This window comes from Xenopus laevis, chromosome 6S (genome assembly GCF_017654675.1).
Source record: "Xenopus laevis strain J_2021 chromosome 6S, Xenopus_laevis_v10.1, whole genome shotgun sequence".
In the NCBI taxonomy this organism is placed as follows: domain Eukaryota; kingdom Metazoa; phylum Chordata; class Amphibia; order Anura; family Pipidae; genus Xenopus; species Xenopus laevis.
Window position 1 is genome coordinate 36,588,619 of NC_054382.1, and position 56,383 is coordinate 36,645,001.

General features: G+C 39.2%; 1 protein-coding gene across 1 annotated transcript; it reads left to right on the forward strand.

Moving 5' to 3' along the window:
• The first annotated feature begins 4,146 nt into the window (after nt 1–4,146).
• oxnad1.S (oxidoreductase NAD-binding domain containing 1 S homeolog) lies at nt 4,147–34,950 on the forward strand. The gene is made up of 8 exons (XM_018269259.2): nt 4,147–4,300; nt 10,779–10,931; nt 11,280–11,346; nt 13,202–13,308; nt 19,968–20,109; nt 24,116–24,358; nt 29,014–29,122; nt 34,020–34,950. The coding sequence occupies exons 2-8, from the start codon at nt 10,810–10,812 to the stop codon at nt 34,172–34,174; spliced, it is 945 nt and encodes a 314-aa protein (XP_018124748.1). The 5' UTR covers nt 4,147–4,300; nt 10,779–10,809; the 3' UTR covers nt 34,175–34,950.
• The last annotated feature ends 21,433 nt before the right edge of the window (nt 34,951–56,383 follow it).

Genomic DNA, 56,383 nt, shown 5'->3' on the forward strand with positions numbered 1-56,383 from the left:
TATATATAAGTGTTGAATTAAATGAAAGTTGTGTGAGATGTTTTTCATAATGAGATGTATGTATTTGTGTGCACTGAATGCAGGGTGGGTATGTGCTCTGCCTTTCAGTTAATATATTATCCACAGTCCTATGGCACCATGGATGGTACCCACCATGGGCACCCAAAGGTGCAGGTTTGTGGAAGGATCTGTATTTTCCTAAAGAATATAGCTTTGTCTGCATTCTGCAGTACTGTATTCATTAGGGGAAGGATAAGAGAAGGCCTTGGATGCAAATGATCATTGAATGAGCACTAAGAGGAGCTCTTTTTTTTTTTACCCCAGAGTCCTTCTGCACTGTTCAGCCCATTGGTAAATGCTACCTAACTGTTCACTGGACTACACAGATTAACAAAAGCCAACTACAGTTATAGGATCAGTTATTTGGAAATCTGTTATCAAGAAAGCTCAGAATTAATGGAAAGTCGTCTATCGGACACTCCATTTTAATCAGATAATTAAAACCATTTCCCTTTTCTCTGTAATACTAAAACAGTACATTGTACTTGATGGTAACTAAGCTATAATTCATTCTTATTTGAGGCAATCCTATTATGTTTATTTAATATTTCAATTATTTTTTAGTAGACTTATGGTATGGCATGGAAATTACAGAAAAGACCCTTATCCAGAAAAACCCTAGGTCCCAAGCATTTTGTATAACAGGTCCCATACTTTTTTAAAAGGGTTTTATGTCACATTTTAATTAAGTATTCAATGTAACCAATAACATAAGGTAAAACAATGAACAGATGTTCTATATTTCTTGCTCACATTAGCTCTTTATTTTTAAAATAAAGTGTGGTATTTAACTATGCCAGGCTGTTTGGGAACAGGGACATTTGTAGGTCAGGCCAGGTCAAGAATTTAATGGCTCTTGATTAATCACCCCATTTCTGCAGGATCCATGCACGCTGATGTCAGTGCTGGAACTAATGCTACTTAATTGTACTGTATTCTTGCGTAAGCATTAAAACAAAAAAATAAGGTGCCAAAGGCAAAGTCAGTACAAATCTATTGAAAGGTGAACTAAAAATAACAGATATAAATATACTATAAAAGGAAGAAGCTTATTCAGAGGAAATCCTTTTAATGCTGCCAAAGTTTGACAGAGACACAAATGACTCTAAGAGATCACTGTGTTTGCAAATTATGGCCTTATCATTAAAGGAAGAAGTAATGTCATTTTGGCTGACTTTTCTGCTTTTAATAACATTATATTTGTTGGTTTAGGACAGAAGCCTAGAATATTATTTTTAAACATATAACAATGTGAGTCAAATGAATAGCCATCTGACAAACGGTAATGTGAAAGCACATTTTTAGAAATGCAAAAATACAGTGGGCTCATTTAATAAAGGTAGTAGAAACTATATAGCAGATATTCGGAGATCACTCCTATAACAGGTCATGGCATTAAATGTGGCCAGTGTTGGATTAGGGAACCTGGGGCCCCAGAAACGGAACTAGAGGGGGGCGGGCCCTGGCGCAGGAGGCGCAGCCGGGCCCCCCCTCCGTAAACCCGGAACTGCCGGCGCGCGCGGACTGCCGGGGGGCCCTGAGGGGGTGCGGGCCCTGGCCCGCTCGCACCCCCTGCTTCCCCGGTAGTTCCGCCCCTGTGGGGCCCAGCAGATAACCTGACCTTATGGGTCCACCTCCCCAGGCGCTGTGATGCTTACAATCTAAAGTTCATATTCATTTTCTATTAGAATGTTCCTAAGAGTTCTTTTTAATAAATATTTTAGAGTTGTGATTATGGCACCATTCAATGCATTTTTGCTAATTGGAATATTAAGAGATGAATAATAATGTATAACTATTTTCCCTTTTCCAAAAGGGAATGTGGGCAGTGGCATAACTTGAAGCTAAAATAAATTAAACCCCTTCCCTCTATAAACTCTGTGAATAAGGCTTTTTCATGCAGATAAATTCACTGGGCACCCCATACTTCCTGGGCCCCAAACCAGTCACAGGATCTATAGTCCTGCTAGTGATCATATCTGTAAGATAAGGGGAATGAGCTCAAAGTCCTTGTAAAGTCCTTGTGTGTTCCGCCTGGCAACTAGGGGAATAGCACTAGGGTAAAACCCTCTGGGTCTCTACAGAGGGGTTGAAGATGATAAGGGGGATATGACCACTGTTATATGGGTGTCATGTTTCCACCAGTATAAAAAGAACGCCAGTTGGTGTTAAGTGCCTCCAAAATGTAGTACTCCAAATTGCCTAAGGACAAAAAATCAGTAACTTTAAAGACAAACAAAACCGATGGCACTTCTGATGCTGATACAGGGATCAGTTATAACAAGTACTTAGCAGTTTTTTGGTCGAATAGAAATCCTGCGATCGATCGATAAAAATCGTTCGATCAAACGATTTTTATTCGACCGCAGGATTGTCAAATTTGTTGAAAAAAAAGTTTTTTAATTTGATGGTCGAATTTCAAAGTTTTTCGTACTTCGAAATTCGACCCTTAGTAAATCTGCCCCTTTATGTGTGATACTGCCTGCCATTTCCTTCTAAGTTCCAGTATTCCAATACCACAAGATGAGTATCCCTGAATATATTCTGTTTCTGTGGCATCCTATCAGACCTTAACGAAACCCAAAAAATGTTGACTGGTCTCCTTTAATAAAAAGCCTACTTTATATCAAATACTTGTATGCACTTCTGCCATAGGTGCATAAAGACACGAAAAGAGAAGTATTACAAGAATAATGCTATACAGTTTTATTCTTTCAACACTTCACTTTTTCATTACAATAGCAAAAATAGAGCATGTCCTGGCTGGTACAGGGTATTGCTCTTCTTAACTCCCTTCTGCCAACAGATGCACAAGCACAGTTAGGATTATAGTCATCAACTTGGTCAGGGGATACACAATGACCCCACCACTACCACCATCAATAATGGCAAATCACACATTTTACACTTCTTTACTCCACAGGATGAGCCCATGTATGACTTTCTTTAGGTCATTAAAGTTTGTACGTGATTTCTACTACCACCTTTATTCCCATTTATAGCATATTGATTTGTTTAGCAAACACATTTTTCAACTTGACAATACAAGCTAATGATTAAACATGCATAGGAGAAGAGCTCAACCCTCACCCGAGGAAGAGTGCGAGGTTGGCCCGAACCAGCCCGACCTGCGGGTCCCGGGTAGTGTTGCCACCTTTTAAAAAAAATAATTTAACGGCACGTGGAGGGGGCGGGGTTAAAAGGGGGGGTTGTGGCGCTAAAGGGTGCGGGTTGTGACGCTAAAGGGGGCAGGCCCATGATGCACTATTGGCTGGGTGGGTTGTGACATCAAAGGGGGTGGCAAGAAGCCCAGGAAAAAAGGTTACTTTTGAGTAGGCCACGGGCTTTTTTTTTAGGTGTATTACAAATTTGTAATACCGGCCCTGGCCTTGGCTGGTGTTTTACTGGCTAGGCCCGTAAAATACCGGCCGGGTGGCAACACTAGTCCAGGGTTCAGTTACCCCCATCTGAAAGCTGTAGAAGGCAATTAATTCAAAAACTATAGAAAAAAAATGAAGACATTAAAGCGTTGCTTAAAATTAGCCATTCTATAACAAGTGAACTGCCCCTTTAATAATACAAAGAAGGGGGGGTTGTGGGAACAATCCAAGGTTAAGTTAAAATATATGTTTAAGTACAATGGAAGTGCTACTGATTTGGCCAATTAGTCAATGCACATTCCCGGTCTCATATGTAATTCAGTATATATACAAGTGCATGTACTTACAAAAATAGGGGTATTTTGGTTCCAAAGTTATGATCATTAGTTAAAACCCCATAAAAACGCAGCAGATACTTTGTGTTTCTGTGGACCTAAAACTCATCTTACAAGTAAATCGGTTAGAGTAAGAATGTGCTTTGGAAAAGAAAATTGAGACATTGGTTTAGTGAGAGCCACTGTGGCGCCTTGTTTTTGTGTTTGTAAACACCGTTATTCAATACTGTTATAAGCACGGCCCTGATACACACAGGCTTTTTGAGTAAGCACACCTAGAGTAAAGGTTTTATAGCGCAATATTTGTATTATCATAGTCTCTTGTGTCTCACACGCCCCATTCAGTATTCCAATTACACCGCCGGCTTCAGCTGCGCAGCGCCGCCTTATGACGTCTCACTAACCAATGAGGTTGTGCGTATGCGACTACTACGTCAGCTACCCGGAAGTTCCCAATGTCATCTGGTGTGAGTAGGCACCGGCTTTAAAGAAGCCCATTTCTATTGCAGCTCACTTGGCTGCCCGGTGAGTGATTGACTCTAAATGCACTTGGCGCTGTGTGATTGTGATTTACCACTTAATAGCACATGCCAGGGACTGTAAGACGCAATGTTATTCCTCTTCGTTGTGCTGTATAGAGTCCTATATCACAAGACAATGTGACCGGGTTCTGAGGACTAAACTTTCTAGTTATAAAGCTGGTCAGCCTGGCAAGCAGAGACAATTGACTTCATGTTTGTATTATGGATAAAAATGTTTGTTTGCTGTCTTTCAAAAACTGGTTTCCTAAAGGGGTGCTTCACCCTTAGGTAGTATGTTATAGAATGGCTAGTTCTAAGCAACTTTTCAATTGGTCATCATTTTTTATTGTTTTTAATTATTTGCCTTATTTCTTTTGACTCTTTCCAGCTTTCAAATTGGGGGGCACTGAACCCCATATGAAAACAAATGCTCTGTAAGGCTACAAATGTATTGTTATATTAATAATCTCTTTATTCAGTCTTATTCATATTCCAGTCTCTTATTAGTGTAACTAGGGTAATTTAGACCCTAGCAACCAGATGGAGACTGGAGAGCTGCTGAATAAAAGGCTAAATAACTCAAGATCACAAATAGTAAAATATTTAAATCATTTGCAAATTGTTTTTTACAATACGACCATCTACATCATGCTAAAAGTAAATTTGTATTGTTATTGCTAAATTATATTAATTATCTCTTTATTCAGGGCCTCTCCTATTCATATTCCAGTCTCTTATTAGCGTAACTAGGGTAATTTGGACCCTAGCAACCAGATGGAGACTGGAGAGCTATTCAGGCACAAGAAGCATTATTCTGCTTGATTAGTGAAGATTTTAGTAGAAGTGATAGAGTGTTGGACAGATCACCTCAAGCTGCCTTTGTTCCGAAGTACCGCAGGATACGTCTGTTAGAGCTACTGTGTGTGAAATGTTAAATATTCCTGCAGTCTTGGATTTTCATTTTAAATGTGAATAACTGCAGATTGTGTATTCTGTAAAAGTAGTATTGGTATTGCTGTGTTTAATTCTTCTTGCTGTCTTAGCAAAGAGCTAATTATCCTAGGTGTATTTTAACTTTGACACCTGCACCCAACCGTATGGGAGAAGAGAGTTTTGACATAGGGTTCCGCCTTGGACACAGTTTACCTTACATGAGCTACTGAATAAAAGTCTAAATAACTCAATATCACAAATGGTAAAAAATTAAAATCATTTGCAAATTGTTTTTTACAATATGACCATCTACATCATACTCAAAGTAAATTTGTATTGTTATTGCTTTTTATTCAGGCCCTCTCCAATTCATATTCCAGTCTCTTATTAGCATAACTATGGTAGTTTGGACCCTAGCAACCAGATCGAGACTGGTGAGCTGCTGAATAAAAGGCTAAATAACTCAAGATCACAAATATTAAAAAATTCAAATCATTTGCAAATTGTTTTACAATATGTTCATCTACATCATACTAAAAGTTAATTTTAGGTGAAAACTCCCCTTTAAGCTAAGGCCCCACAAGTTGTTGGGCTACATCTGACAGCATGTTTTAACCCTTTATTATGTATTGAAGAATGCTGGGAGTTGTAGTATAACAACATTTGGCCATCCTAGGATAAGAAACATTGTGATGCTGCTGGTAGAGTTGAATGAGATGCAACCGTCCCTTAGTTTCTTCATAATCATCATTCATTTATGTATAAAGCTCCAGCAAGTTATGCAACACTTCACAAAGCTATTACCCAAATATCATTATATTTGGGTAATCTCCTTTAGGCAACTCTGTGGAAAACAAGCCTCAAGAATGTTTTTGAGTCTCCAGCCTTGATTTTAGACTGAAATAATCATCTATCATGATCCTAGTTAAAGCCTTGTTTTCCTATAACTACCCCTTTTGGTGTGTGAAGATGGCAACACCTTCATTGTGACTACTACTAGAGGCAACTGTCATGAGTCTTTATACATCCTTACAGATCAGAAAGAAAAGCCCTTCTTCAGCCACAGGCGTAGCTGCTCACCCTTGCACCCTACTATTTTCAAAGCTTGACTTTTATCTTGTACAATCTTAACTTTTTTTAAATTACCTTTTTTGGTTACTTTTTATTTAATTATAGCATTAACCCTGTAGAGTTTTTGGTGTGTGCTTTGTGTGGTTGTTTTCCTTGCTCCTGTGTGGTTGTTCTCCTCTTCTCCTTTTTAATTTACCTCCCCTCTGGTTTGAGGAATACTAAAAATTGTGGCTGATGAAAGCATTAATTTGGAAGCTGGTTTATAAACTGCTGCTGACTGAATGTCTTTTCTTGTGAAACTCATATGTTTTTTGTCTGTCAAGGAAGAACTGGTGGAGAATTGCTAATCCAGTATACAATCATAGTAAACTGGAATCTGGTAGTAAAAAACAAAAACAACTGCAATGTTGTGCAATTAAAAACTACACTCTGGGGCTCATTTATCAACACTGGGCAAATTTGCCCATGGGCAGTAACCCATGGCAACCGACAGCACTCCGGTAAAAGAAAGGCAGATTTATTGCAGTGACCTGCAACGTTCGTACATTTAACGTGTTTCAGGAATAAATCCCTTTGAATTTTGAAATTGCAAATCTAATATCTATCTATCTATATATATATATATATATATATATATATATATATATATATATATATATATATATATATATATATATATATATATATATATATATATATATATATATATATATATATATATATATATATATATATAAATTAAGGCTTAAAATATAAGAAATATTGACTGCAAACATTTTTTATCCCCATATGGGAGTCACACGATCCTTCCTTATAGGATAAGTTTAGTTAACAACATCAAATAGAACACTAAGACACAGATTTCTTTTTGTATAAAAAAATGTTTTTATTAAATGTTCAGACTCTTGATTTCCACATATTGTTTTTACTGGAATAAATAAATTGTGATTTTAACTGTGATGCCTTGGTGAGCCCAACAGGGGTCGCTACACACCTTTTGTATATAATATGGCTGTCTGGCCATTATGGTATGCTTATGATAAAGGCATTTATTCTGGAAACGCATTAAGTGTACGAACTTTGCAGGTCACTGCAATAAATCTGCCTTCCTTTTACCTGAGTGCCGTCTGAATTCTTGGTACCATATACAGAGAAATAACATTAATTACATACATATAACATACAGATTTACAGTGCTAATAACAAATGTGCATAACAATGCTTTTATCAACCTTACACCTCTTTGCCCACTTCTTATGTTAGTTGTGTCTCCTATTGTATATAAAATATATATTATATTCTTTACTGATGTTGTTTAGTGACCTCTGTAGTGGTCGTAGTGGTTTGCTCTACTGATGTCGTTTCACACTGCTTCTGCTCTATAGACTCATGATGGTCACCTACCAGTTCAACTCAATAAATGCACAAAAATGACCTGTGGCCATTTTGGTATAAAAACTTGCCAAATGACAGCAAATTACCTTGTAGTCTATATATACATTGGTGGTCGATGTGTTCCTAGCAGGTTCTGATTTTAAAGGGGAATTATCAGAGAAATGAAAATTTAATATAAGCTTCAGCATACTGAAATAAGAAACTTTGTAAATACAATCAATTAAATATGCTGCATTGTTTCTGAAATAATCAAGTTTATGTTCACTATTCCTCTCTCAGCATCTGTTTCTCTTTATTTTCTCTTCATGCAGCAGTTGGGTGTCAGATATTCATTGACAGCTCTAATATATCTTATAGGGGGGCTTCCTTTCCTAGCAGATGAATTTGTGCTTACACAAATAACTGATTCCAGTACAAACAAAAGCTAACCTAGATGCACAAATCCTGCATGTAGAGACATGATATCTGTTGATTTTAATAGAGTGAGTTCTAATACATCTTCTAGCCAAAACGAGCCCCGCAATAAGATATAAGGGATCTAACGGTCAATGATTATCTGACGCCCAACTTCTGCAAGAAGACCGAATGAAAAGAAACAGATGCTGAGAGAGGAATAGTGAAGTTGGAAGAGAGGAACTTGGTTATTTTATAAACGCTACAGAATTTTTAATTGATTGTAGAAAGTTTCGTATTTCAGTATGCTGATATATATTACATTTTCATTTTCACCATAGTTCCCCTTTAAATTTGGTGAAGCAATGTGACTTAACAGTGGCAGATGAAAGTGATGTCTGTGGTTTTTTTTTTTTTTTAAATGGACAGATACTGTGAAATTCTGTTGCAATATCTGATTATTCAGAATACGAAATGAAAATGAAAGCACCTGCAGTCCCATATACATGTCCACCTTTTTCAGAGTCCTTAAAAGATTTCCTTGATTGAAGAGAGGTCTGCTTCTTGAGTGCTAATCTAACCATTTCCTGTAATCATATCCTTAATGACACTACTGATTTTTCAGGCACAAGAAGCATTATTCTGCTTGATTAGTGAAGATTTTAGTAGAAGTGATAGAGTGTTGGACAGATCACCTCAAGCTGCCTTTGTTCCGAAGTACCGCAGGATACGTCTGTTAGAGCTACTGTGTGTGAAATGTTAAATATTCCTGCAGTCTTGGATTTTCATTTTAATTGTGAATAACTGCAGATTGTGTATTCTGTAAAAGTAGTATTGGTATTGTGGTGTTTAATTCTTCTTGCTGTCTTAGCAAAGAGCTAATTATCCTAGGTGTATTTTAACTTTGACACCTGCACCCAACCGTATGGGAGAAGAGAGTTTTGACATAGGGTTCCGCCTTGGACACAGTTTACCTTACATGTTATTCTGGTTCAAAAGGCGCTCACAGTGATCCACATAAACACATGGAAGCTGACATCCCACCACTGAATATTTATTATTTATTCTCCATGAGGACATTAAAAGCAGTATGTGACTTTTGCTTAGTTCCTGTGGCAACATACCTGTATAACCATCAGTGTCGGACTGGCCCACCTGGATACCAGGAAAACTCCCGGTGGGCCCAGGGGTCAGTGGGCCTCTTGCTTCTAATCATTTGGCCTATTTCATGGTTATTCATTATTTCTTTATGAGAATAATAGTGTAAGAATAGAGTATAGTATGTAGAGAAAAGAGACTATGAGAATAAAGAGGTTGAGTGAGGAGAGGAGATATAGAATAGTTTGGAAAGTGGGCCCTCAGCCCAAGGTTTTCTGGTGGGCCCCTGGCATCCCAGTCCGACACTGATAACCATCACCCCCAGCCACTGTTCAATCCATAAATTCTTCATTATTCTCAGTCCAAATTTCCTGTTATATGTGATTTAAGATTTCATTCAGCCAGGGCAGGCTGTACAGTATCTAATAGTGGTAAATATTAGTCAATTGGACTTAAGTAATCTTAGAAACATTAAACTTTAAATCCATGTAATACTTTCCTAAGATAGAAGCCTAGATCATATACTCAAACTGGACTCAACTCATGACCAGCTGTAACTCCAATAGGACCCATAGGCTTACTCCTAGCAGCTTCCAGCCTGAGGGACTCGGACCCAGATACAGGAGTAAGGGGAAATACAGCTTGTCTTCCTTCCAGCAGCAATCAGTCCCTCATAAGGAGAGCTCTTCTCAGAACAGGGGGCTGACAGTGCACTTGTTTACTTGCGATCCAGTCCAGTCCTCCCTTTTAGCAAAACTACTGCTGCAACATTTGACGGCACTGATGTGAGGTTCCATTACCTGGAAGAGATGTCAAAAGCAGTATTTCTCCATTGCATTAGTAACATCTGGAGCCCTAAACAAATCAGTCTGGACAGGTGTTATGCACAGGAATCCCTTGTGTTCTCAGAGTGCTATGCCTTTCACCAGATACAAGCACTCAAACCCAGAGTACAGAAGGACTGCCAAATACAGGCAACTGCCATTAGTGCCTGGTGATAATTGATGTGTCCTTATTTTTGCATTATATCTGCTGAGGGCTGTCTAGCGAGAGGCCATTCCTTCTGTGCATTTTTATGGACCACAATTTGCTTATGAGTTACATAGATTTCCCTTAATACATTCTGGATACAAAACATTTTTTGGTACAGAAGCATAACTAGCAACCCCTCCCCCAGCTCCCTAAACTTCTTGGCACCCCTGCTGCCATCATCATTGACTAGCATACTAGTGATGATAGCGGTAGGAGTACGTACCCCTAAGTAGTAATACCAGTGTTTGTATCTAATAATCTCAAGATTTCATGTACAACTTTGGATTGCACTGATTTAGCCTGTACTACTTTCATCCATAAAAACAAAAAATAAGGAGAAGAGAAACAACTGTGAATGTTGATGTTGGCTTTGGGAAGTGATCTGTAGTTCAGCTACAGCTAATTTGCCACAAGTCAGAGATTCCTGATTTCCATGATTTGCCTACATGAATTTTGACATTTTGCATATTTCACTTGTGACTTCTGACAATACAGAAAATACATATGCCTCTGCTGACACTTTTTTTTGAGATACTTGATGATTTGCTTCTTCTTTGCAGCCTTGGAAGCCCTATTGTTTCTTCCTCAGCAATGGCGTTGGTGGCTGGTTCTGCGGCTTATCAGGTGCTCAGAGGTGTTACTGGAACGTTCCCTACTCAGTCGGCAACATTACTGGCGAGGGCCCCTGCTTTGTGCACTGGTACTCTGAATAGGTGGGTGCTCTCTAGAGGCATTAGTAAATATTGTTTGTAAAGTGATGTGGTGGCAGATCTGTTGCAGGAGACAGAGGCCCATTAAACTCTCAAACAGGAGGCCTTTGTTGCAGCCATTCGAGGACAGAGCCCTTTCATAAGTAACCCTTTCTCCAGTGATCATACAGATAGTGATTGTTACACATTCAGCAATAATAACTGGATGAACCTGGTATCTTGCACTGAACTATGCCTAGTTATATAACTGTACAGTTTATTGGTATCACATAAAATGAAAGTATTATCTGTATGCCCACTGAAGAGAAAATATTTTCTTATAACACTCACATGTGGATTTATTTGACATAGACGGAGAATGTCTTCAAGGCGACAGACCGACCACTTGGAGAGGACTGCAAATACGTTTAGACAAGAGGTAACTGGCCTTTATTTCTATTCCACTGCTTTGAGATCTTAATATTGATTATTCAGTCAAACATGCTGTGCTGTATTTCTGCCTTTAGATTTATCTCAGTACACCTTCTATTTCATTTGCACGTGGTTGGTAGGAAAGTGTTAGTTTCAGTAGATAAATAGAATTATTTTGGAGAGAGAAATGACTCTTAGTCTTATGATCAAGACATTTCTCTAAATGCCCCACAAAGTTAATGTACAATTGCTCTTTTATTTAGATTGCTGCTATGCCAATGTCATGCTTTTCCATAGCTGCTTTGAGCTGCTTTGCTGTGGGGGTGGGATTATTTAAAAAAAAAAATCAAGTGGTCCTCCTTTTTCATGTAATAGTGATGTCACACATTTAGTTCCTAAATACTAAAGGATCTGTATCTCTAACCTAGAGATAATGTCACAGATGAACATAATTTGGTAATTTTCTGAGTTTGGGAGAGGAGGGAGAATTACTAAAAAAAAACTTACTCAAATAGATGTGAAAAATAAAAAAATTTCTAATATAGTTAGCCAAAAATCTAATCTATAAAGGCTGGAGTGACTGGAACAGAACTTCCTGCTTTTCAGCTCTCTAACTCTGAGTTAGTCAGCCACTTGAAGGGGGGCCACATGGGACATAACTGTTTAATGAGTTTGCAATTGATCCTTAGCATGCAGCTCAGATTCAAAAGCAACAGTTATATCCCATTTGGCCCCCCTCAAGTCTCTGATTGGTTACTGCCTGGTAACCAAACAGGGGAAACCAAGAGAGCTGCAAAGCAGGAAGTAGTGTTCTAGCTATTATGTTAGACATCCAGTCACTCCAACCTTTATAGATTCGATTTTTGGCTGACTAACTACAGTATATTAGAAACATTTTTTATTTTGCACAGCCTATTTACCTAGTTTTTATTTTTACACTGAACTATTCCTTTAAGCTTTCCCCAGCATACCATTTACAGAGCTCTGTTTGCAGTACTCAGTAATTTGCACATTATACTATTGTTTTTTTTTTACTTATATTTTACACAGTCCCAACTTTTTGAAAAATGATGTTGTATTAGCAATTTATGTACTATGAAATATACATGGCCAATTATTTAATTTATGTTCTTTTTATTTTAGATTTTTTAATTATCAATTAACTTGAAAAAAGTATCTTTTTGTGATTATTATGTGATGCATAGGAGGTTATTTATTAAAGTTGAATTTTTTTATTATACCCCGATGTTACTCTCCTGCAATAGGTATTGACATGAGTTTTGCGGAGGCTTTGAGAGTGTTTAAAGGAACTTTTAATATGAAGCAGACAGGGATTTGCAGGCAGTAAATTTGCAATTGGTCAGAATTTTTTATTTATTGTGAGCTTCTAATAGTTTAACTTTTCATGCAGCAGTTTTCTTTCCAGGTATCAAAGATGTACTGTAAATCCTAATAGCTTCTCTGTGACAAATAAATTCCATTACTCCTTCTGATATCCACTTGAAACTATTTCTTATTTTTATATAAATGTATTTTATTTTGTTGCTGTCTCTGTAGAATTTGTGTGAGAAGAGAATTGCACCTATAAGAGATGTGATATTTCTGCCAACACAGAAGAGAAAATGCATTCAGTACAGATATGTAACAGCTGTAATAACACAATCTAAAGATTTTTATTATAGTTTATTTTTGTCCACTCATAACACCTCTTAGGCCACTCTCTTCACCCCTCTTATGTTCCTGTCACATGTTTTGGAACCCTACCAGCAATGCAATACAGTTTCTAATTAGTAATAACACCCTTTGGGGTTTCATGCTGATCACTGCCTCACTACATTATTACATTTTCTTCTTTTTTGCAGATAATCTCACCAGCCAAAGTCTGTGGGATCACCAATGAATCTGCAACTGTGAAAAGAGTGCGCCTTGCTGTTGCCAATAAGGAATTTACTTTTAAAGCAGGGCAATGGTAAGTTATATATAGATATATTTCTCAGCAGCAATTCTTGCAGTCATTCACTTCCTGTGAAAAAGCCATTACAGTGTTAGGTCAGTAATCAGTGCAGTAATGGACTAATGTTCCTTATTTCTTACTTCTGTGCTTGATAATATTTCTTCTTTTCACATTATTTTGGCACATATTTCAAATGGTGCTTATCCTGCCATGTTCTAGGCACTGGTCTATAATAATAATAATAATGGTGTCTGAAAAATGTTACAGGTACTGTGTATAATTATGCAACTGTAAGCTGGGGAAATTGTGACATTTTTTATGACATCCCTGTATTTAAGGGCTACCGTTTAAGAGATGTTTGATTGCATTTGAAGTTTTGATATTTTTTTCAGTTTCACCCAGTTATTGGCGAGAGAGTTAAAATATTATTTACTTATATGGTAGCTATGCCAGGTTCCTTCTTTTGGCTCATCTTATTCCCTGTTTGTGCTTTCTTTTGCTACCATTTATAATAGTGGTTATGACAGATACTGTTCCTTGTTCTCCAGGAAAATCATGGTAACAGCCATTGAGTTTTACAGTCTACTAAGTGTTATGTAGGGACCCTATGGCTTTAATTCCCTACCCTTCCTCATTTCCCCTATTTGCTGGGCAAAAGCCCATGTATCTAGTTTGCTTTCACCTATCCCAGTTATTGGCCAAGAGGTGTAATGACCACTTCCTACCAAACTAATATAGTGTATGGAAAAGGGTGGATGTTCCTCTTTGGCTTCTGATGTCCTTTCCAGCTGGATGTTCCCATTGAGTCTGGTTACACAAGGCCCAGTAAAGCAATTGCCCTAAAGGGACAGCACCTTTAATGTTTGAGTCGGGGAGCAGGGACCCCGTGAACGAGGTTAGCTAAAGACAGGGTTATATTTGTTATAGACTCTCTAAGAGAGCGAGATAGAGAGTGCAGATAGTAAGAACAGCTTTGTGCTCCATCAAGGATCTGTAGCAGGGAGTAGCTTTCCAAGGCTCCTAGATTGCCTTCAGTGAAGGGACCACAGTGGATAGGGTGTCAGGCTTAGACTCCTTCTCCCCGACCACTCCACTGGGTGGGATCTGGACCACTTCAAGGTACATCTGCCTGGAGGTCTGCCTTACTACTTGACTACAAGGCACATTCCTAGCTGTCTCATTATCTGCCTGTCTCAGCCTGCTAATATACTTGCATAAACCCTTATCTTTTGTAAGTAACCCTGTGATACATTTGTCTTGTGCAAATAAACTGTTTCATCTGTTTTCACTGCAAGAACCTCCTGGTTGGATCTTCCACTTAGCGAAGACCTTAGCCTGAAGTGTAAGAGTCACATGTAACCCATGCTCTAAGCACTAGCTGGACATTAACCCTGTTTGGCCTGTATAGCCCAGGTTAAAGTTAGCATTACAGTTACTTTTGCATATATAACATGGAAATCGGAAATTAACCTACCTATGGAACTGTCACAGAAATATCACATTTGGTTTAAACAACCTTGGACTAATACATTTTTAATGCAAAGCAGTAATTTCTGTATGCAGACTATTTACAGCATGTTGCTCACAATCCCCTTTGTTGCTGCTCCTAGTCTGTAGTCTTTGAATTAGTTTAAAATCTTGGAGGCCCATTGACATAAACATACTGCCAAATAGAGGATGTGGGGATTCAGTCTAAATGAGAGAGCCAATGATAGCCTGTATCTGGCAACCTCTAGGGACCTTTTTAATCCTTTTATGACTCCCCAAAACATTGTATGAGGCTCACAGTTAAAAAAAAAAGTCGGAATTTCTGCTCCACACAGTATTTTTCCCATGTATTATAAGCTTTTTTGGTTTGATATTGCATCTAGCCAACGAGATATTCACTGGCTACATTGAGATTTTAAATCTCAAATCCTTTTTAATAGGATATAAAGTGTTTGATGGTATTTCATAGAAGGCTCTGAGATTCTGCTGCTGCTGCAAGAAATTCTAAGAAGATATTATATCACTATTATGACTATATAAATTTACTGGGAAGTGCACCTTGCTTTGTGAGACTGCAGTGAATATATAGGACTTTCTTCATGATTTAGTCCGGTCTTACAAGCATTGTAAAACTGAAATACTATTTAATTCTGAGGAATATTTTACGCAGGTTAAACTACTCTATGATGTAGGTCTGTTATTTTGATTTTAAACTTTGTTATATGAGGTTTAAACTTTAAAACGAGCTGCAAGCTATTTATTTTCCTGGTAAAGCTTATGCACCATTGCCATTTATCTGCATGTTTTATGACCGTTCACATATCTGCCATATTTTATTATCCATCTTTTCAGCCATTTAACTATATTTAAATATTAAAATATTCTACTCATGTATCCTTCCCCTGCAGTCTCGTTCAATCTAGTATGTGATTGCTGAGGACAATTGTACGGGTCAAGTCCTTTCACTGACAAGCACATGTGATGCTTGCAGGAACGAGCATGGGTTTATCAAATCATTGTATGAAACCCGGCTCTTACTTGAATATACCAGAGAATTCACCAGTGGGCACAGTTACTTGCAGGCTCCCTCTAAGGATCTACAATGATATCATTCCATATCTATTTTAGCACTTTGTATAACAATAATTCCCTAGTTTTGCCTAGGGGCCCCAATCCTGACACAGTATGCTTCGTGATCTTTGCAACCTCTGTGATCTCTATTTCTGTCTCTGGAGGAATGAGGGAAATCATTAGATATGAATAGAGAATTATACAATAGCATATCTCCCAATTCAACTCAGTTGATAGTTAGTTGACAGTGGTGAAACTGCCATGGAAAACGGTATTCATTGCAATTATACTCTCCAAGGGAAGCTTTATATTATATACTTAGAATCTATAACTGAACAGTATAAAGATTTAATATTATACAGTGTGTATATGTGTGTGTGTATATACAGTCATATGAAAAAGTTTGGGAACCCCTCTTTGGAGTTTTGTTTATCATTGGCTGAGCTTTCAAAGTAGCAAATTCCTTTTAATATATAACATGCTTTATGGAACCCATGAAGTTCAAGGCTTAATGAGCTAATCCAACCAATTTAGTGTTGCTAGTTATCAGTATTGAGCAGTTACATGCATTTAAATTAGCAAAATTACAAGGGCACGGCCAGTTTTTCACATTTGATTTAATGTCATACAACTGAATACTGCTTCACTAAAAATCTTTGTTCAGAAAACACCCCAGTACTCCGATGTTCATGGGAAATGAAACACATACCGCTGCCATCTTTTTTGTTGAAAGTTGAGTCAATTATTATGTATGTGTATATATATATATATATATATATATATATATATATATATATATATATACAGTTCGTTAGGACGCACAGCATCAGCCAAAAACTTAACCTGGGTGCTGGTTGAAAAAATCAATTAATAGTCATGCAGTGTGACAGCACTCCAAGGAATTTCAAACAAAAAGAAGTTGATGCAAAGGAGGTTTTATTAAATCCGACGTTTCAGCTCCATCTTGGAGCTTTCATCAGGGAAACTGAGCTGAAACGTCGGATTTAATAAAACCTCCTTCTAGTATCAGAGCCGAAACGTCGTAATAAACTTTTCTTTTTTTCATCTATACAAGTCCTGTGTGTGCGGTTTTTCTAACACTCTTTTGTACACATTATTCTTAACCTGCACCCAGGCAGTCGGCCTTTATTGAATGAGTGCTCCAGTCTGAGGAGGAATATCTCTCTTCATGTCTAACAGAGTGGCATCTCCCAGTGAATATGATTTGGCCGTTAACATCCCATGCGTTGAATGAACTTAAGCTATATCACATTGTTCTGTTCAACAGCCAGCGAAAGCTGCCTCTTTCAAGGTCCACATAAAAAAAAAATACAGTATATGTCATATAATATGCCTGCAGTACCCTTGGGCAGGTTGGGGCTATAAAATTCTCCTGGAGGGAAGCATGCAGCTATCCAGTTTGACAGTCTAATAAGTGCTGATCATAGTGATGCTCAAACGCACAACTTGTGGCACTAGAGGGAGCTGTGGCCAAACACTAAGCAACTGGGGTGAAAATAACAGAATTATAAATAAGATACAATAGCTGACTCTCTTTGCCAAAAATAGGTCCTTTTGGGTTAATTCTTGTAGTTATTTGTAAATATGTGGCTGAAAATACTAATATTACCTGCAGGGAAACCTATTCAATGTTCCTATTTGACTTTTGTCTCAACTAACCCAAATAAATATTAAAGATCTAGAGGTCTGTCGCTACAATAACAGATCTAGCAGTTTAATAAGAGGTTTAGAAAAGCAATGACTTCATGCAGGACTGTTGTTTGTCAGGAAGCCTTGGGTAATTGTAGTATTATATTCTGGCCCACTCTGAATAAATGTAGAACTGGTATTAGCCTCTCTGACAAATACCGAATACAATAGAATTATGTAATTTAATAGACATTTTTTCTGTTAGAGCCATGTTAGAGTATCCTGGCATCTTCTGTCACTGGATTTAGACTTATATGTAATTATACCACATGTTTTCTATTACTTTAATAAGGACAAGTAAGCCATGCCAATTAAAAAAAAAAAAAAAAAGCTGACCTTATTATTTAATATGTTAGAAATATATGTTGCTTTGGTTTTTTTCTTTGTAATCAAACTAAGGCTTGTAAAAGGTTCCAGCCAGTCTCTTTAGATAATGTGTACTTGATCATTTTATAAAGCAGAAACTCAATAAAAGTGATATAGTAATCATTTTCTGTCCCTTCTTACTCTCTCTCTCGTATTCCCTTTTAAATTCCGTTTTCTGTTTTTTACAACTTATGTGCAGATTTATCAAAGATCGAATTTCAAATTCATGTGAATTTTTTTTTTTTTCATTTGAATGTGCTCCCTATTGGACTGGGAGGTTATTTAAGAAAAATTAGAATTTCTAATATTTAATCAAACGGTTCAGACCCGAAAATTCGAATCGTATTCAATTTGTACAAATCGAGATTTTCTCCTGATAAAAAAATGAGAATGTCAGGAAGTCTATTAACATCTCGAAACAGACCTCTGCCATTGACTTGTAAATGAACTTGGCAGGTTTTAGGTGGCAAATATTCAAATTAGAACTGTTTCCATAGTTGAGGTGTGATACATTTCAAATTTACATTCAACTAGGAGGATTAAAATTCAAATGTGTGAATTTTGAAACTCTAAAATTCGAATTTACTGTTCAACCCTTGATAAATCTGCCCCTTAAGGGTAATTGCAGAGGGATTTTGTTGATGTCATGTTTTGTAGTAGGGGGTAATATTCTTGAACACTAGAACAATTACATTTTCTTTTAATAGCAGTTCTCAAAGTTAACAGGAGTGACTTTTTGCCACCCCCTGGTAACTTGTGGGCTGCTGCTGTTCCTCAGCTTGCCTCATGGTAGCAGTGCCCCATGATACAATTCTTTTGTACTCTTGCCCCAAAGCAGCAATTGTTACCCTATGGGTCGTTACACATAATTGGGGCTCTCTATTCATGATCCCCTTTGGTACAGTGCCACCTGAGCTGGCCACGTAGTAATTGTATCCCAGGCACTCAGTTCTATCTGTTCAAACATCCCACCCCAGCACCAGTCCACATGCCTCCTAGCCACAGCACGCAAAAGCTCTGTCCTTTTTCCTGCTGCTCGATTGCTTTTGAACCTCTCAATCTCTGCCACTACACCTGAGGCACGTGCCTGGGCTGGAACTAGGGGTTCAGCATCTAGTCCGTTAGGTCCAGGCACTGGAGGACAGACTGACGGATGAATAAGAGAGGACCCGAGTTAATAAAAATTATAAAAAATAAAAAGTAACAATAAAATTGTAGCCTTATGAGCATTCATTTTTTGCTGACAAGAGTCGGTGACCCCTATTCATGGTCGGACTGGACAATTTGAGGCCCACCGGGTTCCAAACATTATTGTTTGGTTTTAGGGGCCGGCAGATGAGGGGAGTGGGTCTGGGTTTCTTCCCGGTGTCTTGCCGGCCCAGTCCGACCCTGCCCCCATTGCTAACTGGAAAGAGGCAGAAGAGGACAGCAACGAGAGAATAATTCAAAAACGAATAAAACAATGAAGACTAATAGTTAAGCTCAGATTCATTTAGACTTTGTGATTGAGGAGGAAGGAAAGGGAGTCATTTGCTTTTTAAACTATATTTAAGCTATCAACAATACCAAATTCTTTGTTATTGTTGATAGCTACAATTGTGTGCACATTTTTGTTTCTCTCTTTGAGAAAAGGCATAATGATATGTCTTCATATGCTTTCATACAGATATAAGAGGGCAATACTAATAGAAATTGCATTCATAAGGTCATAATGTTATGAGCCGCAGAGGCAGAATAAGCTATGATGTCTGAAGGAGTGAGCTGGCATCACGGGTTGGGTAAGGGCAAGTTCAGCCTGGGACTGGAAATGCAATGCACAGGCCTCAACATGTCCTGTGGGTTTCAACCAGCTCAACACTGGGCAGCACTCCTCCCTAAACTATCTGTATTAGTATGAACTATCGATCTTTGTGTTATTTGTTTTGGACTTCAACATTCCATGGAAGAAAACTACAGAATTTCTTTAAAAGTTTCCTAAAATATTTATTTGTCCTCAAACTACAGAATGTTTTATGCACCAGTTATTCTTTTTCTTGTAGGGTAGATTTCTTTATACCTGGTGTCCCAAAAGTGGGGGGCTTCTCAATCTGCTCCAGCCCAGGCCTTTTGGAAACAGAAGGAGTATTGGAATTAGCTGTGAAGTATAATCTTCACCCTCCAGCTCATTGGATTCACTCCCAGGTAATAACATCTTGTATAAGGTGTAGCAATATGAAAGAAAATGACACAGATTTATTTGGTTTACACAATTTACACTATGAGATATATATCACCACCAAATGTTTTATTGGTTCCACATAGTGAATGAATATTGTACAGGTATGGGACCTGTTATCCAGAATGCTCGGGACCTGGAGTTTTCCAGATAATTGATCTTTCCGTAATTTGAATCTTCATACCTTAAGTCTACTAGAAAATCATTTAAACATTAAATAAACCCAAAAGGCTGATTTTGTCTCTAATAAGGATTAATTATATGTTAGTTTGGATCAAGTAAAAGGTACTGTTTTATTATTAAAAAGAAAAAGCAAATCATGTATAAAAATGTGGATTATTTCATTATAATGGAGTTTATGGGAGAAGGCCATCCCGTAATTTGGAGCTTTCTGTATAATGGGTTTCTGTATAACGGATCCCATACCTGTAGAACCGTGCATTGAAATTACTCGTGTAACACTTGCCTATATTACCTATTTCACTTAGAATTAGGGTTCCACTTAACATCCCTGCAAGAAAATGACATTGAATTAGAATATTTGTCTCACACTGGCTGACTTTCTACCTTAATTTAGCCTGGTAGATACTTCTCACCTATAGTACAACTCCCAGCATTGCTATACGAACTCTTAGTATTGTAGCTCTAACTGCTATAGGGCTATACAGTAAATATCAGATGGCACACACTGTAGCAAATGTGCTAAATCCTTATCGTGATTTATTGAGATCTCCACACAACCTCCTTTCTCAAGTTCTCTATATTTACTTATTGCTTCTGACCCTTAAAAGGGGTTGTTCACCTTTTGAGTTAAAGGGGAAGTAAAATAGAATAAGGCTATAAATGCTGTATTTCGTATACTAAACATGAACTTACTGCACCACAAGCCCAATCAAACAAATAATTTATGCTTTCAAAGTTGGCCACTGGGGGTCACCATCTTGTAACTTTGTTAAACATCTTTGCAAGACCAAGACACTGTGCACATGCTCAGTGTGGTCTGGGCATCATAAATTATCAAAACAGCACAAGTCAAATAATATCTGCCAGAAGCCGATACAGCCAGACTGATTAATAATCAGAATATGCAGACTGGGTCCTGTGTTGTCATGTAATCTAATGTGGATTTTATAGTTTTTGTATTGTTTAATACAAACTTTCTCCTACTCTGCAGAACCAGTGACTGCAGCAAAATAATCCTCCAAATTAAATCCCAGTTTATCTGTTTAAATCTGGCTCCATGATCTTTGTCCCTGCATTTGGAGTTAGAAACAGTAAAGGGGTTGTAAAGCCAAAATAAAATCCAATACAAATCTCTACACAATCGCTGACTGTTTTATAGTGAAACAAACAAAGCTGCGTGAGTTCTGCATGGCTGGGAAGTAAGGTGGGGGCTCCCCCTGCTGTTCATAAGTATGATTGTTTCCCTGCTCAGCAGTTAGGGACCGTCTGACAATTCCTATCCACAGCAGTAAATGAAGGGAGAATTTCACTGCATACAGTCAGGTTTCTTATAAAAAACGATACACATTTTTTAATTAAAGTATATTGGATATAGGTTTCTTTTTCATAAAAGAAAGTAAAAATGGGATTTTATTTTTTTGCCTTTACATGCCCTTTAAGTTTTTGTACGATGCAGAGATTAATATTCTCATACAATTTCCAGTTGGTCTTCATTGATTATTACTTGAAATTAAGTAATTATGAAAAAAAAGGCTTTAGTTCCTCACATCTTTTTGTTCAACCCACGCTGGAAGTCTGCAGTTCAACTGCATCTGAGTTGTTTGGTTTAAAATTCATTGTGGTAAGTACAGAACCAAAATTAGAGAAAAATTGTCTGTCCAAAGATTTGTGGACCTAACTGTATATAGGAATAGGAGAGGAAAATCAAAAAATAAGACATAAAAAGTAACTGTAACAAGAAAATGTTAGCCTTAGTGCTTAATAATTTTTTGGCTGCTAACTATAAACATTAAATAAGAAGGACTAATTCAAACATGTTGCTTAAAGGGGTGCTTCACCTTTAAGTTAACTTTTAGTATGTTATAGACTGGCCAATTCTAAGCAACCCTTCATTATTTATTTTTTATATTTTTTCAATTATTTGCCTTCTTCTTCTGACGCTTTCCATCTTTCAAATGGGCGTCACTGACCCCATCTAAATTCAAATGCTCTGTAAGGCTACATATTTATTGTTATTGCTACTTTGAATTACTCCTCTTTCTATACAGGCCTCTCCTATTCAAGTCTCTTATTCAGATCAATGCATGGTTGCTAGGGTTATTTTGACCACAGCAACCAAATTGCTCACATTGCAAACTGGAGAGCTGCGTAATAAAAAGCTTACTAATACGTAACTCAAAAAACACAAATAAAAAATGAAAACCAATTACAATTTTTTTCAGAATATCCCTCTCCACATCATACTAACAATTAATTTAAAGGTGAATACCTCCTTTAAGGTAATTCTATAACATACTAAACACTAAACTTAAAGGTGAACCACCCCTTCAACGTTATCCGCAAACTAACCTCCACATGTATCAACAATGGACAATGAATGCCAATCATTATTAACTATTTATAAAGAGATTTCACGTTTTAGTATAAACCTTGTGTATACGTCAAAGAGGAGCCCCACATTTTTATCTGTACCGTTACCTTCTCAGGCCAGGGCTCCGGCACAACATACTGTGAAGATTTCTCCTGCTGATTTACACAGTACAGAGGTTAATACCTTCATGATAGACTGGGATAATTAGAAACTCATGTGTTTATTATAAACTAGGCAACAGGGCCACTACCAGAGGCAAAGGCATGTTTTTTTATTAACCTTTTATTTTTATTTCAAGACTGTTGATGTGATACTTGGCAAACTGTTGGACTGTCCATGACCTTCCACTAGATACTACAGCTCTTATTGTGTTACATAATATTGTTACAGGGTGCAGCATGGGAATGAAAACTATAGAGCCGGCCCTGAAAATGCTGAGCAGCATGTTTGGTTTGTCATCAAAGGACTTTTCATCTAAACCCTGGTCACGCTGCTTAAGTTGACTAAAGCATTTTCAGCACATCAAACACTTGGGGGTTGGAGTTGGAGATGTTTTAGAGTTTAAATGTTTAGATGTTCTAGAGTTTAATAAAGTAAAATCTATGTACAGATATGGTACCTGTTATCCAGAATGCTTGGGACCTGGGCTTTTCTGGATAATGGATCTTTCCGTAATTAGGATCATTTTACCTTAAGGGTAAGGGCACACGCTGCTATTTTGGGAGATTAGTTGCCCAGCTACAAACCGCTTCTTCTTCAGGCGACTACCGTAATTTCCCCGAACTGACTTCTTCCAAGCTACAATTTAAATCACTAGCGGCATAGCACTCGGATTGCTTCGTTTTCCGTAGTTGCCTCACAAGGAAACTTCGGGGGACTTCGGAAAGCCGAAGCGATCCAACTGCCATCTTGCTGGCAATTTACATTCTAAATCTCCTTTTTATTTGGCGACTTATCTGCCCAAACAGCCTTCCCCTGCCTTCCTGCCGTCTAGAAAGTAAATCGTCAGCGTAATGGCACTGGGAGCGATTGCCTCATGAGGAAACTTCGGGCGACTTCAGAAAAGGGAGTGCTCAGAGTGCCATCCCGCCACCAATTTACATTCTAGCTGGCGGGAAGGCAGTTCGGGGAGATTAGTTGCCCTGAAGAAGAGGAGATTTGTCGTCGGGCGACTAATTTATCTGAATCTGACCGTGTGTCTCTGCCCTAAGACAGAGACAGACACAAACAGAAACAAACTTTGCTGATTATAAGGGGGGTTCTTTAAAAGAACAGACAGAATACACTTTTAGCACAAGTTCTAATTAATGAATATTGAAATGTTCCTTAAATTGCTCAGAGACAGACTTTTGATATTTATAATTGGCAATAACCAGTACAAATATTTGCCTTACCAACAATATCCTCTTGTCTTACAGTGCACTCTGGGATCAGAAGTTGCCATTCGTGTAGGTGGGGAATTTTGCTTTGACCCTCTACCTTCTGACCTTCCTTTGGATCTTGTTCTAATAGCTGGTGGAGTGGGAATCAATCCTTTATTTTCTATACTGCTACATGTTGTGGATCTTCACAAGATGCGTGAAATTACTGGGAGATGTTTCCAAATTGGCCATGTGAAACTCATTTACTGTGCCAAAAATACTGGCGAGTTGTTATTTAAGGTAATGGCTGTCACTCTTGTTATGGATGAACCTACTCATATTTTCTATAGCAATAATCACTAGATGGGTTCTTCTCTGCACCTCCTATACTGTAAATAGAATTCCTATTCTAAAGCTGTAACTCGTATGAGTTATGAACCCTTTCAGCTCAAACAGTGAGTTTCTCATTTATCTTCTTTATGTTGCTAGGTTATACAAGACAGAGCACATTCATGAACACACATTATTGATTTTAAAAAAGAATTTATTTTAACAAATTGTGTAATACTTGTATGATATCTTGTCATTCTGCCAATTCCATCTGCACCTGTATCAAGAGCATCACCCCTTTATTGCAGCAATGACATTGTAAGTCTGGGGGGGAAAAAAGGCTGCAATGTGGGGGGGAAACCATGGCAATTGCACTTGCGCATGTATACTGTGTGTGTACTTATGGTGCCAGGTATTTGAAGCATCCCCTGTCCAATCAGAATATCACCTTAAGGGAAAATGCTTTTAAATTCTTCTGATATCTTACCAAAAAGATAAAATTCATACCTGAGTATTTAGAGGTACATTTATCAAGGGTTGAATTTCGAATTCATGTGAGTTTTTTAAAACTCCCTTAAATTCGGATGAATTTGAATTTCGACTTGGGGAAATTTATTAATAAAAACCACTTTTAAAACTCGATCAAACTCGAAAAAAACTTGAATGTTAGGAAGGCTGCAAACATCTCCAAATTGATCCCTGGACTTCTCCCATTGACTTAAAGGACCAGTAACATCAAATTTTTTTTTTCAAAAATTCGTTAGTACATAACGAAAAAATAACACCAACACAAATTAAAATTTAAAATAGCAAAGCCTTTATTAAGAAATAACTTACAGATACTCCACTTCCTGTCCTCTTCAGAAACGGCGAAAAGGCGACCATCCTTCCTGCAGCTCTCGATTTGTCCTCCCTGACAGCGTGTGAAGTGAAGAGAGTTGAAGCTGCGGATCAAGACCCTGCAGGACCGACACATGAAGACCTTTCTGCTGTGACACGACTGGGAACTTGTAGAGGAGACGCGCGTAGAGCCAGTGGAAGTGTTTTTGTAGCGGCGGTGAACCTGCAGCCCCGTGTGACTGGGGAGGAGATGTAACTCGACGAATGGGATGACAGTAGCTCCACTGCGGCCGAGGAAACAGCTGGTCCGACGTGTGGCAGTTACTCGGGCGGTTACCATGACTACGAAGGCTCCGGCAGCAGCAGATTCCGCTTATCCACCCGCTCTGACCTGCCGCCCGGCCCTTACTCCGCCTCCATCGCCTCCTCACAAGCCCCGGGCAAAGGCTCCGCCACGGTCAGCCGCAACCTCAACCGCTTCTCGGCCTTCGTGAAGAGCGGCGGGGAGGCGACGGGGTTCGTGCGTGACGGGGACAAGCTGTGTCTGGTGCAGGGGCCGGACGGGCCTGAGTGGCAGGAGAATCCCTACCCGTTCCGCTGTAACATAGACGAGCCCACGAAGCAGACCAAGTTCAAGGGCATAAAGAGTTACATCTCGTAGTGCGTCTCCTCTACAAGTTCCAAACTCATTGCTGCCAGAACTTTGTCTACAATTTCTACTGTGTGGCAGAGGATTCTGGGAGAGGACATTAACAAGAACAAGAGCACCAGTTAAGAGGCCCCTGCTGTAACTTTCTGTAACACATTCCTGGCTAATTGCTTCTTCTGAAAGCAGAAGTCTGCATTTCTGTCTTGGAAAGGTGTCCTAAATGCATTTTGATTGATCTGTCCCTTCTTGTGTGAGAAAATGTTAAGTCTGGCCTGTCAGGGACACTCCAAGATTGCAGCTTGTCATCGCCGCCTTGGTGAATGTCATTCCAGAATAATTAGCATGTAATTCAGCATCTTGCTAAATATGAAAACCCAGATTTTGACAATTTTGTGAAAATTCATGCTGTTCTTCACAGCAAAAGTGGCTCACGTGAATGACATTTCTACTTGTAAGTCAAAATGGAAATTATTGCTGAAATTCTTTGAACAAAATTTCCAATCTTTACAATGTGATTTTATATTTCTATATTTAGAGGTGACATTTTAGCCCTGAAAGAAAGGCCTCCCAGTGTTTATTATCGGCGTGCACACTTAGGCCCGGCTGCATGGTTTATTGTGAGTGTAAGCGGTGCCCAGTGGGAGAGCTAGAAGCCATGCCTGGGATAAATGGTCTGAACAAAAGCACACAAAATGCATTTTGCAGCTCATTTGTTTACTACATTCAGTTTGTCAGGATATGGGTTGCCTCTTCCACCTTCACAGTTACACAGGTGAGGAACACAAAAGCTTTAAAGGAATAGTTTTGTGTAAAAATAAAAACTAGGTAAATAGTCTGTGCAAAATAAAAAATGTTTCTAATATAGTTAGTTAGCCAAAAATGTAATTTATAAAAACTGGAGTGACTGGATATCTAACATAACCAGGCTGTAACCAATCAGTGACTTGAGGGGGGCCCATATGGGCTGAATGCTGAGGATCAATTGCAAACTCACTGAACAGTTATGTCCCATGTGGCTCCCCTTAAAGTCACTGACTAACTCAATTAGTTAGAGGGATGCGAAGCAGGAAATATTGTTCTGTTCTGTTATGTTGGACATCCAGTGACTCCAGCTTTTATAAATTAAATTTTTGGCTAACTAATCATATTAGAAACATTTTTTTATTTTGCACATCTATTTACTCAGTTTTTATTTTTACACAAAACTATTCCTTTAAAGCTTTTGTGTAAAGCTTGCTGCCAGGACGCTAGTGCAGAGAGCATAATTGCGCTCTCTGCGTTAGAAGAGCTGAATTTCCGCTTTGAAAACCAGAAATTTGGTACCAGGAGAGGCATTTTTACTGCCCCTGGTAACTTGAGGGGCGCTGCTGCCTGAGGCGAGATTCTCAGGTCGCCTCATTGGCAAAGCGCCCCTGACTGAACTGTTCCTTTAATGCTTGTGAAATGCAAATCTGTACCTCTGATACTACAGAGGTAAAGGAAGTGCTAAAGGGTGCTTCTGCTACATTCTCAGTTTCAGCCCCTTTGTTTAAATGTGACTTGCCAGGCTTTCTTTGTATGTTTTTTTCCGTACAAAAACATATTTCTGTGCATTCAATATTTGGTAATAATCCCTAAATCTAGTTAAAATTGTAAATTCCAGATGTTTGGCACATCATTTATGTTTCTTTGTAAAGTCTTGCCCTAAGCTCTTATAGAGCTTGTATGGCTTAGATCAGGGCTGGCCCGCTAGAGGCCCATGGGCTGAATGTTGCTTTTTAAGGGATTTTAATGACTCCTGGCTCAAGAGTCCCTTCTTTGTGTGCCTTAAAAAGATATGGACACCGGAAATTAAACCTTTTTTTACATCTATTATAACATTGCTTTTACATTACCTACAGTATCTATTCCCCCAGGTTCCTGCCATATTTGTGCAGCAGTATTCCGTTATAATGAGAAACTCTTAACCTAGAAGAGACAGTCAGGAAGGCAAAACATTTGGGTTTAGGAACTTCAAGTAACACTTACAAAAGCAGACCTATCAGCAAAAATGATCATATAAAAAACAGCCTGCAAAAATATGCAGGCTGAGAACAGTGAAGCGTACAGCCCGTGTGCCCACAGTCCAAATGTTAATTGAAAAGCAAGTATTTCAGCACCTGTAAGGTAGTAGTCTGAAAAAAAAAAAAAAACATTTGTATGCATTTTCAGGCTATTATTGAGGGTGGTAGCAAACCTGCAGCACTTCCCATTGAGTCGGAATTTCATCACCCCACATATAGCAAAAGTCAGAACTCCAGGTATGCCAAGGCATAGAGTATTTTTTTTTTTTCTCCATGAAGTTTTCAGTGTTTTATCACTTGCATTTTAGTAGGTTACTTCAATGCATAATTATTTTTGAGTATGTGGGACAGAACCAACCTGTAGCCAGTACAAAATTACACACTGTTCTATAATAAATTGTAGCCAGTCACAATGCACAAATGAACAAACAGCAATACACTGTATACAGAGCCGGGCCAAGCCAGGCAGGCTCCCTAGGCAACCTGGCTGAGCTGTCGCATGTGTGTACTGGCACGCGCAAACGCAAAGTGCCATGCGCAAAAAAGTCAGAGACAGCACAGAGAGTTGGGTAGAGAGGGGACCGCACTGGGGGTAGGCGAAAGAGAAGGTACATGCCTGGCACCCCCATCTTTGCACCCTAGGCACGTGCCTACTCTGCCTACCTCTTGTTCCAGCCCTGACTGTATACTGTCCTTTAATCCTTTCCATGTCATGGTCCCTATGATTTTACTGTATCAGCACAATGGTTAGTTGATGGGTTAATCAACCAACTTTAATATTTCAACATTTCAATATTAGAAAAATGGTCACAAATAGAAAGTTGAACTGAACGAAACTAAATGAAACCAACCAAACTGAAAAAAAGTGTTTGGAAGTTGAACAACCCCTTTAACTTTAATAACAAGACACATACAGAAACAGCTGGACATTCTATCTATATTAAGCTCCCGTAATGTTTGTTTTTTCATTTTATGTCCCACATTATGTTTGACATGCAGCAGATTTGTGTCAGATTTGTACAGGACAAGCATGTTTGTACTCAGTTTGTTTTTCCATTCTCAGTGTATTAATTATGATATATGATCATTTTCAGAGAAACATTCTTGATTTGGTGAACAGCTTTCCTGGGAAGATCACATGCAGCTTTCATGTCACGCAACAGAGTTCACCAGTTTGTCTACAGCTCCAGCCGTTTATCACTGGTAAGTCCTCCTTTCTGGAGACAATTCAAGTATCTATCATGAGATATGGGGACACAGTGTTCTGGAATGTGAAAGGCCATCCAACTTGTGGAATGAGCAGAATGCTGCACAATTAATTATTTGTATCTGCCCTAAGCATGGGATTATATATTTTTATATATTTTTTACTATAGTAAATACTTCTGGCATTTTAGGACAGGATTTTTAAGATGCACTGCCATTTAGTGGCCATTATCTAAATGACTAATTGTTGCTTTAAAACCATGTATGCAGTCATCATATCCAGTCATTTTTTATTCACCCTAATAATATTGCATCTACTGTTAACTCTGCTATGTAGATTTCTGCTCGTCCAGTATCTTCCCTTTTTTCCCCCCATTTTTCTCTGCTTTTATTGTGTATACAAATCATCAGGCTAAAGTGTTGTGATACACCGAGTATACCGAGGGCGTTTTCCATGGGTAGCAAAAAGCCATCTCTGTTAATTTTAAGAGCCAATTTTACATTTATTGAAATTGCTCTCACCAGTGTCGTTGGCTGCCACAGGCAGTAGGGTCCTGCACAGGTTTGGGCAGATCCATGACTAACCTGGACCCACAGACCTGCAACCAATCTGCACCCGCCACCCCGGCGCCCCCCCCCTCGCCCGATTGCAATGGAGGGAGGAGAGCGTGACGGGAGGGAGGAGGAAGAGAGCGCAACAGAAGGGAGGGGAGGGTGACAGGAGGGAGGGGAGAAAGACAGAGGGGATGGTCACAGGAGGGGGTAAGAACGACTGAGGGGTAAGTGACAGATGGAAGGAAGGGGAGTAAGACTGAGGGGTGCGAACACGAACTAGTGGTAGGCAGAAGACAATTTTAGAGGTAGCTCCCGTATCATTGCGCCCTAGGCAGCTGCCTCTTCTGCCTACCCCTAGTTCCAGCCCTGACCCCGCTATACCCCCTGCCCAAACCTTCTACCTAAACCTTAACTGCAAGAGTCTACTCACCACCTTACCCTGGGACGGAAGTGATGTCACTATGAACCACGGTTTGTGTAGGCGGGAGGGATAGGCTGAACCGGATACTCAGGCAGGGTATCTGCAGACTGCCCATCTTGTTGGTGAATCAGGAACTTTCTGCCTGAAACCTAACCACTTGCAAATATTCCACAGGTACCCGACCCTCTGCAGGTCTCTTAACAGGCTGTATGAACCAGTCATACGACTTGAACAAAATTCACTGTAGACCAGTAAAAATACGCAAGCAGGAAATTGTCAATGACATTTTCATAACTAAAGCAAGGTAACATTTTCCAGCACTAAACCTTGCAGTTTTTTTCAGAGGAAAAAAACGTTTTAATTAGATAATATCACTAAAGATTTGTGTTTGAAGGTCTAATTATTGATATAGGTCCAAGTAGTTCATAACAAGGTTACAGATCTAGGACAAAATTGGTGTATCATCCTATCATCCCATGTCTCACTCTAACAGCTTTTCAAGCTATGCTTTCTGGTGTATCTAGCAGAGCAAATAGACTTTCACTCCACCACGGTTCCTGGCCCAGTCAGTTTGAGAACCACTACAATAAAGCAAAATATGTCTGTATATCCCTGTGTCAACATATGCAACCATGGATTTTAAGTTGCTGTAATGCATCATAAATGATGAGCATTCTATGTAAAGTTCTGTTGGACATGTCTTTAATTAAAGGTTATTAATAGAAATGCATAAAGGAGAAGTATAGTCGTTTAGTACTTGGGGTTAGGCACCCCCAAGTGAATTTATTTACTTACCTGAAACCCTGGGCCGGTGCGCCTATCAGCAGAAAACTGCACAGGCGCAGGGTTATTCCACTGAGCACCACATATCGCTCCTCTGCCTGCTTCTTGTTTCTTCTTGCAGCTGCGCAAGTGCATTAGAGTGAAAAGCCGAACTTTAACTAAAAAGTCAGCTTTTTCATTCTACTACGCAAGCGTCTGCCCTGGGAAATTTTTAGAAAGAAGAAGCCGGAAGCCCAAGTGCTAAACGACTTTCCTTCTCCTTTAAAATGCTTTGGGTAAAGCAAATAATGCAGCTGTGATTGCCTTGTAATACCTGCTGTGTCACTTTTTATCCAAACCCTTTTCACAACACTTGGAGGGTGTATGGATTCCTGGCTTCCATGGCAGGACATTAGCCAAATGTGAACTAACCCAATACTGCTAAATTATTTACATTGCATTAAAAGCTGCTGGTGTGTACAGTATCTACCAGAAATGGGTTACACAAAGTTTCCACTTTTAGGGATTCCATTGTAAGTTAAGTTAATGGAATTCAAATGTCTCCATATGTATAAAGTAGTTTCCACCTTTAAGACTAAAATACTGCAACTTCAAGTAGAAATTTAGCATATAGCATTGGTGAAGAAACAAATCAGGAGTCCCCAGCTCATCAGCTGCTGCAGAACTGCACTCAGAGAGAGTAACTGAGGAACGACGACACTCGGAAATCTCAGATCTAGATTGTAGTCCCGATGAGAAAGTCGAGTTTCAGTACAAGGCAGACTAAACCTAAAGGTAACCTTTCATTTCCTGCTTCCCAATAAGAGGATTATTGAGAAACGGAGAGAGGGGCAGCTCTTGCCCATTAATACCTTGCTGTACTTGAAAGCAAGATACTTAGCTCATGAGAATGTTGGGGGAAGGAATGTCACACCTTACAACGAGCTTTACCATCACATAAACTGCACTGTTATGGGCTCATATGGTAGGACTTTACTGGTTGCAGCCTGTTACGCTTTATATTAAAATTTGCAACTGAGGTTAATAGACTCTACAAGTAAAGTGTCAGAGTAAAATTTATTTTGGAAAAAGCACACTAAATTGCAGCCTCTTTTCAGCAGTAATTGGGCAAGATTGTTGTTCAGTGCCTTATTAAGAAGAGTGGCAGTACATCTCTTGAGACGAAAATATTTTTGTAACCACTAGGAGTTGGCATTTATACCCGACATGCTTTTAAAAATCTCTGTAGGAACATTTTAATGATGGAAGGCCGTGAGCGTTGACTAAGGCACCCAGGCGTTTAACCGTTTCTGCTTGTTCCATTGTACAGAACACAAAATGATTTCTTAGGTAATCTGAAGTGGGGGAAAGCGTTTCATTTTCATTTCTTTTCTGAAGATGACTTCATAACAAAGGATTTTCAGAGTTTAATAAGCGAGACATTGTGAAATTTTTTTCTGTTTTTAAATGCTTCTTTCAGAGGTAATTGAAATGGTTTGTATTTTATTGTACATTTTGCTCATTACATGAACATTCTGTTTTAAACATTAAAAATGTGTTTGAGGGCACTGTGAATGTGCACAAAACGCTCGACTCATTTATTTAATACTACCCCTGTGGCAAATGCAAATGGACGCAATATTTAAATAAATGTGTGTACCCATATGGGTTATAAAACCTTAATTTTTATTTACCCTTTGCTTTTGTTGAATTTCTTTCGCACAAAGTTTTCCTGTAATTACTAGAAATTAAGAGTGGCAGAAGCCTAGCATAATTTGGGATGTGATCAACTGAAAATAGCTGATAACGCTAAAGGCCAGACAAAGCACCGGCAATCCTCAATGACATTTTATATTTTGCCAAGAGAGATGCGGTAAAACGATGTTGAGCTATGTCCCATTTAAAGGGGATGTAAAGACAAAATTATAAAATCCCATTTTTACTTTCTTTAATGAAAAAGAAATCTATGTCCAATATACTTTAATTAAAAAATGTCTACTGTTTTTATAATAAACCTGACTGTATGCAGTGAAATTCCCCCTTCTTTTACTGCTGTGGATAGGAATTGTCAGACGGTCCCCAACTGCTGTGCAGGTAAACGATCATACTTTCAAATGGCGGGGGGAACCCCCCACCTTATTTCCTAGAACTCGGGCAGCATTGTTGCAGAAATGTCTAACAAAGTTACAAGATGACAGCCCCCCTGCACCAACTTTGAAAGCATAAATGATTTGTCTTATTAGGCTGCTGGTGCAGTAAGTTCATGCTCATATTTAGTATACAAAATACAGCATTTCTAACATTATTCTATTATACACTTTAGTTGCCCTTTAATAAGTAGAATTTGGTTAGATCAGCCTGAACGGTATTCAGCTGATCAGCCCACAAAAAAACACACAGACAGATATAGTACAAGAGACCATACAAGGAGCCTTCCTAATTTTTCCTTGGTTCAGGCTGATAGCCTGAACTATGTAAAAAGCTAGAAGGGCCATTTGCCCCAGCTCCTCTTTGTTTCCTCATCTGCTGAGGCACCATATACTGGTAGATACATTAACACATTAACATTAACACATTACATTTCCCAATATGTCCAATCAACAAACTGACTGATATCCATGTCAGCTTTAGAGTTAACAGACCTACTTTATGGGGCACATTTACAAAGCTCGAGTGAAGGATTCGAATTAAAAAAACTTCGAATTTCGAAGTGTTTTTTGGGCTACTTCGACCATCGAATGGGCTACTTCGACCTTCGACTACTACTTTGACTTCGAATCGAACGACTCGAACTAAAAATCGTTCGACTATTCGACCATTCGATAGTCGAAGTACTGTCTCTTTAAGAAAAACTTCGACCCCCTACTTCGGCAGCTAAAAGCTACCGAAGTCAATGTTAGCCTATGGGGAAGGTCCCCATAGGCTTGCCTGAGATTTTTTGATCGAACGAATAATCCTTCGATCGTTCGATCGCAGGATTTGCGCTAAATCGTTCGACTTCGATATTCGAAGTCGAACGATTTTAGTTCCTAGTCGAATATCGAGGGTTAATTAACCCTCGATATTCGACCCTTCATACATCTGCCCCTATGTGTATCTTTTATCAGAAACAGTGCTGCTTTCTAATTTTGCTTTTTTTTCCTCTCATTTTATCAGAGGGAAGAATCACTGAAAAGGACCTGGCATCATATGTATCCACAGACCATCTATGCTATATATGCGGACCTCCTCCAATGATTAAATCTACGTGCCAACAGCTAGAAAGCCTTCATATACCAAAGGAGCAGATTTTGTTTGAAAAGTGGTGGTAGCAGCATATCAACAGAGGAATGCTAAGGACTACATTATCTCCAGTGTGCCCTTCTCTTCCTGCGGATTTGACTTTCCTGACACCCTTGTGATTTTTAGACCATTTTTTAAAGGCCCCGTTTGATGTCAGCGTTAAGGCATTACTCCAAAGGATGAAACACAATCAGTTTTTTGTGTCTATTTTTCATATATATATATATATATGCAGTTTGTAAGGATAGCTTGAAATGTCGCCAAAACCCTTCCTCTCCATTCTCCATACGCACACCAATCAGAAACAGTGGGAATTCAAGCCCAAAAAATGCTATCTGAGAATTCTATAACCCTAAAGGCATCATATAAAAATCCAAGCAATTACAGAAGTACAATAAGCCCTTGAAGATACATGGACTTGAGTATATCAGGCTCATCGTTATTTATTTATATTGCGGAAGCAAGTTCGACTGTACTCTACAACAATTCATAACAGAAGTAGACGTAAATTGATATTGCAGTATGCCAATAGGAGAGAGGGATGTGCAAATATATGTGAATGTAGTAAACCACTTGCTACTTGTGTGAATGCTGCCCTTGACCCAGGATAAACATTATAGTAATACAAGTAGTAAGCCATTTATTAAAACATTTATTTGGTTCATAAACAGATTTAGCCACACAAAAAAAGAAATGTTACCATACTAAAAGGACTGAGGTGCCTCTGTGCTCCATGGGCCCTGAGCTCTTCCGTCCAAATGCGCTTCATATCACAGGACGCTTCATCAGAGAGGGTGAAATGCGTTAGGAGGGAGGAGCTCAGGGGCCATGGAGAACTGAGACGCCTCTGTCCTTTTGGTATGGTTAATTTAAAAAATTTTTTTTATATAAATCTGTGATTGTTTTCAATTATGTTTAATATGTTTATTTTTAATTAATTAGTAATTAGTTAATTTAGTAGATTTTCATAAATCTGCCCCATTTAACAAAAGCTGCAAGACTTAAAGAATAAAAAAAAAAAAAGAATGATACACACACAGGAGTAATTTAAGTGATATTCACACCCAGGTGGTGTTTCTTTCGTAGTAGCAGAGCACTTATATGCTTCAGAAGATGTACAAGGACTGGCTCAAAATTAGTTAATTATGCAGAAAACAGACGACTTTGATCATAATTCAGACAAGAAGTAGAAGGGTCCATTTACAGTATACTTCACTGAACAGCTGAATGGTAGAGAACCCAATTTATACTTAAGCCACTCAAACCCCTCTTGTAATTAGAACTAATTGGCATAATAATACATAATTGGTCATTTTACTAGCTCCTCCTAATAGGTGAAGCATAGTGAAAAGACAAAACAGCTAATGTTTTAATTGGCTGGCTTTGAAATCAAGTGTTTTATTTACAACCTTCGAGTTTTGCTGCATTTTATACTGACCAGGGTTTAACATCCACAATCTCATTATAGGCATTCTGTGTCTATATTTTTTCTATATTAACCATTAAGCTAGAGAAGGGGTCCCAACCTTCTTAATTCAAATGTAAAAGGAGAAAAACATGAGCATGGCTGTGGACTAGCCGACTACAGGAGAATCTGTTTGGCTGTGCACCTGGTTTTTATGCAACTAAAACTTCCTTCCAAGCCTGGAATTCAAAAATAAGCCCCTGCTTTGAGGCCACTGGGAGCAACATCCAAGGGGTTGGAGAGCAACATGTTGTTCATGAGCTACTGGTTGGGGATCACTGAGCTGTGCTGTTTATATACAGAGAGAGATTTGCCTGGTAGTTTCTATTGGCCTAACTACACTGGCTGAGGGGTGACAGGACCTTTAAGCATACTATTTTTAGCATCTGTGTGAATTACTGACTATACTAATCACACAAGCATCTGTGTCCGGGCCGCCATCAGGGAGGACAAGTGGCCTGAGCACTTCCGCATTTTCGGCTGGACGCAGATCTTCGGCGCTGGCAAGGGGGGCCCGGCTCTTTCTAAACTGCAGCACTGCCGGGCCCCCCTTGCCAGCGCCGAAGAGCTGCAGGCAACCGAAAATGCGGAAGTGCTGAACAGCCAAAGCGCCAAAGCGCCAAAAAGACCCGAAGTCATGAAAACATCCAAAATTTAAGTCCTGAAGCGGCGAAAAGACCCAAAGTCACGCAAACTGCTGGAATTGAAGTCCTGAAGACCTTCAAACTTCATTTGTATACTTACTGGAGATTCCTTTTGGTTTGTTACCAGGTGTGCTGTATTTCCTCTTCTCTTCTTGCACCCAGACTTCACTCTTTCCTTTTGTACTAGTTTCTATTCCTGTTCATTTGTACGAAGGGCCCCGGCACAGAGAGATCAGCCTTAGTAAACACAATGCAAATCTCACTTTTTCAATCATTTTATAACACAGAGACAAAAAATCTACAAACAGTTGCTATGCTTCTGTGGGCTGTATCCAGAATGCTCGGGACCTGGGGTTTTCTGGATAATGGATTTTTCTTCATACCTTAAGTCTACTAGAAAATTATGTAGATATTAAATAAACCCAATAGGCTGGTTTTGCTTCCAATAAGTATCAGTCATATCATAGTTTGGATCAAGCACAAGGTACCGTTTTATTATTAAAATTTTAATTATTCTGTTAAAATAAAGTCTTTGGGTGCCGGCCTTTCTGTAATTCAGAGCTTTTTGGATAACGGGTTTCCAGATAACGGATCCCATACCTGTAGTGTGGTTACTCTGCTCACTGCATTCTAAAGCCCTGGGACATTTGGTTGAAAAAAAAGGTCTTTCTTCTTGATCTGTGCCAAGTGTGACAAGAAGGACAAATACAGAAACCTTCTTTTCAACATTTTTATTGAATTTTCCAAAAACAAGCAAGATTTACTTATCACAGAGCGCAAATTGAGTGTGATAAAGCTATTTAACTGCATGCATACATCATGCTGTTTACAACACAAAGGCATAATAAAATTTTGAAATCATAAAAATAATAAATGACTTATATTAGTGTAATGAGTCCCTTGACCCATACAATAAAGTTTAGTAACTAGATCTACTGTATATGCTCAGAAACCTTCTAGGTTACATGTGGAATAAAACAGATAGTGGCTGTATTTGCTAGGTAGTTTCAGTTACATCTGCTCATCAGCCAACAGAGATTATTTCCTTAGCACTAGTACTAAGCCTAAGCCTATACTTAATTACAGACAATTAAAGGGCAAGTATCTGACCATTATTCACACCCTACCTCCTAAGTTAATATTGCAGACTTTGACTCTTTACCCTGTACCTTGCAATTATTATCTTCTAGTCGGTTGCCCTTCATGGCTGCCATTGTGAAACTCCCATGCCTTAAAGCCATTGTACCTCTGCAGGGGGAGAAATGGCCAATCCTAACTTTTGCCCTGAAATCATTGTGCATTGACAGGATTCACATTGTCTTGTTAATACATAGATGGATCTTATTTTGACAAAATATGCATTTGGTAAATGCATTCTTCCTCCTTTCTGTGCTGAATTCTGCCCTGTCCAATGCCATCCCTGTCTATGCACAATGATTTGGGGACAGAAGGAAGCGAATCTCCATTTTCTCCCCTGGCATAGATACATTGGCAGAGAAAATGCCTTGTGTTAGATGGTTTTAAGGTATACTAAACACAGTTGTTGATCATTTTGTGCAAATATATATTTGGTTCAAATAATAGTAAAATATTTCCCCCACCAGGAATAATCAGCCCTGGATTTCCAGTACCTGCACCCCTAGGCCAGCCACCGTGCACCACCCCCTTTACGCATTTGTGGTTGCGCCTTACTCATTTGCATGTGCTCTTCTTGCTAGACGCCCCCCTCCATTGCACATATACACTCGTTCCTCTATGGACCCGGAGCTGGGGAAAAGCGAACAGGAGATTTAAAGTACTGTCAAATTTTCTGCTTGCCCATTCCAAAAAACTCCAAAATTTGGCTTGATGGGCCCCTTTGCATCTCTCTCTAGGTCTGGGCCTTTATGGCCTTCCCACAAATCTGGATTTGATCACAGAAAATGTATAAAATGTAGTGTTTTCCTTGTTGAGGAAGGTGAAGATCATTTCCCAGATGTCAGTACTTTGCACCTGTTGCTCGATTTCCTCAAGAACAGGAAAAAAAGACCTGTATTTATACTGATAAATGCAGAACAGGGGTTCAGGCTGAATATGTTTGTATGACACCTTTAAGCCAGAATTCTGGGCTATGAACATAACGACAATGTAGCCTCCAGCTGAACATTCTGTTGTTGAATGAGATGAGTCTCATTTTGTGGCACTTAAAGGGTTTGTTTACCTTTGAGATAACTTTTAGTATGATGTAAAGAGTGATTAGGTTTTTGAGTTATTTAGTTATTTATTCATCGGCTCTTCAATTTGCATTTTAAGCAATCTGGTAACTAGGGTCCTTGAATAAGAGACTGGCATATGAATAGGAGAGGCCTGAATAGAAGGATCAGTAATAAAAAGTAACAATAGCAATACATTTGTACATTTTTACAGAGCATTTGTTTTTTAGAAGAGGTCAGCAATGCCCATTTGAAAGCTGCAAAAAGTCAGAAGGAAAAGGCAAATAACTATAAAACTATACAAAATAAATAATGAAAACCAATTGAAAAGTTGCTTAGAACTGGCCATTTTATAACATACTAAAAGTTACCTTACAGATGAACCACCCCTTTAAAAAAAGTTATTACTGGGAAATCTTACACAGTGAAATGACTTTATAACAAAGCTGGTTTGTTTTACACCCACAATTATTGACTCAGAATTGTGAAAGTAACAGCAAATCAATGAGAAATCCTTTCTGATCGCACTATTAAAGGTTCTGAGGGCAAAGCCCTATTTCTGTGGGAATACAATGTAGCTAAATGAAAGGTAAAACTTAGCCTTTTTGGTATTTAACTTCCAACATAATTATTTTTTCCTTTCATTTAATGTAATATTTTCATAAATTGCTTTTTGAATGCTCCTATTCCAGCTCAGTCTCACAGTAAATTGAGCTTCAAAGCATCCTTAGAATTTCAAACTGAAAAAATAGAAATGGGAAAAAAATGGTTCTTCTTTAATAATAAAATGAAAAGCTTTATTTTTATTGCATTTGTTTTAAATAATTGTATTTCTAGTTTACTGTAATGGATACAGATGTTAATATGACTATTAGTAATAACTAAAACAGGCAGATTTTGGGATTTTACACAATGTCTTGTAACTTGCGCTCCTTAGTCTTGACATTCTGGTGAGTTCCAGTGAATGGGAATTTACTGCCCCAGCCTTATTTTATGGGAATGGTACCCACAGGAGCTCATACTTATGCTGAACGGAGATAAAAATTTGACATGCACAGTTTTATCTAGGTTCAGCATTTACGTGAGATCCCCAGGGGCATCTGCTGCATTTCACTACAGTGAGGCAATATAGCAAATAGAAAAATAGCAATGGGCTGGCACCAACTGGATCACACTCCAAAAATAGATGTAGTAAAAAAAGTTAGTTTATTGGAACAAAAACATCACAGCAAAGGCCTTATGCGTTTTTTGCCATAGACTATGACTAAGTGCCCCGATGGCACGAAACGCATAAGGCCTTTGCTGTGATGTTTTTGTTCCAATAAACTAACTTTTTATGTGATCCAGTTTGTGCCAGCCCATCACTATTTTTCTATTTGCTATATTACCTTCCTGAGCTGAAAGTTTGGGGTTTGTGTACCTGGATCCCCCATTTACTTGGGTAAGTTAACCCCCAAATGACTGTCCTATGCATAGGCACTGAACATTTCTATATATATATTTCACTACAGTGGTTCCACTACAAGAGAACACAAGTTAATGGCCCTTAAAGTGGACCTTTCATCCAGACACAAAAAGCTGTATAACAAAAGTCCTTTTCAAATTAAACATGAAATCCAATTTATATTGTTTATTAAAGCATTCATAGCTGTTGTAAGCTCAGTTAAAAATCTCAGCTGTCAATCAAATATTGTCTGCCCCTCCTCTATGCCTTAGTCACAGAGGTGGGGCAGACAATTACTTTCACTTTCCATTCAGCACTTCCTAGATGTCACTGCTCTTCCCACATTCTCCCGTTCTCTTTATCATTTAATTGTGTAGCCAGTGCATGGGGATGGACATCCCCCATTCTGGTGCACAAACAAGATTCTGAGATGATACAAGGCTTGTCTTAATAACAGTGTCCACAAAATGGCTCCTGCCTGCTTGCTATGATTATAAATTCCCAGACTGAAGGAAACAAGATTCAAATAATTTATATACTGTAGGTTAAGTTCATTTTGCTTGACTAATGTGATAAAATAGGATTTTGAATAATTTTTTTGGGTGATTTTTTTATGCAATGATTTAGTGCTGTATAGAACAATACTACAATAAAGAACTGCTAGATTCTAATATTGTTTGGCATTTCAGAACAGAGGAAATGCTAACTTCTTACTATGCTTCTAGTAATCATCATTCAAAAAGAATGTAGTTTTGCATAGCTGAACATGGTATTGTACTTTTCCGTCAAATGTCTGACTTTTTTTTTAGGTTTTTATTTTTCAGTTGCTTTTCTGTCAGTAAGGAGCAGAACTTTTAGCCAGCATGACATATTAGCATGTATTGTATGGATTTGTTCAGCTAAAAATACAAATTCTACTAAGGAGAGAAAATTATTCTGTTTTTCAGAAGTCAAACAGCGGATAAATGAACAGAGACAGACATTCTTTATCTTTGGGGAATTACTGGGGTGTGAACTCCTATTATAAATGCTTATTCTTTGTATACCTGAGTAAACAACTTCACAATCAGTAAGGGGGAATATCTTCAACATATTCTCATTGTAACAATACCCTGTTTGGGAACCCCTCTTAAAGGAATAGTTCAGTGTGAAAATAAAAACTGGGTAAATAGATAGGCTGTGCAAAATAAAAAATGTTTCTAATATAGTTAGTTAGGCACAAATGTAATGTATAAAGGCTGGAGTGAACAGATCTCTAATAAAACAGCCAGAATCCAACTTCCTGCTTTTCAGCTCTATAACTCTGAGTTAGTCAGCGACTTGAAGGGGGGCCACATGGTAAATTTCTGTTCAGTGAGTTTGTAATTGATCCTCATCATTCAGCTCAGATTCAAAAGCAACAGATATGACCCATGTGGCCCCCCCTCAAGTCTCTGATTGGTTACTGCCTGGTAGCCAGGGTAACCAGTCAGTGTAAACCAAGAGAGCTGAAAAGCAGGAAGTAGTGTTCTGACTGACATGTTATACATCAAATCACTCCAGCCTTTATACATTACATTTTTGGCTAACTAACTATATTAGAAACATTATTTATTTTGCTCATACTATCTATTTACCCAGTTTTTATTTTTACACTGAACAATTCCTTTAATTCTTTGGAGTTTTGTTTATCATTGGCTGAGCTTTCAAATTAGCAACTTCCTTTTAATATATAACATGCCTCATGGAAACAGTAGTATTTCAGCAGTGACATAACGTTTATTGGATTAACAGAAAATATGCAATATGCGTCATAACGAAATTAAATAGGTGCATAAATTTGGGCACCCCAACAGAGATATTACATAAATACTTAGTTGAGCCTTCTTTTGCAAATGTAACAGCCTCTAGACACCTCCTATAGCCTTTGATGAGTTTCTGGATTCTGGATGGCAGTATATTTGACTATTCATCAAAGGGTCATTGTCTTATTGGAATATCCAACCCCTGCGTAACTTCAACTTTGTGACTGATGCTTGAACATTATCCTGAAGAATTTGTTGATATTGGGTTGAATTCATCCGACCCTCGACTTTAACAAGGGTCCCAGTCCCTGAACTAGCCCCACAGCCCCACAGCATGATGGGACCTTCACCAAATTTGACAGTAGGCAGTGTTTTTTCTTGGAATGCCATGCAAAGAGCTTTTTGTTATGACCAAATAACTCAATTTATGTCTCATCAGTCCAAAGCACTTTGTTGCAAAATGACTGTGGCTTGTCTAAATTAGCTTTTGCATACAAAAGCAACTTTGTTTGTGGCGTGAGTGCAGAAAGGGCTTCTTCATCACCCTGCCATACAGATGCTCTTTGTGCAAATTGCACTGAATTGTAGAATGATGTACAGATACCCCACCTGCAGCAAGATGTTCTTGCAGGTCTTTGGAGATGATCTTTGGGTTGTCTGTAACCATTCTCACAATCCTCTGCATATGCCGTTCCTGTATTTTTCTTGGCCTGCCAGACCTGGGTTTTACATCAACTGTACCTGTGGCCTTCCATTTCCTGATTCAATCCCTTACAGTTGAAACTGAGTTTAAACCACTGAGATAGCTTTTTTGTAGCCTTCCCCTAAACCATGATACTGAACAATCTCTTTGTTTTCAGATCTTTTGAGAGTTGCTTTGAGGATCCCATCAGTGGCGGAACTACCGGGGGAGCAGGGGGTGCGAGCGGGCCAGGGCCCGCACCCCCTCGGGGCCCCCCGGCAGACCACGCGCCGCTGACAAATGCAGCCAAATGCGGACGTTCGGAGGGGGCGCGGCCCGGCTGTGCGTCACGCACCAGGGCCCGCCCCCCTCTAGTGATGCTTCTGGATCCCATGCTGCCACTCTTCAGAGGAGAGTCAAACAGAAGCACAACTTGCAATTGGCCACCTTAAATACCTTTTCTCTTGATTGGACACACCTGCCTATGAAGTCAAAATAAATGTGTACACCTCAGGTGGGAAAATCAAACCTCCCTGATGGAGACATCAGAGAGGCCTGTTGGAGGGCCCCATACACTTGCAGCACTTGCTGCTGAATAGGTCTAAAGGACCCAAATTGGCAGCTGAAATCTGCCCTTCACTTGTGTGCCATTCAGACCTGCAAATTAAGGACTATCATGAGGCACAGTCAACAACAGGGTACTATCCTTACTGTCTTCTCTGAGATACCTGCTCATTTAAAGCATATTAGGTACTGGCAGAGCATGGCACATGTCACAAACACAAAGAGGTGACTAAAAACAGCCAGGCTGGTGGAACTGTGGGAAGAGATTGTTTGATAAGTTGACATTGGTCTTGTTTCCTCGCAGTCTTTGAAAGCAAAGTATTCATGTGACCAAGTTGGTTTCAAGGGTATAGGATCAATGGGTGCTGTATGGAAACGTAGATCAAATAGCACAATGATATTTTTATGTTTGTGCTGTAGGTTCTATTAATGCTAGCACTAAAATTAGCTAATGTTATGTAACCCTTTGATCTGTGGAACAATATATAAACTTCTTACACTTAATAATACGTCCTTATGGCTGAAGCTGATCCATATATTCTAGCAGTGCATTAGCCATGAGATCTGGAAAGTACAAAGGGAGCTCTGGAAATGTAACGGCAAAATGAGAGAGTTCTTCAGGAAATGTAAGGCTTATAAAAGATCCTCTGACCATGCCAGGGATTCAACACTGGAACAAGGTAACATAGTAACATAGTAAGTAAGGTTGAAAAAAGACACATGTCCATCGAGTTCAACCTTTTTTTTTCTTTTCTTTTTATTAACTACCTATCTGCCAGTTGATCCAGAGGAAGGCAAAAAACCCATCTGAAGCCTCTCCAATTTGCCTCAAAGGGGGGAAAATTCCTTCCTGACTCCAAAATGGCAATCAGACTAGTCCCTGGATCAACTTGGACTATGAGCTATTTCCCATAACCCTGTATTCCCTCACTTGCTAAAAAGCTATCTAACCCCTTCTTAAAGCTATCTAATGTATCAGCCTGTACAACTGATTCAGGGAGAGAATTCCACATCTTCACAGCTCTCACTGTAAAAAAAACCTTCCGAATATTTAGGCGGAACCTCTTTTCTTCTAATCGGAATGGGTGACCTTGTGTCAGCTGGAAAGACCTACTGGTAAATAAAGCATTAGAGAGATTATTATATGATCCCCTTATATATTTATATATAGTTATCATATCTCCCCTTAAGCGCCTCTTCTCCAGCGTGAACATCCCCAATTTGGCCAGTCTTTCCTCATAGCTAAGATTTTCAATACCTTTTACCAGCTTAGTTGCCCTTCTCTGTACCATCTCTAATACAATAATGTCCTGTTTGAGTGATGGAGACCAAAATTGTACGGCATATTCTAGATGGGGCCTTACAAGTGCTCTATACAGTGGAAGAATGACCCCTCCTCCCTTGACTCTATGCCCCTTTTAAAACAGCTCAAGACCTTATTTGCCCTTGATGCTGCTGACCGGCATTGCTTGCTACAGCCAAGTTTATCATCTACAAGGACTCCAAGGTCCTTTTCCATAATGGATTTGCCTAGTGCAGTCCCATTAAGGGTATAAGTGGCTTTGATATTTTTACATCCCAGGTGTATGACCTTACATTTATCAACATTGAATCTCATTTGCAACTTGGCTGCCCAGATTGCCAGTTTGTCAAGATCATGTTGCAAGGATGACACATCCTGGATGGAATTAATTGGGCTGGATAATTTTGTGTCATCTGCAAACACTGATACATTACTTACAACACCCTCCCCTAAGTCATTAATGAACAAGTTAAATAAAAGTGGACCCAATACTGAGCCCTGGGGGACCCCACTAAGAACTCCAACCAGAGAATGTCCCATTAACAACCACCCTCTGTACCCGATCCTGTAGCCAGTTCCCTATCCATGTGCAAACGACTTCATTAAGCCCAACAGACATTAATTTAGAAAGCAGTTGTTTGTGGGGCACAGTATCAAACGCTTTGGCAAAATCCAAATAGATCACATCTACTACCCCCCCACTGTCCAGAATCTTACTTACCACATCATAAAATGCAATCAAATTCATCTGACATGACCTATCCTTCATAAAGCCATGCTGATTGTTGCTCATAATGCCATTCACTAGGACAAAATTTTGAATGTGATCCCTTAACAAGCCTTCAAATAATTTGCCCACCACAGATGTCAAGTTTACTGGCCTATAATTGCCAGGCTGAGATCGTAATCCCTTTTTAAATATTGGAATAACATCAGCTTTTCTCCAATCCATAGGCACCATGCCAGATGAATAAGGGCTGGTCTAAACTGAACTAAGCTCTCTTAGAACCCGGGGGTGTATGCCATCAGGCCCTGGAGCCTTGTTTACATTAATTTGTATTAAAGCTTTTTGAATCATATCCTGAGTCAGACACTGACTAGATTGAGCTGAACCATTTGTGCAGTTATAAAGTGAGCCTGTGAACCCAGACTCCTCTATTGTATACACTGAAGAAAAGAACTAATTTAACAAATTTGCCTTATCTGTATCTGTTACAACCATACTGGTACCATTATTTAATGGAGCAACACTCTCAACCTGCATCTTTTTACTATTAATATATTTAAAAAACTTTTTAGGGTTAGTTTTCACCTCCACCGCAATTAACTCTTCATTTCTTTTCTTAGCCTTCTGGATTGCTGATTTACAACATTTATTACAATGTTTATATTCATTAAATGCATCTTCTGTCCCTACAGATTTGTAGTTTTTAAATGCCTTTCTCTTCTTTCCCATTAACTTCTTTACTTCTGTATTAAGCCGCACAGGATGATTGTTAGCGCTTCTACATTTACTCCTTAAAGGAGAAGGAAACCCCCAGGGCGCTAAACCCCTCCCCCCCTCCCCTGTGCTGCCCCCCCTCCCTCCTCCCCCCTGGCCTACCTGTCCCCCTGGGCAAATGCCCCTAACTTTTTACTCACCCCTCTGCGCAGGTCCTGTCCACGGAGTACGCAGTCGCCATCTTCTCCCACGCGCGTCTTCTTCCTGCTCTGATCGGCGTTTTCTGGCGCATGCGCAGTAGGAACAGGTACCGGTACGGCTCTACTGCGCATGCGCCGAATGTCACGAAGTTTTCCGATTTCACTTCGTGACATTCGGCGCATGCGCAGTAGAGCCGTACTGGTACCTGTTCCTACTGCGCATGCGCCAGAAAACGCCGATCAGAGCAGGAAGAAGACGCGCGTGGGAGAAGATGGCGACTGCGTACTCCGTGGACAGGACCTGCGCAGAGGGGTGAGTAAAAAGTTAGGGGCATTTGCCCAGGGGGACAGGTAGGCCAGGGGGGAGGAGGGAGGGGGGGCAGCACAGGGGAGGGGGGGAGGGGTTTAGCGCCCTGGGGGTTTCCTTCTCCTTTAAGGGAATAAATTGAGAACAGTAATGGTTTAATATCATTTTAAAGGACAACCATTTCTGTTCTGTGTTTTTAGCTGAAAACTTATTGCTCCAATCAATACTCTGTAGGGCAGCCCTCAAGGCACTAAAATTAGCTTTTCCAAAATTCATGGTTTTTGTTGCCCCAGTATATTTTTGTTTTTTGCACCAGACATTAAAAGATATAACATTATGGTCACTATTACCCAGGGGTTCAATGACTTGCACATTTGCTATAAGTTCTGGGTCATTTGAGATCACTAAATCAAGAATAGCATTTTTTCTGGTAGGCTCCTCAACAACCTGTGCTAAAAAATTGTTGTGCAGAAAGTATATAAAGTTGTTCCCATTAACTGATCTAGCAGTACTGTTGCTCCAGTCAATATCTGGGTAGTTAAAATCCCCCATTATCATTACTTTACCCAAACTAGCAGCCTTTTCTATTTGCATTGGGAGCTTTGTCTCTTCCTCCTCACTTACATTAGGGGGTCTATAGCATACAACTACAATTAATTTGCTGGATTCTTTACAATTGGTGAAGAACTCCACCCATACGACTTCTGCCCCCTCATTTTCTAACATAACCTCCTCCTTTATATGAGCTTTTAAATCCTGGCTAACATACAGACATACCCCTCCTCCTTTTCTATTGCCTCTGTCCCTCCGAAACAAAGTATAGCCACTGATATTTACTGCCCAGTCATGCGACTCATTCAGCCATGTTTTGGCCACACCAATCACATCATATTTTCCTTCCAACACTAGCAGCTCCAGCTCTCCCATTTTACCAGTCAGACTTCTTGCATTTGTAAACATACATTTAATACTGGTACCATATTGAATATATGACATGTGGTCCTCCCTATCCTTAACAGTACCCCCAGCCAAATCTCCTCCCCCATTTTCCCTTTCTTTGCCCACTATCTCATCTAACCTGTCTTCCACTGAATCTTTTAAGGTGGTCATCAGTCTGATTGAGAAGGGTCAGTTGAAGCTTTATAGTCAATCTGTACATGTAGGTTTAACTCATATTACTTTGTACAATAAATGACAGATGATGATAAGAGATTACCCTGAAGCTCATATTCCGAGTGCCATAGTGGTTGCACCGGGAAGACTGATTCTAGGTTTGTAGCGTGAGTCATTTTTACTTCCTCAGCTTTATTTGTATCCATTGCTGGCAATTTCCTGGTGGATTCTCAGGTCTATGTTCATGTCCTAAACCAGTGATCCCCAACCAGTAGCTCGTGAGCAACATGTTGCTCTCAAACTCCTTGGATGTTGCTCTGTGTCCTCAAAGCAGGTGCTTATTTTTGAATTCCAGGCTTGGAAGCAAGTTTTAATTGCATAAAAACTAATGATAGTACCAAGTAGAGCCTCGGGTAGGCTATCAATCTACATAAGGGCTACCAACTAGCCAATCACAGCACTTCTTTGGCACACCAAGGGACTTTTTCATGCTTGTGTTGCTCCCCAACTCTTTTTACATTTCTATGTGGCTCATGGTTAAAAAAGGTTGGGGACTCCTGTCCTAAACCAAAGTCCCTGATTATTCCAGCAATGATATTGTAAACGAGTTAGCTGAGCTGTATATGTTGTACATTATTGGGCTGTCATGCAAACACCTACTATAATTACACAGGTAACTACAGTACACCCACAGTACACACACTTTGGCCATTTATTTCACTAAATATGCCCTGTCATTTTTTTAAAGGGGACCCGTCACCCAAAAAAGATATTCAAAATCCTATTTTGTCACGTTAGTCAAGCAATATGAGCTTTAACCCTTTCCCTGCCAGCCGTTTTGTCCTAGATGCGAACATCTACTGCCAAGCAGTTTTTAGATATTTTGCACTCTTTCACTTTTAGGCCCCTTCCTGGGGCGGTCTTTTAGTTTACCCAGGAAAACAATATATTGTTTTTTTCAGGACAACCTGAACTTTGAAAATATGCAAGAATTTTGGTGTAATTCTACTTCTGTAAAAAAATATAGGCTTCTAAGTGTCCAATAAAATGAAAAAAATCATGTTTCACAAAGAACAATCACATATATCAGAAACATTATTTACTTTATGTATGAGAACACAGCTGATTTGGAAAGGTCTATGTCTCCTGAACGCGGCAATACCAAATATATATAGTTTTATGGAGATTTCTCACTTGTATAGATCAAAATCTAAAAGCAGTACACTAGCAAATGTCCAAAGCACCGCTCCCCAAACGGCATACTTCTGATTTCAAGGCCAAACATTCCACTAACAGTAGGTTTACCCTAGAAAACTACCCATTATTAGAAAGAACAGATTCTGGTGAATCAAAAATGGGTAAACATATCGTTGTACTCCAAACTACCAAGTTGCAATTGTTTCCTAAAGTTATAATGTTTTATAGAAATTGGTGAATTTTTTGAAAAATGACCTCAAAGCTTCCAATCTACAGAATCTTATCTCCCACACATCATTAGGTATCAATGTAAAACACCCCAAATATGAAAGCCTGGGGTCCACTGAACAGTTTGATGCGAAATATGTATAGGTGTACCCAAGCACGTGACATATAGGGCCCTAAAATGTAGATACCTCATTTGAGCTATCAGTTCTGTAATTCCAGATACTGCAAAATCAACACATTTGCATCGTTTTGGGGTGGGGTAAAAGTAAAAAAAAATAAGTTCATCCCAGAAAACCATATATTTTCGGAAAGTACACATTCCCACGAATCTAAATTGGGTATGCATGTGTTTGTACTACAAAGTACCAAGCCGCAAACGATTCCTAAATTTGGTGATTTTGGCGACATTTCCAAAAATCACCTCAAAATTTCTACCCTGCAGCATCGTATTACCCACATACTTTTAGGTATCAAGAGAAATCACCCCAAATATGAAAGCCTAGGGTCCTCTGAACAGTTTGATGCCCAATATGTATAGGTGTACCCAAGCACGTGGCATACAGGGGCCCCAAAAGGAAGACCCCCATATGGTCTGTCATTTCAGGTACTGCAAAATCAACACATATACATCGTTTTGGGGGGGTCAAAAGTAGAAAAAAGTGGGTTCACCCCAGAAAACCATATATTTTCGGAAAGTACACATTCCCACGAATCTAAATTGGGTATGCATGTGTTTGTACTCCAAAGTACAAAGCCGCAAACCATTCCTAAATTTGGTGATTTTGATGATATTTCCAAAAATCACCTCAAAATTTCTACCCTGCAGCATCGTATTACCCACATACTTTTAGGTATCAAGCAAAATCACCCCAAATATGAAAGCCTAGGGTCCTCTGAACAGTTTGATGCCCAATATGTATAGGTGTACCCAAGCACGTGGCATACAGGGGCCCCAAAAGGAAGACCCCCATATGGTCTGTCATTTCAGGTACAGCAAAATCAACACATTTACATCGTTTTGGGGGGGTCAAAAGTAGAAAAAAGTAAGTTCACCCCAGAAAACCATATATTTTCGGAAAGTACACATTCCCATGAATCTAAATTGGGTATGCATGTGTTTGTACTCCAAAGTACCAAGCCGCAAATCATTCCTAAATTTGGTGATTTTGGTGATACTTCCAAAAATCACCTCAAAATTTCTACCCTGCAGCATTGTATTACCCACATACTTTTAGGTATCAAGCAAAATCACCCCAAATATAAAAGCCTAGGGTCCTCTGAACAGTTTGATGCCCAATATGTATAGGTGTACCCAAGCATGTGGCATACAGGGGCCCCAAAAGGAAGACCCCCATATGGTCTGTCATTTCAGGTACAGCAAAATCAACACATTTACATCGTTTTGGGGGGGTCAAAAGTAGAAAAAAGTAAGTTCACCCCAGAAAACCATATATTTTCGGAAAGTACACATTCCCACGAATCTAAATTGGGTATGCATGTTTTTGTATTCCAAAGTACAAAGCTGCAAACCATTCCTAAATTTGGTGATTTTGGTGATATTTCCAAAAATCACCTCAAAATTTCTACCCTGCAGCATCGTATTACCCACATACTTTTAGGTATCAAGAGATATCACCCCAAATATGAAAGCCTAGGGTCCTCTGAACAGTTTGATGCCCAATATGTATAGGTGTACCCAAGCACGTGACATACAGGGGCCCCAAAAGGAAGGCCCCCATATGGTCTGTCATTTCAGGTACTGCAAAATCAACACATTTACATCGTTTTGGGGGGGTCAAAAGTATAAAAAAGTGGGTTCACCCCAGAAAACCATATATTTTCGGAAAGTACACATTCCCATGAATCTAAATTGGGTATGCATGTGTTTGTACTCCAAAGTACCAAGCCGCAAATCATTCCTAAATTTGGTGATTTTGGTGATACTTCCAAAAATCACCTCAAAATTTCTACCCTGCAGCATTGTATTACCCACATACTTTTAGGTATCAAGCAAAATCACCCCAAATATGAAAGCCTAGGGTCCTGTGAACAGTTTGATGCCCAATATGTATAGGTGTACCCAAGCATGTGGCATACAGGAGCCCCAAAAGGAAGACCCCCATATGGTCTGTCATTTCAGGTACAGCAAAATCAACACATTTACATCGTTTTGGGGGGGTCAAAAGTAGAAAAAAGTAAGTTCACCCCAGAAAACCATATATTTTCGGAAAGTACACATTCACACGAATCTAAATTGGGTATGCATGTCTTTGTACTCCAAAGTACAAAGCTGCAAACCATTCCTAAATTTGGTGATTTTGGTGATATTTCCAAAAATCACCTCAAAATTTCTACCCTGCAGCATCGTATTACCCACATACTTTTAGGTATCAAGAGAAATCACCCCAAATATGAAAGCCTAGGGTGCTCTGAACAGTTTGATGCCCAATATGTATAGGTTTACCCAAGCACGTGGCATACAGGGGCCCCAAAAGGAAGGCCCCCATATGGTCTGTCATTTCAGGTACTGCAAAATCAACACATTTACATCGTTTTGGGGGGGTCAAAAGTAGGAAAAAGTGGGTTCACCCCAGAAAACCATATATTTTCGGAAAGTACACATTCCCATGAATCTAAATTGGGTATGCATGTGTTTGTACTCCAAAGTACCAAGCCGCAAATCATTCCTAAATTTGGTGATTTTGGTGATACTTCCAAAAATCACCTCAAAATTTCTACCCTGCAGCATCGTATTACCCACATACTTTTAGGTATCAAGAGATATCACCCCAAATATGAAAGCCTAGGGTCCTCTGAACAGTTTGATGCCCAATATGTATAGGTGTACCCAAGCACGTGGCAGACAGGGGCCCCAAAAGGAAGACCCCCCCATATGGTCTGTCATTTCAGGTACTGCAAAATCAACACATTTACCTCGTTTTGGGGGGGCAAAAGTAGAAAAAAGTAAGTTCACCCAAGAAAACCATATATTTTCGGAAAGTACACATTCCCACGAATCTAAATTGGGTATGCATGTCTTTGTACTCCAAAGTACAATGCCGCAAATCATTCCTAAATTTGGTGATTTTGGTGACATTTCCAAAAATCACCTCAAAATCTCCAACCTGGAGCATCATATTTCCCACATACTTTTAGGTATCAAGATAAATCACCCCAAATATGAAAGCCTAGGGTCCTCTGAACAGTTTGATGCCCTATATGTATAGGTGTACCCAAGCACGTGGCATATAGGGGCCCGAAAAGGAAGAACCCCATATGGTCTTTCATTTTAGGTACTGCAAAATCAACACATTTACATCGTTTTGGGGGGGGCAAAGGCAGAAAAAAGTAATTTCAACCCAGAAAACCATATATTTTCGGAAAGTACACATTCCCACGAATCTAAATTGGGTATGGATGTCTTTGTACTCCAAAGTACCAAGCCGCAAACCATTCCTAAATTTGATAATTTTGGCGACATTTCCAAAAATCACCTCAAAATTTCTACCCTGCAGCATCGTATAACCCACATACTTTTAGGTATCAAGAGATATCACCCCAAATATGAAAGCCTAGGGTCCTCTGAACAGTTTGATGCCCAATATGTATAGGTGTACCCAAGCACGTGGCATATAGGGCCCCAAAAGGAAGACCCCCATATGGTCTGTCATTTCAGGTACTGCAAAATCAACACATTTACATAGTTTTGGGGGGGGCAAAGGTAGAAAAAAGTATGTTCGCCCCAGAAAACCATATATTTTCGGAAAGTACACATTCCCGCGAATCCAAATTGGGTATGCATGTCTTTGTACTCCACAGTACCAAGTCGCAAGCCTTTCCTAAATTTGGCGATAAAAGCAACGGTTTTTACATTTCTGAAAATCGCCTAAAAATATTGCAATTGGCCGCATTTATCTCACCCAACTTCTTACATACAATTGTAAAACACCATAAATACTGATGCCAAGGGTCTACTGAACAGTTTTATGCCCAATATTCATTGATATACCAAGGCAGCTGGCATGTGCGGATCCCAAATGTAAATAGTGAATATGAGTTTTCTCTGCTGCCGATTCGCCTTCTGTAAACATAGACCATTGACTTCATATTATGTGCCTCAAGACCCTCCTAACAGCAAAGACCCCCCAAAACCATATGTTTTTGGAAAGTACACATTCTGACGAAAACAACCAAGATAAAGACGTCTTTCTACAGCAAAGTACCAAACTGCAAAACTTTTATAAACATAGAGATTTTTACATTTCTGAAAATCGCCTAAAAATGTTGAAGTATGCCACATTTATCTCACACAATGTTTTACGTACAAAGAAAAATCACCCCAAATATGGACATCAGAGGTCTACTGAATAGTTTGATGCCCAATATGCATAGATTTACCAAAGTATATGGTGTGTACGGCCCCAAATGAAAAATGTGCATATGAATTTTCACGCTGGCCAACTAAGCTGCTGAAAAGAGAACCCCAACTGTGCATTATGTGCCGTAAGACCCCCAAACTGTAAAAAGACCCCAGAAAACCATATATTTTTGGAAAGCATATATTCTGACGGATCAATCTAAGTAAAATGATATACCAAAGCACCAAACAGCAAAACTATACTAAAGATACATAAGGAACAATAATCCAGGGATAAAATTGCAATAAAACCACAAAAATTGTGCAAATCAATGAAATAACAAAATAACTGCACCGACAGCATAATTAGTGGCCGAAATCGATTATCCAATAGTCATGCTGCTGAAATAAACAGTTTTTATGGGTAAAAAAAACACAAATTGGTGAAATGAAAAAGTAAAAAAAATAAAATGTGTATACATGTGTGTACACTTCCAAGAATTGTGTGACAGTGTATAAGTGTGTATAAGTGTGTATATAAGTCCATATAAGTGTATATAAATGCATATAAGTGCATATAAGTGGAAAATGAAAAATTAAAAAAAACGTTTTTTTTTTTTTTTTTTTTTACTACTAAAATATGTGTGTATGTGTGTATAATGTAGGTAGGTGTATGCAAGTGTGTAAAATAAAGGGCACTTACCGTTTTTGGCTGATCTAAGAGCTGGAGAAGAGAGATCTGCAGATTCACAGCAAGCAGGAAGTGTGTGGGCGTCGCTGGAACACGAGGTGAGCAGGAGGAAGCAGAGCAGCAAGGCAGACACGCGATTTGCTGTGTCTGCCTCTTTTAGGTCGGCCCTGCGACAATCCAGTCGCAAGACCGACATGACAGCCCCCCAGCCTCGTTGCCCAGGGGGCTGTAAATGCTGCTAAACCTCTGCAGAGGCGGCTAAAGCCGCTGATGCAGAGTACAGCAAGTAAAACTGCAAGCACGTACAATGTACGTGCTTGGCAGTTAAAGCCCTTGCCTGCCAGAACGTACGGTGTACGTGCTTGGCAGGCAAAGGGTTAATTACACTGTATACATTTTTTGAATCTTGTTTCTTTCAGTCTGGTAATTCATAATTCTAGCAAGCAGGCAGGAGCCATTTTTTAGACACTGTTATTAAAGAGATACGGACACCTGAAAATAACCTATTTTTAGATCTATAATAACATTGTCTTTGAATGCTATGTTTAATTTTTTGATAAATGTATTTGCTTGATGCTTTTTCATTACCTTTCTTACCCCCATGTTCCTCTATGAGGGGGCTGCTATATTTGAGCAGCAGCAGTCTGTTAGCATTAGAAACTCTAACTGACAGGTTAAGATGGGACAGTCAGGTTGACAAAACAGTCAGGTTTAGGAACTTCAAGTAACAATTACTTACAAAAGCATAATTATCAGCAAAAAAACGGTAATTATGACCTATAGATAACGTTTAATGTAGATTAATACTTTGAAAAGAAAACTTTTAGTGCCAGTATCACTTTAAGGCAAGCTTTGCATTGTTTGTGCACCAGAATAGGGGTCTGGTGTCCATTCCCATGCTCTGGCCACACAATTAAATGGTGAAGAGAATGGGGGAATGTGTGGAGAGCAGTGACATCTAGGAAGTGCTGGATGGAAAGTGAAAGTAATTGTCTGCCCCGCCTCTATGCCGAAGGTAGAATAGGGCACACACAGGCAGAGTAGAGAGGGAAAGTATGGCACACACAGTCAGAGTAGAGGGGCAGAGTATGGCACACACAGTCAGAGTAGAGAGGCAGAGTATGACACAAACATAATCAGAGTAAAGAGGAAGAGTATGGCACACACAGTCAGAGTAGAGAGGGAGAGTATGGCACACACAGTCAGAGTAGAGAGGAAGAGTATGGCACACACAGTCAGAGTAGAGAGGGAGAGTATGGCACACGCAGTCAGAATAGAGAGGGAGAGTATGGCACACACAGTCAGAGTAGAGAGGGAGAGTATGGCACACACAGTCAGAGTAGAGAGGAAGAGTATGGCACACACAGTCAGAGTAGAGAGGGAGACTATGGCACACGCAGTCAGAGTAGAGAGGGAGAGTATGCCACACAAGCAACATAGGGCAGAAAGAATAGAGAGATTTGAACAGACAAACAACGCATAACAGTATATTAAGTCCTTTTGCATGTTGGTAAGATGCTTGTAGTAGTAACCAAGAAACACCTATAGGACTGGACATTCTTGATTATCCCTCAGCATTCCTGGTGTTCCCTTCGATCTGCACCTGGCAGATCATTGCTCCAGAAAACCAGGCCCCAGGTGCAGTTATTTTAAAGGGCAACTTTGTTCTTCCTGTTTCTCTCGCAAATCATATTATTGTTTGTTACAGCAGAGGGTCATTGTTGCAGAACATACTGTTTTTGTAATTAAACCATCAGGAAATGTCAGATCTGTAAATCAGTCAGTCTGTGGTCTTGAATCATTTCAATTGGGGCAGGGGGTTAAATATTACCTAATAGAAATGCGTCCTGCAGATGCACAGGTTTCATATGTTCATGCTTCTATTGTACCGGACAATGTCCTAGTAAAGTACAACAGATAGCAGGCCAAGTTTTTCTCTCTGTACATTGCACAGGGACCAGAATTGTGCCTAAAGAGCTTCTCATTTCAATTCTCACAGATCATTACAAGCTTACAGGGAGGGTTGTTTAAGCAGATTTTTTAGCTGGAGATGAATGGCAGGCTGGAAATTATATTTTATTTTCCATTTTACTGATCCTTTTGTGCTTCCTTATTTTCTAAAGGTGAGGTTAGGAAGAGTTCAAATCTAATCATCAGACCTCATTTATTGTGTTTCATCTCAATTGCTATTCTCCAGGCGATGTTTATTTCTAATTGGCTTCAGTTTCCAGACCTGTGTGTAAGTGGAGCTGCAAATAAAGAGCAGGGTGTTACCAACCAAGTTTAAGGGGCTATAGATGTTCAACATGAGTCCAATAAAAGGTTGTCTTCAAAATGTGTTATTTCTCCTTTTTTTTAGTGCTACTGAGACATTTCACCTATAAAGGGCCAATAGTCATAGTTGAACATATTTTTTTTGCTGTGCGTTGCTCCTATGCTCATGGCTAATGGCACACAATGCAGTTTTACACTGAAACCGCTCCATATGTGTGTGCTGTAACTGGCTTTAATAGCATATACCTGTCACTGTGCAGATCTGTTATATTTTGGCCAGAAAATGGACACAAGTGTTTCTGGTCAAAATCTGCCCTGTGTATAGAGTGATAGTGTTGGTCAGATGGCTGAG

What these genes read in the sequence shown, in the direction of transcription:
- oxnad1.S (XM_018269259.2), top strand. Translation starts at nt 10,810, where the DNA reads ATGGCGTTGGTGGCTGGTTCTGCGGCTTATCAGGTGCTCAGAGGTGTT. An exon ending in TGCACTGGTACTCTGAATAG is followed by an intron (nt 10,932 to 11,279) that starts GTGGGTGCTCTC and finishes TATTTGACATAG; the next exon opens with ACGGAGAATGTCTTCAAGGC. An exon ending in CAAATACGTTTAGACAAGAG is followed by an intron (nt 11,347 to 13,201) that starts GTAACTGGCCTT and finishes TCTTTTTTGCAG; the next exon opens with ATAATCTCACCAGCCAAAGT.